Raw genomic sequence first — 72,089 nt, 5'->3', positions numbered from 1 at the left:
GTCACAATGTTTCTGTAAACCTCCAACAAGAGAAATGTTATTCTCTGTTCTGCAACTTTTTTATCTCTATATAAATGGAAAACTGCTATACCTTTAAAGGTCAGAGCCTTGAGAATGGTCTATCCTGTGTATTTCAGGCTATATATTGTTATTTTCAATCTAGCTTGTTCAACCACTAAGTTCCTTTAAAAACAGGACTTCCTGAGAAACAAACTTCAACGAGGCTCTGTTTGTTGTTGTGGAATCGGTTGGCTGACACCTCTCAGAGTAGATTTTGGCAGAGTCCAACTCAGGGCTGAAAAATTCCCACTGTCAGGAAGGGTCAGCCCAGGAAGCAGAATCACAGTCTAAAGAAAGGAAAGTTCCTAAGTCTTCCCTGCACTAAAACTCTGAAGCTGTTGCTGTAACCCATCTGAGGCAGACTGATCAGAGGAGGCACATCATTTAGACAGCAAAATCCTATCCCTTTCAAGGCATCACTGCTCCGTGTCAGCCGGAAACTCAGAAGGCACATAGGCCCGGGGAAGGCACTGATGCCTTTCATTGCTGCTGCCTCCTCGTGCTGCCTCTAGCCTACTGTGGGAGATGAAGCTGGCTGGCGCTGCTCTGAGATGCTCAGCAGCCCTGTCTGCTTAATTTCCGGTGGACCCTCAGTGCCCACGGAGAATGCGGGGTTTGCTTGTGATGTTGATAATGAACAGCCGCTGGGAACAAATTAATGAGTGTGTCAGAAACTGCAGTGAAACTATATTATGATTCATAAACACCATGATGAAAATGCCAGTTAAGCTCTGGTATACATACACACAGACTCTGAAGAAGCAAACTCCTTTTTCTTCTAATGAGAGAAAAATTTTAAATAACATCATTCTGCCTTGAGCAGCATTGCCAGGGCAGAATTCCTTAGTGGATAGATAGTTTTTCTAATTTCATATTTAACACATAGAGAAACATAGGCGAGTTTAATTTTACTTTTTATATTTGAGTGCACATGTACTATACTTTGAAGTACATATAGTATATATACCATGTATGGATGTAAAATGTACAAAAATGTAAATAGTGTCATCTTTCTAGGTGCTGTATCATGTTTGTTAAATGAGATCTTTCTTTTTTCTTTTCATAAAATTTTTATTTTATATTGGCGTATAGTTGATTAACGATGTGTTAGTTTCAGGTGTACAGCAAAATAGGATTCAATTATACATATACGTATACCTATTCTTTTTCAGATTCTTTTCCCATTTAAATTATTATAGAATACTGAGTAGAGTTCCCTGTGCTATACATTAGGTCCTTGTTGATTATCTATTTTATATATAGTAGTGTGTATATGTTAATCCCAACCTCCTAATTTAACCCTCCCCCCATCTTTCCCCTTTGGTAACCATAAGTTTGTTTTCTAAGTCTGTGAGTCTGTTTCCATTTTGTAAATAAGTTCATTTGTATCATTTTTTTAGATTCCACATGTAAGTGATATCATATGATATTTGTCTTTCCCTGTCTGGCTTACTTCACTTAGTATGACAATCTCTAGGTCCATCCGTGTTGCTGCAAATGGCATTATTTCATTCTTTTTTATGGCTGAGTAATATTCCATTGTATATATGTACCACATCTTCTTCACCCATTCATGGACATTTAGGTTGCTTCCATGTTCTGGCTATTGTAAATAATGCTGCAATGAATATTGGGATGCAAGTATCTTTTTGAATTATGGTTTTCTCTGGGTATATGCCCAGGAGTGGGATTGCAGGATCATATGACAACTCTTTTTAGTTTTTTAAGGAACCTCAAACTCTTCTCCATAGTGGCTGCACCAATTTACATTCCCACCAACAGTGAAGGAGGGACTATTGTGTTTACATGGCCTTTCAATAATATTCTTCTTTACCATTCTGAGTTTGGAATTTGGAATCAAAAATTAAAACTCAAAAAAAAAAAAAAAAACCCAAAAACAAAAAACAACACATTGGTCCACAGAGACTTATGACTTTAAAACTCATGGAAGGAGGAGAAAAAGAAACTTCCATTTACTTTAAAGTTGTAGCGGGATTGTGTTGGGAGCACCTATAGGCATCTGAGTTTTTGATCTGATCCCTGATATGCATAAGGAAGCTCACGTTTATGGTGGGGATGTTGCTGATAGGAGACCTAACACAGTGCTTCCACAGAGCCATGACTTCCCCTGAAAGCACTGGGGGCTTCTGCAGAGAGGGTGGGAAATGGGGAAGGGATTTCATTAGTAAGGTTCCAGGCTTTCTCTTCCCAATTCAACAGGAACCACCCCATTTTTTATCTGCTTTGCATATTAGGGCTCCAGGTAAATTTCATTTCATTAAAGTGTGCTGTAAATTAAAGCTAGAACACTAAAAGTTAATAGTAGATTGAGTAGGGGCTTGAGAACCAATAAGACTTGACTTCATACATTGACATCAATATTTATTAGCTATTAGATGTGGAACACATGTAACCTCTTGGAGCTTTGATTTCTATCCAAGAGAGTGATAATAATACCTACTTGATCGTTGCCATGAGGATTAGATGTAGTGAATTAGAATGCCTTGCATTTAATTGATTTTTACATAAGATTATGATTATAATAACAGATTCTAGCTGGTAACTAAGTGGTTTCTTTTCTTCCTCTGACAACTGCAGAACATGAAGCCGCCTTCCTCCAGCTGCTCTAATGTCAAGGCTAACAGAAGGTAATTTCGCCTTGAGTCAGAAACTATTTAGTTACTCACAATCTAAAATGTTAGACAGATTTTTAGAAAAGAGAACAAAACTGGTTCAAAAGTATTGCTTGTTTGTCATAAGTGACCAGTTTGAAGTTAGAACCATTGTGGGAAATGATTTACTAAGACTTGAAGCAATAATGTTTCAGTTCTTTTGGCCACCTCATTTTCAGTTATATATTCTTAGATGTTTCTTTAGTAGCTTAACATCATAACCTGTGACTTTCCATCTAAAACAGTATGCAAAAGATAAAGCACAATGACTAAATCAGGATTAGGTGTCAAACCAACTTTTCAGAAGTAAATTAAAAAAAAGCACATCTGGTGAGACTCCAGTTTAGTCCCTTTGTGTCTAACTTTAGAAGTTGGGTTTTTAGTAGGGGCCATGTTAGAGCCCTATTCCTTAGTCTGCATCCCTCTGGTCTTATTACAAGTTTGGCATGTCATATCACTTGTTTTACTCTATTTACTCATTCATCAAAGTGACTCCTTATTGATACAGAAATCTTTCATTCGAATGGAGATTCAGGTCAGTAATTAATGATTTGATCAGTGGTCAATAAAGTGGAAAAAGTGACAAGACATGCATTTGTTTTGAACAGAGTGTTAGTCTTTACAGCTAGAAGAAAAAGGTTATATATTGGAAATTATAGGAGAAAATCCAAACTGAATGATACTGCCAAGATAAAAGGGAAGATTTGCTCTTTTTCTCCCTCTCTTTTGGGAATTCTTTTACTCTAGTTGAACAATCTCACATTTATTTTATGTAGTTCAAAACCAAAGAAGATGAGGTATTACATGATCTTTTCAAACTTACCAACCCAAGGTGAAATTTTGATGAATGGATCCAGTTTCACATAGACAAAAGATCTTAAATGTGCCATTCACAAAACAACAGTGAATGTTAACAGGGTCATCACAATTTATGTTCTTACATAACCAAGTATTTCCAGAGATGAGATACCCATTGAGCTCTTTTAGAGCAGAAAAATTGATGTTTTAGATCAAAATGGCTTCTATCTATCATGAAAATTCATCCTTGAAGTACAGTGAATCAAGGCTTAGGTAAGGGCTTTTATGAAGCACTCCACAAAGAATTACTAGAAAAAAATTTAAGGACTCATTCATATTCACAGTTTCTGAGGTGCTTATGACTATATGGGACCATCTTAGCAGAGCTGGAGTGTTTCATATCAGCCAACACATTGTCTTAACTCAATATTCTCAAACTGCTTCTTTCTGTAATGCCTGAAATGAAATAACAATGAGGGGCAATAGTAAGTTACTTAGCAAAGAGCAGTGATTTGTAGGTAGCTGCCTGAAGGACAAGGTGAGTGCCAGCCTGTTTTATAGACTTCTGTTCAGTCCCCCTGGGAAGGTAGTTTCTTTGTTTTACAAAGTTGTTTTGCTATGGCATTCATTTTCTCCAGATATGATTTTAGCAATGACTAAAATCACTCTGAAATAAATGAAGACAGTATTTAATATCTTAGTTTGGCTTCCTCCAGAAGCACATTCTGAGAAAAGGATTCAAGAACAAGAGATTTATTGGAAAGGTAGTCCAGGAAAAACTAAGGCATGGGGTGAAAGAAACTGATCAAACATGGATTATAAAATAAGTTACCTCTGGAGGCAACTGGAACTCACACTCACTGGGAAGTTTGGGGAAATGGTGTGGAATATACCTCAGCATTACCCCACATGAGGGGCAAGGAGGGTTAGAGAAGAGGCAAATAGGAGGCAGGGGCAAGTTTAGGTACTGATGGTGACATTGTGATGAAGGTACAGTGAGTCCCCTACATATGAACGAGTTCCGTTCCAAGGGTGCATTTGTAAGTCCAATTGTTCGTAAGTCCAACAAAGGTAACCTAGGTACCCAACTAACACAATTGGCTACGTAACACTATACTGTAATAACTTTATAATACTTTTCATAAAAAACAAACAAAATATAAAGAAAACATTTCAATCTTACAGTACAGTACCTTGAAAAGTACAGTAGTAGAGTACAACAGCTGGCATACAGGGGCACATTCACATCTTTGAAAGTTCACAACTTGAAGGTTCGTATGTAGGGCACTTACTGTACTGATTTCAGGAAAGTTATTTGGAAATTGTGGTGAGTTCGAGAAGGGTGGGAGGAAATCCTGCACATAGGAAGAAAAAGCAGAGTGAGCCAAAAAGATACCATAGGGATGGGAAAACATTGGATACATTAATTCTCTAGTGACGAAGGGTACTTTTGTTAATACTGACTTTCTACCTTGATTAGTTTTTACGTATCCACAGAATGATTACTCGGCATGTAGGTTTTCCGGGCACTGATCTTTGTTTCTTCCTGTTGGTCTTTATTTGACCATATCCTTAATGACCATCACTGGTGGACAAGCAAAGAAGGAGGAGGAAGAGGAGACATGGAGGAGAAAGAAGAGGAAGCATATTAGGAAGGCAGAGGAGAACAAAAGGCAATGTAGATTATATAACCTAGATCAGAAGTTTTGGAAAATGGATGTATGGATCAATGCTAAACTGTGATAACTTTTTTTCCTAGTCCACAAAGGAAAGAGAAATAAAAGGACAGTGAAGTCAAGTGTTGATAAAGTTTAATCTACTCTGAGATTATATCTTTCCAAAATTTTGTTATTAAAATTTTCTCTTTTATGCAACAATAGTGATAATAGATGAGTATTTAAAAAAAATACTCTCTCAAAGCAAGATCATCAGAAACCTCATGGTCTCAATTTTAAAAAAGTGCATATATTTGCTGGTATGAGAAACCCAGAGTCCTGGAACCATTAGCCTTATCCACTGAGGTATTCCTTACATCATTCAATGTACAGTCAACCAGTAATAATAACTATAGGTCACTGCTTAGCAAGGCTGCATTTGAAAGAGTATATTCAAGTGGATCAGAGCACAGGCTGGGGCTAGAGACTGGGTCTATCAGCATGGTCACTTACTCTCCATGAGAACTTTTATAGGTTATTCAAACCTTTGTGCCTCAGTATACTCATCTGTAGAATGGGCAAAGTAGTAATAGCACCTACCTCAACAGGTTGATTCAAAATTAACAAAATAATAAATGTACAATGCATAAGATACTAAGCAAACAGTAAATGCTACCAGTTACAGTGAACTATAGGTCCTATTGTGAGTTAAATGAAACACGCTAATACAGCTGGAAAGTTCCAAATCAAATTTCTTTCTGAAGCAATGCTTTCAAATTAAATTACTTGCTCTATATGCATTACAAGGTGGAAAAGCATTTTCTAAATAAAGCAGTCAAAGAGCTAAACATAATTTTAGACATCAAGGACAGATACATTACTCACTGTAGATAATAACTTTTTCCATTTTCACCTTATTTTAATGAATATGCAGATGGACTCTACTACAAAGAATTTACATTTGTATGAAAGCATTTGTAAAGCTTTTAAGCTTTAGCACTAGTAGTTCTTGACCACTTGTTCTACTCACATTCTTTGCAAGTGTTTCTTATAATTGGTGTGGAAAACAATGGCATTTTCTTCCTAAGTAAGACACCCTTTGGAAATGTGTAATTGGCTATAGTAACTATATAATAAATACTGCAATATATCATAGCAACTGCATTATAAAATAATAAAGTGAAAGAGGTCATTTTCTGTTTTGGGGTTTTTTCCTAAAGTTTTAATAGCATTTTACCAGACAAGGTAGTACACGAGAAAGGATTTAGGAGATGGCACTGGTTCTATTATACCACGAGTATAAATTTTGGGTGACACTCTATGAGAAACATAAAATAAGAAGATAGCATCTTTACAGAGAGGAAAATGAGAACTGAACAGATGAGCTAACTCTGCCTTTTTTAGGCAGAGTTCTTTCCCAGTATGAAAGCAGCCTGGTGGACATAAGAAGAGACATTTTGTCTGAACTCAGCACCTGAAACAATAAATGCTGACTCTTTTCCCGTTACCATAAGGGAATCTTGGCCAGGACAGCAGGGAGAGTGATGGGAAGAGGAAGACAAATGTGTTTAAGATACATTAGCTTCTTATATCCTAATGGACAGACTAAAATTTGATTTTAATTCCAAGCAAAATCGCATTAGCTGAGCTCAGCAGAACTACTGAGAGACAGTTATTGGCCATTCCTTAATCGCTTCTCAAGTGGTCACTTGGCTGGGCTTTTAGCAGTCAGCTGGTTTCCAGGCTCACCAGAGGTGATGGTTACAGCACCTGGAGAAAACTACATCATGGTTAGCTTCTCTTTCTACTGTGATGTCCTTACGTTTAGTGAAGCTACATGCAGCTGCTTGTGGATGTCTACTGTAATTTGTTGGGAAAAATGCAACTCACAGTTATGCTTTGCAAAGTGTCATTTTCCAGTCTGACAAAATACACTTCTGTCTTTATGTAACCGAATTGGTCACCCAGACCCATGCTGGAGTCCTAACCCTGGCCGAGACCCCCTGTCTCGGCCAAGGAGGTTCTTTTTCCGATCAGATTTGCAAAGCCAGTAATGAAATATATACTAAGACTGGAAGAGCACAAGCTTTGTTGCATGGCCAAAGAATGGGGAAGCAGGATCCTAGTTTGCAAATCAACTTCTCAACCCAATTTGTGTAGAGACACCAAATATATAGGAGGGTCGAGATAAAAGGGAGGGAATTGGAAAGAGTGGGAGGAATATTCACGACTTATCTGACAATAGGCCTGTGATTTGAACCTGGAACTGATGCAACTCTCCTTGTCAGTCCTTGTAGGGGCTTTTCCGGTTGTTGTCATGGCAATCATCAACTGCCATGGCGTTTGTGGGTGTGTCATTTAGCATGCTAATATATTACAATGAGCATATAATGAGGCTCAAGGTCTACTGGAAGTCAACTTTTCCAACATCTTGGGCCTAGTTGTTTTTAACCCGGTCTTATTTTTTTCTCTTTGCAGTTTCTTCCTGAAACTTAGATAAGAGGGAAGAGCAAGGGTATGATTCTGGGGCAACAGCTTTGGCAACATTTATTCCTGTTTAGGAATTTGGAAACTGACTTGGCTACTTCCTGAGTAGCCCTCTCCTCATTACAGATAATTGATAGCATCGAAGTGTCTACCCTGGATGGCTAATTCTGGATCCAGATGGTTTTATGTATTTAACTCAATATGACTACAGTATCTAATTTTACTGGGAACACCATGTCTTTCATTTTTTAAACTTATTAAATTCCTACTATGTGCAAAAGATCCCTTTTATGGGGGCTGAGAAAAATGCCAATGAAGTACAGGGCACAATCCACACACACATATGAAAACATGCTCACATAGCAGGGATATTTGATTAAGTAAATCAGCCCTGAAGAGTGGATTTACAAATTTTAAAAAAATGGTGATTAAAATCGGGGCCTGCAAAAATGGTTGAACTTAATTTGGGGTAGATCCTAAGATGACAGTGCTGAATGCACATTTTAAAAAGATGATCTGCAAAATCACAATTTGTAGAACTCAGCAGTTTCAACCAAAAAGTGAATATTATGATGTAGACTGAAAGATAGAAAATTAGAGGTAAATAAAATTTCCTCTTGTAGGTTTTTCAAATTCATCAAATCTAAAGTTCCCAGGTTGGTTTTGCTGTGGTGACTAAAAAATGGTCATATAATCCCTCTCTCTGTCTCTCTTATATGTCATGCTGATACTAGTTCCAGAATTTAAAGCTGATGTAACTTTAGGCTGGAGGGGTATGCACATGTCAGATAGTTTCAGAAAGTCAGTGACCCCTGAGCACAGGCTATTTGGGGAACAGTGAACCCCTGCCATTTTTCTCACGCCTTGTAGTAGGACAGGAAGAAAAGCAGACCCCATGATCTCCCTTAACTTCTGTTATAGATGGTGCAGACCTGACCAGAGATTCCAGTCTGGTCCCGCCTCCTCTCTGACCTCACTTCCTCCTACTTCTATATAAGCTCCCTATGCCTCTGCCCAACTGAACAATCAAAGAGTTCTCTCTGTAGTTGTTTAGCTGTGGCCCAAGATGCTTCTCTATATCATACATCTACTCTTCAAAGTCCAGCTTATCTATTTTATCTTCTGGGAAGATTTCCCTCACCACTCCCAGGCAGCAGACTCCAATACACTCCCCTTTGTGTCATCGCCATGCCCAGGTAGACCATAGTAGGCACAATTCCACGTTGTGGATGCTCAAAAGATGTTTATTATTGGAGGAAGTGGGATAAAGGAAGACAGTTATTTGAAACACTGGCACCAAGGATCTTGAAGTAAATCCAAGATTTATCAGCTCCACTGATGTTTTGTCTTCTTGTTTTTCCAGTTGGTGGAGAGTATAGCCACTTCTGACATGCTTTCCATCTACAATGAATACGTTATGAACACTGGAACTAATAGCAGCATAGAATGGAAAGAAGAGACACCACCTCATCTGCCCATTTTCTCAGTCCTCACCTGCAATACTAAACCTGAGGCCATTAGCATTTGATGAAGAATCAGAAGAGCTGTATTTACAAACTCTATTTTGCTCTCAGCTTCCTTGTATGACTCCGGAATTCAAGCCAATGGGAGGATTATGTGGTAGCAATTGGAAAACCTTTAAACTCAGAGTGAATTTTTTCCCCTCTAATTTTCTTTTTTTTTAAATTATTAGCACCTTTAATTATTATTTATTTATTTATTTGGCTGTGTTGGGTCTTCGTTTCTGTGCGAGGGCTTCCTCTAGCTGAGGCAAGCGGGGGCCACTCTTCATCGCGGTGCGCGGGCCTCTCACTATCGCGGCCTCTCTTGTTGCGGAGCACAGGCTCCAGACGCGCAGGCTCAGCAGTTGTGGCTCACAGGCCCAGCCGCTCCGCGGCATGTGGGATTCTCCCAGACCAGGGCTCGAACCCGTGTCCCCGGCATTAGCAGGCAGATTCTCAACCACTGCGCCACCAGGGAAGCCCCCCTCTAATTTTCTGATTGGCAATCTACATCACAATACTCACTCTTTGGTTGAAACTGTTGAGTTCTACAAATTTTCAAATTGACTTAAGAAGTCTGCTTGGAGTGTTTCCCCAAAACATAACAATCCATAAAATGCTATTTGTCTTGTATATATATATTAAATAAATGTATAATTATTTGCTGAGGAAACTGAGCCAAATACTAAGAAAGTATAAAGCCAGGGAACTGAAACTTAATGGCTATATTGGTTATCTCATTGGACCATGGATTTTCTTCCAAAATGTAGGCATTATGAAAGCAACTTAGTAATTTCACCACAAGGTATTCAAGGAAGACACAGTAGTAAATGAACTGACAATAAAAAGAGTAAAGTTTCTAAAGTAATAGTGGTAAAACTGGGGATTGCATTTCCCATCAAAGGCTCAGCATTAACTCTAAAAACCATCAAAATTGGTGTTAATAGCAAGTATGTAACAACTACAAGCCATGGAAATAATTTATAATAGTCAAATTATACTTTAGGCTCAGTAGCCATAAATGTAGGGTAACTAATTATCTAAAAGTGACTCCATGGGGCTATAAACAGCAGGGACAGTGTTTCAATGGGTGTTCAACACTTGGTCAATGCAGAAGCCATTTTTATTGAAATCTTCCACTCAGAACACCAACAGGTAAACCCGAAGAAAGCACTCTTGTTAAAGGGCAAACAAGAATGAATTTCACAGACCATCCCATCCTTCCTCTTCTCTTACTTGCATGGTGGGTACCATTTAACGACTTCTCTAGATCATAATTGTGACAAAAACTTAGGCAGCATTATTAAGCAAAATTAAACATTTGACTTTTGCTCATTTTGTTTTTCTTAAAATTATTTTTACTTATTTTTGATAATTGATAAGATGTATATGGTTAAAACTTCAAAAGGCACAAAAGGGAATAGACATTTCTGGTTTGAAGATGATAGCATAAAGCTGCCATGTACCCTCCCTCTTTTCATAAATCACCCCCAAACAAGAAGGAAAAACAAGAGGGAAAAACAGAAAAGCAAAGTCCATATTAGACACACTTAGGGGTAATTGAAATGGCAAATAGAAGTGGATGGAAAGGGCTTCAAAGGCAGTGGAGAGTATCTGGTATAAGTCACCTTCCTTCTTTGTTCTGAAGCTGCAGCTTGCCCTCCCCGGAGGCGATAACAAGTACCAGTCAATTGTGTATCCTTTTGGAGATTACCCCTATTATTTTTCTGTAATCACACAAACAGTACATATTTTACGTGCAGTTCTGCACTTTGATATTTTTAAAGGTATCTTTCCATATCAGTTCAAATAGATCTATTTTTTAATGACTGTGTAGTATTTTATTTTAATAAATTGCTCATAATTTGTTTAATTGGTCCTTGTTAATAGACATGCAGGTTGTTTATAATATTTTGCAGCTACTAGCAATGCTCTAAGGAATGAAGCTGCATGTCCATCATTTGACACATGCTTATCTATAGAATAAACTCCTGGAAGGTGAATTGTTATTTCAAAGGGCGTATGCATTTTTAATTTTAATACATCTTTTAAAGTAGCTCTGCATAGAGCTTGTTCCAATTTATACCTTTACTGGCAACGAAAGATATTTACTTTCTTCACAATGATACCAATAAAGTGTGTTTTCAAACTTTATGATCTCTCCTAATCTGTTAATGTTAATATCAAAGTTTAATATGCACCTATTCTATTGTAAGTGAAGTTAACATTTTTACTATTTTTGAAACTTTTTAATGAACTCTATGTCACATGCTTTGCACTTTTTCTATTGGGGTTTTCAAAAATTGATTTGTAGAAACTTTTTGTTTGATAAGGGAATTAATTTTCTATTATATGAGTCACAAATATTTTTTACAAATTTATTGTTTGACTTTTGACTTTGTATATAGTGCTTTTGAACACAATTAAATGAAAAAATGAATGTTGTTTAATTTACCAACCTTTCTTTATATGCCCTCTACCTATTTTATCACACCAAAGAGTCTTGTCTGCTCAAAAAGTTTTTCATGTATTTTTTTGGGCCATTTTCTGTTTTATTTGCCGCAAAAAAATTTTTAAATCAATCTGAAATGTGTTTTACACCTTAAATTTTACAGTTAAATTATGGAGTTTAAGGTATATATACATTTTTTTTTCCAGAAGGCTGTTAAGCTGTTCCAATATATTTGTTGAATAAGCCTTCTTCTCTCCACTCCCGAAATTGAAATGTTGTCTTCATGACATATTTAATTGCCGTATGTATACAGCTATTTCTGGACTTCTACTATTCATCTCTTATTCATGTATAAGCTCCACACTATTTAAATTTCTGTGGCCTTATAACATGCTTCAGTATTTATAGCTCTAGTCCTCTCCCCTTATTGCTCTCCCTGAATATCCAAGTTTATTTTTGCTTGTTTACTTTTCCATATGAAATTTAGAGTGAGTTTGTGTAGTTCCAAATAAAATACTATTCATTTTTTTTTGGATCATGGCCTTCAATTTAAAACCAACACAAGAGCGCTTAATAGTATAAAAATGCTAAGAACACAGGATTTTTTTCTCATTTTTTTCTCCTTGTTTGCATCTCACTAGTGTTGCAAAATATTTTTTTTACAGATTGTGCATATTTTTGTTAAATTCATGTATGTATCATTTTTTTGGTTGCTACTCTAAATGGCATCTCTTATTCCATTATATCTTCTGACTATTTGAATGCATGAAGCTACTGATTTCTGTGCATTAGTTTTGTGCCCAGATACTTTTTGAATTCTAGAATTGTCTGTGGTAGCTTTTAATTAGATTCTTTCTAATTTTCCATATTTACATCTGCACATGATCATTTCATTTCTTGGTTCCTCACTAAAATCTTTTTTCTTTATTTTGTTTAATTATACTGGTTGGTATTTCTAGAGAAATATTAAATGATAATGGTGATAGTAACACCCTTATTTTATTTCTAACACTAATGAAAATGCTTTTTAGTGCTTCCCTAATAAACCTAGTGCTGACTTTGGATTGTGATCATTTATATTTCAGAACATTATATTATTCCTACTTTATGGGTTTTTTATTTTGAAATCAAGAGTGGATTTTGATTGTTATTAAAGACCTTTATAGCAAATATGATGATGAATGTCCAATTCTGGTCTGTTTATATGGTGAATCATATTAATAAATTTCCTAACATTGAGACCTTCTTTCATTTTTGTATTAAATCCCACCTGGTTATTCTGTCTTTTTTTTTTTTTTTTTTAACATATTGCTCCATTTTCCCTTACACTATTTTGTTGGGCTTTTTGTATCATTTTTCATTATGGGATTAACCTGGAAGTTTTGCATGTTTTTTTGTTTTTTTTAACTGTACTAATTTTGTCGGGTTTTGGTAGCAATGTTGTAGTATTTCCAAAGAAAAATGTAGTTTGAAGTTTATTTTTTTTTTCTTTCTGTGCTTCAGACAAATTTAAAACAATGAATATTAGAATGATCTGTTCTTTAAAGGTTTAGTTGAAACCATCTGTGCTTGATGCTTTTTGGGGAAGATAGTTCTTTGAAGTATTTTTTTTCCCCTATAGCAGTTGGATTGCTTAGATTCTCTATCTCTCATAGAATTGGTTCTGGTCAAGTTTTGCTCAGCAATGGCTACTGAGAATCAGTTAACTATAGAAAAAATCATATTTCTGTAAGCATGTTGAGAGCTATTTGGGCACTATCCATTTCTTTGGTGAGATTTTATAGCATTAGAGATATAAACATTTAAATTCAAAACAAAGAAAATAAACAAGAAAAGGCAGGGAAGGTTTTCAGATTGTAGAAATCCTTTAAGATGCCTCATAGCTCCCCCAAATAGAGTGTCATCTGTGAGAATGTTGCTTGGTAGAAACAAATCTCCCCACAATCTACTGCTCTACAACTCATCCTTGGGGATCACTAATTTCTGATCTCCTTCACAGAGCTTTGGTACATCCTTGTCAATGTAGAAAAGTGACCCTCTATAGCCACAGCTGCCTCTGCTTATCATCTCAGATATACCCATGTGTCGTTTGTGTGTGTGTGTGTGTGTGTGTGTGTGTTATTTAAAGCGTGCTGTATTGCACAGGCCTTGAACTGAGAGTTAATTAGGCAACAGGAAAGGAAAGGAAGAAAACAAAATAGAAAAAAAATCGATTTTAATCGCCTGCTATGTATATGACCTGATAACAGCTCTACATATGCTATGATATTTAATTTTTACGTGTCACTTTATTTTTTTTTCAGTTTCACCAAAGAACTAAGTGAGGTCCAGGAAAGTTAAATGACTTTCCTAAAGTCACATAACTAATGCATAACAGAGTTGCAACATGAACTGATGTTCTTTCCTCTACACTATCCTGAAACTCCAATGATAAAATGAAGAGCTGCAAAGAAATAAAAGTGTAGATGGTAGAGTATAATATTAGTGACCCCAAAGTAAGGGGTTAAGAAATCCCATAAGCAACAAAAACTGAGGTCACCAAAACTTCACATCTTAGCTAATCATTTTAATTACTCTTTTATCAATCCTTTTATCACATCAGGGGGGAAATAACATTCTTAGTAGTTTCTATTTTGAAGTTGTCAGAAACATTAAAAAAAAAGGAAGGAAAATTATGACTTTGTTCTTAGCAACTTCCTGTCAGAGAGGTAATTTTCGAAGTAGGCAGTAAGTTCCTGAGTGCAGATGCTGCTATTTTGGTCTGATCTAAATTTCCACCCACCATCCATAAGAAATTGGCAGACACCTCTCAGAAGGCTTTCCTGTGAAAAGGTAGGCTTTACAGCAATGTCAATGTCCAACAGGCACTTAATCCAGGATGGTTTCAAGAACTAAACTTCAACATGGAAACAACTCCCATTTGTACCACACTAACCAGAGCCCACTGCTGGCTGGACCAAAAGAAGGTTGATGTTTCAGCCTTCTCATTAGTCCGTGTATACCCCTGTAATTTTCTTAGAACTCAGATTTTATTCCATAAGCTAAATATGTGTTTCCAAGAGAGGTTTATGGAAAACACTGTAAACACTATTCCCTTAAGATAAACTTGCAAATGTTATTTCTAAAGTTAAGAATGTGTTTAGGAAATGTAGGACACTGCATCCATCTCTTGGTGATTTGCAATACACATTCACATAGTAAAGGATCTGAGAAGTTCTGCAACAAGAAATTTGCTTAACTTTGCTTAATCCAGCATTTCCAAAATAATATTTGACCGACACTATGTTTTTTAATTCATGTCACATTCCTGTGTATAAACTTTTTTTCTAAATCAGTGGTTGGCAAATTATAGCACATGAACCAAGTACAGTAAATCCCCTACATACAAATGAGTTCCATTCCAAGCTGTTCCAAGAGCGTGTTCGGAAGTCCCATTTGTTCGTTAAGTCCAACAAAGTTAGCTTAGGTACCCCACTAACACAATCGGCTATACAGTACTGTACTGTAATAGGTTTATAATACTTTTCACACAAATAATACATAAAAAACAAACACAAAAAATAAAGAAAACATTTTTAATCTTACAATACAGTACCTTGAAAAGTACAGTAGTACAGTACAACAACTGGCGTACAGGGGCTGCCATCGAGTGAACAGGCAAGAAGAGTTACTGACTGGAGGAGGGAGAGGAGGTGGGAGATGGTAGAGCTGAAGAACCGTCAGCAATAAGAGATGGAGGGCAAGCTGCAATTTCATTCATGCCTGACATTGATGGAAAGCAGGTTCACATCTTTGAAAATTCTCAACTTGAAGGTTAGTATGTAGGGGACTTACTGTACATCCACAAGTTTCCTTTTGTACACCCTAGAGCTAAGTATGTTTAAACAAAACAAACAAACAAAGGTTGTATAATAAGGGTCTTACATGACCCTCAAACCCTAAAAATATGTATTCTCTGGTGCTTTCCAGAAAAGTTTTCCTACCCATATCATTCTAAACCAAAAATATTAACACATTTTAAGTAAATAAAGATACACCACTTATTAAAAATTATATAAAGAAATGAGGTAATCATTTTTCATTTAAAATTACTCTTCTAAATAATTCAAAATTGAATTATTCAAATGAAAAGCATGGCAATGAAAAGATTAGAAGGTTCAGGCAGCTCCTACAGATTTAAACCCTCAAATTTACAGTCAATATCAAGAGGCAACATTTTATGGGATAAAATAAAGATTCATTTTAATTAAATAAAATAACTCAAAAAATAACTTTTGTGTCATACCAAATGAATACTTTCTATCCTCATAGAATCACATACCCTCTCTTGTAGTCTGTTATTTATATATATTAAATAAAGCAGATTGGGTTCACTATTCTTACCTTAAGGAGAGAGTTTCAGAATTATATGGTAATTTAAATACTTAAGGTTTGCAAGCTTCAAAACTGTCTCGTATTAAGTGGATCATGTCAAAACTCACTGAATCTTGGAAAGCATTTCAAAACACACATTACTCCATTAGATCCTCCCTCTTGAGATGCAAATTTTGTAGGTGTGAGGTGGGTCCTTTATATGTAATTTGATAGATCTTCCAGAAACTTCTCTTTTGCTTTCTTCCTTCCTCTTCCCTCCTTACTGTTGTGTAACAAACCACCCCAAAATGTAATGGCTTAAAACAATGTAAGATGACCACATGTTAGTATGCATTATGGTTATACGGGTTGACAGAGCTCAGTTGGGGGTTCTCACTTTACCAAGTTGTGGTCAGATGGCTCTTCAGGATACAGACATCTGAAGGCTTGGTTGGGCTGGACATCCAAGACGGCTCATCACATGGCTGGCAGACAATGCTTGCTGTTAACTGGAGCTCATCTGGGACCGTCCACTGGAATACCTACAAATGGTCTCTCCATGTGGTTTGGGTTTCTCACAGCATGAAAACTGAGTTCAGAGGAGGGGACATCCCAGAGATCCAGCTGAAATCTTTGAAAGACCTAGCCTCGGAAGCTCAGAGCCTCCCTTCTACAGCAATCTATTGGTCAAACAAGTCACGAAGACCAGCTCAGTTTCAAAGGGAGGGGAATTAGGTCTTATTTTTTGATGTGAGGTACAGCATGAGCAAGAAGGAATTGGTACCCATTATTTTTGGAGTCTATCTACCATACTCTACAGCTAGATGATACTTAGTCATTTAAGAAGTTCTTCTATTCCAAACCTATGGTGAATAAAAGGATGGTACTTTCTCTTTTTAATATCTCATTGGCAAGGCATTGATGCTACTCACTGTTTCTGAGGAAAAGTGAAAACTACAAACTTGGATGTATTCTGGTAGCCTTTTAAGAGGAGCTACATTTAGGGTGGGTTAAGGTTGTAATAGTTTTATTTTTCTGTGGCATTTTCTTGTCAAGTAACTCAATGTCTTATGTAACCTCATCAACAGTGGTATATCATACAGTCTGGATGATATGATGTAGAGTGTTTCCTTAGTTTGAAATTGATGTGATTCTGCAAATGCATGCAGTATACACAGCAAGACAGTGTACTTATTGGGGAGGTTTCAGGGGTTATTTGTTTACACAATTGAATAAAAGCAATAATTGGACAAAGTGATTCATTGGTTAGGGGAAATCCTGAAAGCAACTGATCTGTTTAATATGTCTTTTCATTTATTTAGTCAGGTTGTATATTTTCCCCTTAATGCTGTCTTTCATGTATGTCTTCCCATCTCTTAATTGATATATATGTAAGAGATGCTTGTACTCAAATAAGAATAGGTCTTGATGCTTGGGCTGATACATACCCAAGGCATATTATAGTGAGTTAGGTAGGGGAGAAGAAGGCCCATTTAGCACTACAAATTCATGGAGAGCCTTAAAGTTAGAACTGATATTTTCTCAAATTAGGTCATACTTATACTCAGAAAGATACTCTGACACCAATGAAAAGACAGTCATCATACATCTTTAAAACTGAATTCATGATCTGACCACCCCAAAAACTTGTAGTACATGACAATTTTTATAACTTAAATAAATCCTATGACTGTCATGTGAATAGCATCATTATATTGTGATGCATTTGTTTGTATATGTGTGTGTATGTTAAAGGTGCTGAGGTTTTTTTCATTACAATCACATCCCATTGACCACAATTTTTGGACTCTGTTTTGATCTTTCTTTACTTTGCTTCATGTATGGAGCATCTCAGGAGGTAGCAGGACCTTCTGTTGGCTTCAAGAAGCCATATGTCTCCCTCATCTGCATTTTCTGGGGGTGAGGAGGATAGTATAAATGCTGCTCTGTTTCCCCAATTGAGCTCTCCTTAACTTTACATAAGGAACGTAGGAAAAATGTTTATCTTCTTAGCAACAGATGCAAGAAATTCATTTGTGGCAAAAGGCTAGCTCTTCTGAAAAAAGCCTTTGATATGTGACTATAGTCTGGAACTCGGCTTCAGACCGGTTTCCACATTTACACAACAGACCGAGGAGGACTTTAATAATTTTTTGGGAAGAAGGGAGAACAGCCAGTTGAGCAGTGAGTGTGGGGAGAGTTCAAGGACAGAGGAGCCCCCCCCCACACCTATTACATTGTTTCCTGTATAATTACTGTTAAGATACTTGCTTCATTAAATTCCATGTTGCCCCAAAATGCTTTTGCACAAGTGTTCTTTTTGAGAATCTCAGAAAAAAAGAACAAAACAACTGGTTGTTTGGACTACGTGCAAGAATAATGCAATTGGGTGAGAGTGAGTTACTGAGCAGGGTCCCAACAGGACAGAAAATGGACGGCCTGAGCTCCAAGCTGTGTCAGCAAGGCCAGCGGCTTAATAACAGGAGACAAGAGGCAGGACTGAACTGAGTCTAAGGAGTTTTCAACTACTGGGGAAAGATACCGAGGCCTTATTTTTGTCCCATCAATGGCAGGAAGCCCAGTCCCACTCTTCCCTATGGGGAGACACAGTCAGCAGTGAGATTAGAACTAGTTTTTGGTACCAGTTGGTAGCCCATAGCCTGACTCTTCAACATGGTAGCAGTGTGTCATTGGGCAAATTCCTTAACTCTCATTGCCTGTTTCCCCCAAAGTACATTGGAGTGAATGATACTCACCTAAAAGTGTTTCTCTGAGACGTAGATGATATTGCATAGAACATTCCTGTCAGAGACTCACATCTAGTAAGTGCTTGATAAACTGTTGCTATCGTTGTCTTTAGTGGCTGTGGTTCCACAACTATGAAGGATATTTAGACATCGGCTAAGGAAGCTATACGGGAACCATTTGCTTTGAAGGAACGTCGTGCTTCTGGCAGTTCCACATTTGCATGGAACTTGGCAGTAACAATTCAGAGCAGAAATAGCTGAAGAAATAGACACAGACTTGGTGATTTTTCAGAACTGAACTCTGAGGCTTGGAGATGCAATGTCCTCTGGAATTAGAACACAGGCTCTGGATCAAAATTAAACATTAAGACATCAATTAGTAAGGACGAGCATGGGGCAGGGCCCATTGGAGCTTCATAGTAGGGTAGGGAAGGAAAAAGATGGAATCCATGATATTTAGAGCTAAAAAATAACTGCAGCCTGGAGAGTTCCTTAGCTCAGGTCTTTGAGAGTCAGACCCTCAGGTCAGTATTCATGTCCTCCCAGAAGAAATTGGTGAGAATGAGGGGGAAACAAGACAGAGGAAGGGACAGGCAAAGCAAAACAATAGCACAGTATTAGAAATCCCAGTCTCAGCCGATCCCATGGAAATTCTGACGCTGCTTCCCTTGAGATAAAGAGGCTGGATTTGGTACTCAACCCCTATCAGTCTTGGCACTTTCCAGCTTTCATCATATAGCAGCAACCAGGAACAGAGTGGAGAGCATTGGCTGGAGGCCAGTCACTCTGGCCAGAGCAGGATATGGCCTTACTTGTGGCATAATATTCAGTTGGTAACCACAGCGATGGTAGAACTAGTCATTAAATATTGAAATCCTTCTGTGCAGTAACAGTGTGATAAAGAGCCATTTCTCTGATGCCCCTGAGTGCCCCATGACCACTCCTAGGAACCTTCAGATTTCCCCACAGGCTCTGGCTACTAGTATGATTGTTCAGTGTTCTACCATAGAAGGAGAAGATTGAGATTATCACCCATGGATAGGAGTCTCCCAGATCATCAGTATATAGTTTTGTAAGTTATTAGTTAATCCTTTAATGAAATTGTATATAGTTTCTTGAACTCTCCCTTCCAGGGAATAAATTCCAAAGCACTGTGGGAAGCAGCAAAGACAGCACATTGCGTGACTTTCTTGGTTAATTTCTTTTCCTTATCTAAGAAGGCTCAGACATTTTTAATAATGTCCTTGGCCTGAGTTAGTAAAGTGACTTTTAATGGCAAGTAGGCTTACTTCTCTTCTAAACCCAGGGAAACTTTAGAGAAATAGTCTACGAATCACTGTAAACTTCCACATCCTGACAAAGGAGAGAGAGGTAGTGTGTCTCTATTTAGTACAAGGTTTGTTGCTGGGTTTACTACTGTGAGTTCCATTGAGGCTCCTATAATGACTATTTTGACAAGCTAAATCTGTCTTCCATCCATTTGTAAATAGAGCTGTTTCATGGTACGCTGGGAAGAGGATAAACCTGTAAGGGGTGATGGAATAAACAAAGATGGGCTTAACTCTTACCATGAGACGTTTGCCTCCTAGTCAAATTCCAATGGAGCTTGATTCAAGACAGGGTCCTGTTCAGTCATACTCAAGAATAGATAAGACATTTGTTCTCCAGTTGGCTTCTGGATTACTTCTAACTGAGTTATTGATACATGATAACACGACTTCTGGTCTTAGGGGTATGTGTGTGTGTGTGTGTGTATGTATGTATGAAAAGGTTGTCATACACTGGGTTTCTGCAGAAGCACACCCTAAATCAAAGTCATGAGTGCCAGCAGCTTATTTGGGAAGTGATCCCAGGAAGCACTGGAAGGGAAGTAAGGAAGTGAGTAAGGGAAGGAAAAAGGGTGTCAGTGAGCAGGTTATCACTGTGGGCTCCTGGAGCTCAAGGTTGGTGGGAAAGTTAGGTAGTGTAGACCCAGTGTAGAGCATGCAGCTCAGGGTAATCTTCACCAAGGCACTAGTAACATTACTCTATATCCAGGCCATTTCATGCCTGTATTTACCTGTCTTCTCAGGACACATGTGAGTTTGGAAATCTGCGATTAGTTGATGAGTCAGATCAAATGCAGGATGGGTGTAATTACTTGGCGCCTCGACTTTCTTGACACTGGGCATTAAGAGGGATATCTTTGTAACTCAAACCATAGAAACATGAGAGGTTTTGCTAACTGCCACATTCCATCTTTACAAAGTCTTCAATGTTATCTTTTTGTTAACAAACTCATAGCAGCCATTTTGACATTTCTGGTTTAATATTCTTATTAATGACTCTTCTAGGGAGGACTCAACTTTGCAAAGCTTTAGACATCTTCACAGCTGTGCCCAAAGCAAAGGAGAGATATGGGAAAACAAGACCTTTGCATAATCTCTCCAAATTCCATTTCTTTAACTTCCATTATCAACGAATGAATCCAAGGAGGCAATCTAAGGAATACCAAACAGTAGGAGTAAGGACATTAAATCAACTGCAATACTGTTACTTTAAGGAAATCTCAGGGACTTGGTGTGATAAAATGAACCTTAGATTGGGGTTTTGAAAACTTTTTTTGAGTCAAAAAACTTATTTTTGAGTCTAAAAATAAGTCTAAAACCTATTTTGGGGGTTTAGAAAACTTATTTATTTCATCTAGAGAAATAACCATGGTTTAGTCTTCACCTATTCTGGTCTCAGTTTTAACATGTAAATGAGGAGAAGCCTGAATTATATGATCTCTCCTTTTGCCAAATACTCAGCAAATTTATTTGTTTCTCTTTCTACTTACATTTTTTTCAGAAGGAAAGATAACATTTTCCTTTTCATTTTTATACCCTTTTCCCCCTATTACCTAAACAATTTCACAAACTTAGAAAACATTTGGAAAATATAGAAAAGAAATAAAGATCATGCTTATCATTCTATTTTAGTGTCTCTTTAATGCTTTCTCATGAGAGCTATTTTTATGCAGTCAAAATTATAATGTGTATATATATATATATATATATATATATATATATATATATATATATATGTACAGCAGCAGTGGGGAAATAAAAACACCAAAAAACACCAGAAAGGAAGGCAGTATAGCTCTTTTCAAATACTTAAAATATTGCCATATAGAAGAAATGACAGACTTGTTCTGTGCAAATTCAGATTATCAGTGAGAGGAAGGAACAACATCCATTTTGGCTTATTACAGGGAAAAGGGTTCCTTTTCTGTGTCCCTGGAGGATTAGTGGTACTCAATGGGCATGCAGCAGGGAAGAACCAGAGAGGTGTTAGCACAAGGTGATGTCACTCCATTTGGGGGAAAATTCAGTTCTAACGTTTTACTATTTAAGGTCATTTTCTGATACTCTACTTGGTGCTTTCCATCTTTGTAAATTCTTCACTGTAATCATTCCATTAGCAAACTCACAGCAGTCCTTTGGCCATTTCCACATTTCTGGGTTGACGCTCTTACTAATGAATGATTCTTCCAAGGAGGATGCAGATTGTAAAAACCTTTAGATCCCCACATCTGTGCCCAAGGCAAAGGAGAGGTGTAGGAAAACAGAATCTTTTCATTAACTCTCCAAATTCCATTTCTTTAATTTCTACTCCCAGCTACCTTAAATTGTACTAACTTTGCCTTGTACATTTCTCCTAATTGGTTTATTTCACCCCCTTTTCATATTCTGTTTTTGTAAAATTATATTTCAGACTCCTAAGGTTCTGTTGGATTAATCACTGATGATTTGGCTCATATTAGCTGTGAGTAACACAAGTGGCAAAAGTAGCAAGGCAAGGAATGTCACATCCATTAAACCTTGCTCATAAAAGCAAATTTGAATTCTTGAGAAATGGGTGAAAACAAGAACTCTAATTCTTACAAGATTTTCTCCATTCCTTTTTTTCCCCCTACTTCTTTTTTTTTTTTCATTTTAGTACAGTTCTTAAAAATACATTTTAGTGTGTGCGTGGGAGTTAAATTGATCATCAGCTGGAAGTTAACTATGTTCTTCTTGAGGAGCCTTCCAGAAGGGGACATTTGGATATTCAACATCCTTGTAAGATGAGAGAAGCATATGCAGGAGGAATTAAATCCTCTAGACATATCATTGCAGAAGGCATTTAGCTAAAACATTTTTCTACCAAATTGCCTCCTGAAGGTTTTATTGAGATTTACAACTGAGAGATTTTAGAAGGCAAGTAGAGAAAGGTGGAAATTCAGGCATGATCTGGAATAGATATGCTTAGGCAGGAGACCCATTTTTTATTGGATGTCTGGTGCTTTAATTTCTCTCTATTGCAACAATTATTAACGATAGATGTATCTTACTTCTGGTGCCTTTAAATCTTCAAGTTGCATCTATTTGTTTTTTTTTTCATATGCTCTTAAAACAAGAACTCTAACAATAGGAAATGAAGACATGAACCCCACTCAAAGAGCCCAGGTCTCTGAAAGATAATGGACTTTTACTAAAGTCTTACAAATGTTAATAATAGTAATGAGACTTCGTTCCAGGTCTTCTGCTGTTCATTTCTTTTGTTTGTTTCCTGTACATCAGGGTATGGATGATTATACATATACTTCATCTGTTTATTTTTAAATAAATTATTCTCAAATGTGAGGCAGTAGAAATTGAAATGAGGTTGACACAACAATAGTATATGACCTACTCTTGCCTCTGGAGAGAGACAGAATGGTACTGTAGAAAGAGCATATGACTAAAGAAAGAAACTGGGCTCAAATCTTAGCTTCCTGCTACTTTGATTGAGATGGGTAAGCTGACTATTTCCACATTTCTTCTGAAACATATTTCCTTAAATTCTGTTTTGAAATAAATTTGTTTAGTAAAAACCATTTCTATTTTGGGTCTTCCTTTTGATGTCAAAAACCTACTCACTTAGTCCATCTGAGCCTCAATGTCTACATATTTCTAAATTCTTTCCACTATGATCCTTACTTAGATGGTACCAACTAGCAGTTCCCAATAGCTTGGAATGGCTAATAGTTGTCCTGTAGCTGCCAAGCATGGTGTCTACTTTTCTGTAAAGTGGGTTTTTCTAATATTCCATGAAAGAAGGAAATGTGGAAGATACCTATAAAGTATACAGTTACTGAATCCCTGTTAAGTACCGAATTTCAGTTACAATCTCTGTAAGTTGTCTCTAGGTTGGTTATTAGATTCACATCGTCATTTTGTGTGGCTATCCTGTCATTTCAATGATGTCTAAATTCCCTAAATTCATTACTTCTAAAGAGAAACTGTGTTGTCTACTTTCCAAGTTTTGGACATTTCCCCGTTATCTTTCTGTTACTGATTTCTAGTTTGATTCCGTTTTGGTCACTCTGCATCTTTTCAATTATTTGAAACTTGTTGAGGTTTGTTTTTATGGCCCAAGATATGGTCTATATTTGTATGTGTTCTGTGAATGTCTGAGACAATATGTATTCTGCTGTTGTTGGGTGATTTGTTCTATAAACGTCAATTAGACCCTGTTGGTTGATGCAGCGGGAAAGTCCACTGTGCTTACCCACATTTGTGCTTACTGTGTTTTCCCAAGATTTCTTTTTTTTATCATTTCCTTTCTGTATATAGAATTTTTTTATTTTAGGAAATGTCTCCTGGCAACAGATCTCTTAGTTTCCCTTCATCTGAGAAGGCCTTGATGTTCCCTTCATTACTAAAGGATATTTTCACTTGGTACAGAATTGTGGGTTATCAGTTCTTTTCTTTCAACACCTGAAAGTTGTTGCAACTGTTCCATATGACCTCCATCATATCTGATGAGAAATCCACTGTCATTCAAGGTTTTTTTCCCCTATAGGTAAGGCATAGAGTTTTGAGGGTTGTTTTTGGTTTTTTGGTTTCTTTTGTCTTCAGTTTTCAGATGTTTAGTTGTGATATGTCTCAGTGTGGATTTACTGAGTTTATCCTGTTTAAGATTCACTCTGCTTCTTGACTCAGTAGGTTTATGTCTCTTGTCAAATTTGCGAAGTTTTCAGCCATTATTTATTTTTCAATTTTGCCCTCTTTCTCTTCTCCTTCCAGGAGTCTAATGACACAAATACTAGGTATTTATTTTAGTGCCACAGGTCCCAGGGGCTTTGTTCATCTTTATTTTATTGACATTCTTAGTTCGGTTTTAGATTTTCCTGATCTTTAGTATGACAAATGATTTTTTGATTGAAACCTGCATATGTTTGTATTACGTTTAAATAAGACTCTGGATCTTATTTAAACCTCCTGTTTCAGTTGGCTTTCTCTTACACAGTTCCAGCAGTGCAAGGGGTTAGGAGAACCACCTCATAACTGTTAGATGGAGATTGAATTCCCGGTTCTCCACTTGGCCTCTGCTGGCTGCTGAGGTGAGGATACTCCTGGTTATTACTGAACAGGTGTGGGAATTCTAGCTCCCCTCGAGGAGTTCACTGACACTGCACTGGGGGTGACACTCATTTGCATGGATAAAAGATAGAATATATAATAGTTCCTTCTGGAGTATTCTGGCACTGCTTCCTTATTTTTTTATTTTTATTTTTTTTAACATCTTTATTGGAGTATAATTGCTTTACAATGGTGTGTTAGTTTCTGCTTTATAGCAAAGTGAATCAGTTATACATATACATATGTTCCCATATCTCTTCCCTCTTGCATCTCCCTCCCTCCCACCCTCCCTATCCCACCCCTCTAGGTGGTCACAAACCACCTAGCTGATCTCCCTGTGCTATGCGGCTGCTTCCCACTAGCTATCTATTTTACGTTTGGTAGTGTATATATGTCCATGCCAGTCTCTCACTTTGTCCCAGCTTACCCTTCCGCCTCCCCATATCCTCAAGTCCATGCTCTAGTAGGTCTGTGTTTTTATTCCCATCTTACCCCTAGGTTCTTCATGACCTTTTTTTTTTTTTTCTTAGATTCCATATATGTATGTTAGCATATGGTATTTGTTTTTCTCTTTCTGACTTACTTCACTCTGTAGATCTAGAGTCTGTCATACTGAGTGGCACTGCTTCCTTGACTAGACATTATTCTCTAGCCTAACTGTCCAGGATACATGCAAATGATACTAATGATTATTAACAAGTAATTCTCATCAATATCCTGATATTTAAATAAAATGGTTTGTTGACTTTATCTTAACACCAAAGAAAGAGGTGCTTTAAAGCTAAAGCCTCAATAGCCTCTGAAATTCTGGTGACACAGAAAACAGATATTGTAATAATGTTGTGTATATCTTACTTTGTCTAAATAGAAGTTTCTCAGTTTTTATTAAGTACCTAAAGGGTTCTATGTACACCAAATTAAATAAAATTACCAGTTTAGAGAATTTAAACTGGTGAAGAAACTTCTGCACTTCAGCAACTGGCACTGGTTTAGTAAAGCCTAGCTGTTTGTTAGACATTTTTTCAAATCATGTCCTCACAAGGAGCAGAGTAGAATCCTTATGAATTAATTATTCATGGTCAGAAGCCACGTTTTGGCTTTCCGAGTGAGCAAATCCTTTTATGATGCTACCTTCCGCAGGTAGAATTTTTCATTGTCATTCTGCCTTATGTTGGGATTTTTACATTTCAGTCTCCCCTCCACACAGTAGCTTCTTGAAGTAACATCCACATCTGACTAACTTCTATCTCTCATTCCTAGCAGAGAAAAAAAATGTTATGTGTCAGGGTTCTCTTCTTAAGTAACCTGGTGCATTGTACACCCTCTCACAGCCAGTGGTGTGATCCAAATACCAGCCAGCTATCTTTGTAATTGTCTGTCACTGATCACAAAGGAGGGCTTGAAAGGGAGCAGGATAAGGTTGTGTGGTATAGAGATTAAGAGGCAGGGTCTGCCTCAGACCAGTCATGTAATCTTGGAGAAGTTGCCTTATGTCTCTGAGCCTCGGGTTTTTCACCTATAAAATGTGGATATTAATAGCACCCATCTTACAGATTTTTCTAAGATAATGAATTATTTCATGTAAAATTCTTAGCACTGTGCCTGTCATATAGTAAACAATCAGTAGTTTCTTTCTGTCTTTCTGGGGTTTTTTTTTCACTGTTTGGTGCAAATCCATGCTGCATATTTGTGGTAGGCAGCCTATAAGATGGAATCTAATGGTTCTTGCCTCCTGGTATCCATGCCTTTACATGGTCCCCTCCCGTTATGTGGACTGGACCTGGTGACTGACTTCTAACAAACAGAATATGGCAAAAATAATGAGATGTCACATCCATGATTTAAGTTACAGAAACCTCATCTTCCATCTTGCTTGCCCTCTCTTGCCCTCTCAAAGGCTTCTTCATAGGGAGGTCAGCTGCTGTGTTGTAAGCTACCCCATGGAAATGCCAAAGGGGGAGGATTCTGCCCAAAAGCTAATCTGCAGACCAACAGCCTGTGGGAAACTGAATCCTGCCAATAGCCACAAGAGTGAGCTTGGAAGTGAATCTTACCTTAGTTTGGTCTTGAGATGACTACAATTCTAGCCAACCTCTTGACTGCAACCTTTGAGAGACCCAAAGCCTGAGGACCCACTAAGCCACTCTCATACTTCTGACTCACAAAATAAATGTGTGTTGTTTGAAAACTCTATATTTTGGGATAATTTGTTACATGGAAATAAATAACTAATAGAGTATTGGAAAAAGGACTAAGATCGTAAGACTTATTGGTGATGACTCACGAGAATCTTTATATTCAGAAAGCTGCCCATTTATGGCCACATTTGTACATTTAGCCATGAGAGAAATATGGATGGTAAACACGTGTGCCTCCCGTGCTATGCCCCTTACCTGATACCCTACCTGATGTTTACCTGGTTGAACATAATTTATAATAAGCACAATATCTGAGGCTGAAGAGCAAAATGGTAGTGATGCGGGGCAGAGAAAAGGAGGGAAAAGAATTAGGACTGACGTTTTACGTCTCTTAAAAAATCTGACCTTTTGGAAATATCACTGTGTACATTTAAAATATTAATAAAGGCTCTTGCTGTTAGTAGGCAAAGGGGGTTGTTGTCATGTGTGACCTTTTGTTGAAGTAAAAGAAAATTGACAGTTTTATTAGCAGTAGAATATCACACGAGAAAATGCAAAGGAGGAAGAAAAGCTGCCACAGTAGTATTTAGTTACACAAGGTGAATATCATTAAGCAGCTGTGATTTTATACAAGGGAAGCCTAAATGTGACTTTTGAGACTCCTCCATTGAAGCCAGTGTAAATTATGTCTAGAGTGGAAAGGCGCTGTTCCTATTCTATTCTTTCTGGAAGGATATATAAGTGTTTTTATATTTCCTTTCTTAAAAAAAATTTCAACCAAGTCATTCTCCCCAAGATGAACTTATATACAGAACAGAAATAGACCCACGGACATACAAAACAACTTATGGTTGCCAAAAGGGAAAGAAGGGGGACATTAAATTAAGAGTTTGGGATTAATATATACACAGTACTATATATAAAATAGATAACCAACAGGACTTATTTCATAGCACAGGGAACTATACTCAATATTTTGTAATAACTTATAAGAGAAAAGAATCGGAGAAAAATAGGTAGATATGTATGAATAACTGAATTACTTTGCTGTACACCTGAAACTAACACAACAGTGTAAATCAACTATACTTCAATTTTTAAAAAAGGAAAAGATAAAAAAAAAAATTTTTTTAATTTTTAAAAAGCAACATCTGTCCAAGTCAGAAAATGTGGACTTAAAATCCAAAGCAATTTCTGTCTCAAATAAACTTAAATTTTCTTGGCAAAAAAGAAAAAAGAAATAAAGAAAAATCATGTAGAAAAGCTCCTAATCCCCTATGTCCAGCTATCCACTTATGCATTCAATCAAAAAATATTCATTAAGAACTCACAACGTGCTTGGCATTTTTCTAGGCTCAGAGGAATCAATGATAAAAAAAGAGATAAGGTCCTTGCCCTTGGGGAGCTTATGTTCCAATGGGGAACATAGAAAATCAGCAAGCACAGAAATATGTGTAACTGATGTGTTGAAAGAACAAGCTCTAGAAGGAACAATCATAAAATAACACTATTTTTTTCTCTCTGCAACTTAGTACAATTCTCTGTGAAATTAGTTCTTTCTTCTGGATGAAATGTTGGTCCAACTCCAGCACTTCTTCAACTCATATCACCATTCCAACAATAAAAAATTTCTCCAATCACTTTTAGGCACAAAACAGTTTCATTTAAGTAGTAAAAGTATCCAGTCCCAGGGACTACTCAAAACTCTTACTTACATTTATAGCTAAACCTTCTCACTTTACCAACTAGTAGGGGTGGCCACAGTCTGTTTATCTCCATAAGATTTTCCCACTGAGTGTTTTGCACCACATAGGGGACACAGTTTCCAAAAGCCTCCATCAGACTGGGTACAAACCCTGGATGAGGGAGGGGAAATTCACAGCAAACCAACAACTCTCCCAAATTCTCTTTCTGAGATGTTTTAACCTTTTCATACACTTGAGGTGAGTGTTGGGCTCAAGCCACAAAACTTCTTATTCCCAGTGTCTTCTGCATGTTGTAGCCTAACCTCTCATTTCTAAAGGTGCAAGTACCTACCACCTACTGTTTTCTTCCCAGCTTTTTATGGTCTTAACCAAATTAGAGACAGAAAGAGCCCCAATTAAATGTCTATCTATCTTTTAATGTATTTTCAAGGTCATAATAAACTAATAATAGCAATAATTAAAAATAATAAAGCAAGGTATGACATAGTATATTATTGGTGTGATAGGAAAGGCTTTTAAGCAGGCAACCCTGTTCCACTGAAGGGATTTTACACAAAGGAGATAAGGAGGAACCGTGGCTCAAGGTGACCTTGGGCTTATTTACCAAATAAAATTTAAGCAATTTGATGGAAGGGTTCATGACTTACGTTCCTGCAGCACTATCTATTGTTCCTCACCCAGCACTGCATGATAGAAAATGTTAAATAATTTTTGGTTTATTGACTAAATGATTGGAAAGATAAAAGCCAAGAGGTCCCTTGTTGATATTCTCAACCATGTGGATTCACGCCCATTAAATATGCCATCAATGTTGGTCAGGTTGGTGGGTCCAGTTTTGGGGTCTACCAGCCACTGAGAATTCTTCCTTTGGCTCACATTTCCCCCCCCCCCCTTTCAGACCCTGTATTTCTTTGTCCAGAAAATCATTTTTAAAACTATGACTTGGGTTGTTGAGAAGATGGCGGTAGAGTAAGACACGGAGATCACCTTCCTTCCCACAGATACAGTAGAAATACATCTACACGTGGAACTGCTCCTACAGAACACCCACTGAACGCTGGCAGAAAACGTCCGACCTCCAAAAAGGCAAGAAACACCCCCCGTACTTGGGTAGGGCAAAAGAAAAAAGAAATAACAGAGACAAAAGAATAGGGACGGGACCTGCACCAGTGGGAGGGAGCCGTGAAGGAGGAGAAATTTCCACGCACTAGGAAGCCCCTTTGTGGGCGGAGACTGCGGGTGGCGGAGGGGGGAAGCTTCGGAGCCACGGAGGAGAGCGCAGCCACAGGGGTGCGGAGGGCAAAGCGGAGAGATTCCCGCACGGAGGATCGGTGCCCAGCAGCACTCACCAGCCCGAGAGGCTTGTCTGCTCACCCGCCGGGGCGGGCGGGGCTGGGAGCTGAGGCTCGGGCTTCGGTCGGATCGCAGGGAGAGGACTGGGGTTGGCGGCATGAACACAGCCTGAAGGGGTTAGCGCACCACAGCTGGCTGGGAGGGAGACCAGGAAAAAGTCTGCAGCGGCCGAAGAGGCAAGAGACTTTTTCTTGCCTCTTTGTTTCACGGCGCGCAAGGAGAGGGGATTCAGAGCGCTGCCTAAACGAATTCCAGAGACGGGCGCGAGCTGCGGCATTCAGCGCGGACCCCAGAGACGGGCGTGAGACGCTGGGGCTGCTGCTGCCGCCTCCAAAAAGCCTGTGTGTGAGCACAGGTCACTCTCCACACCGCCCCTCCCGGGAGCCTGTGCAGCCCGCCACTGCCAGGGTCCCGTGATCTGGGGACAAGTTCCCCGGGAGAACGCACTGCGTGCCTCAGGCTGGTGCAACATCACACCGGCCTCTGCCGCCACAGGCTCGCCCCGCCTCCTCCGTACCCCTCCCTCCACGCGGCCTGGGTGAGCCAGAGCCCCCGAAGCAGCTGCTCCTTTAACCCCGTCCTGTCTGGGCGGGGAATAGACGCCCTCAGGCGACCTAAACGCAGAGGAGGGTCCAAATCCAAAGCTGAACCCCAGGAGCTGTGCAAACAGAGAAGAGAAGGGGAAATCTCTCCCAGCAGCCTCAGAAGCAGCGGATTAAAACTCCACAAACAACTTGATGTGCCTGCATCTGTTGAATACCTGAATAGACAATGAATCATCCCAAATTCAGGAGGTGGACTTTGGGAACAGAATATATTAATTTTTCCCCTTTTCCTTTTTTTTGTGAGTGTATATGTATATGCTTCTGGGTGAGATTTTGTCTGTATAGCTTTGCTTTATAATAGCTTTATTTTACTTCACTATATTATAGCCTCTTTCTTTCTTTCTTTCTATTTTTTCTCCCTTTTACTCTGAGCCGTGTGGACGAAAGGCTCTTGGTGCTCCAGCCAGGCATCAGGGCCGTGCCTCTGAGGTGGGAGAGCCAACTTCAGGACACTGGTCCACAAGAGACCTCCCAGCTCCACGTAATACCAAATGGCAAAAATCTCTCAGAGATCTCCATCTCAACATCAAGACCCAGCTTCACTCAACGACCAGCAAGCTACAGTGCTGGACACCCTATGCCAAACAACTAGCAAGACAGGAACACAGCCCCATCCATTAGCAGAGAGGCTGCCTAAAATCATAATAAGGCCACAGACACCCCAAAATACACCACCAGACGTGGACGTGCCCACCAGAAAGACAAGATCCAGCCTCATCCACCAGAACTCAGGCACTAGTTCCCTCCACCAGGAAGCCTACACAACCCACTGAACCAACCTTAGCCACTGGGGACAGATACCAAAAACAACGGGAACTACGAACCTGCAGCCTGTGAAAAGGAGACCCAAACACAGTAAGATAAGCAAAATGAGACGACAGAAAAACACACAGCAGATGAAGGAGCAGGGTCAAAACAGACCGGACTTAACAAATGAAGAGGAAATAGGTAGTCTACCTGAAAAAGAATTCAGAATAATGATAGTAAGGATGATCCAAAATCTTGGAAATAGAATAGACAAAATGCAAGAAACATTTAACAAGGACGTAGAAAAACTAAAGAGGAACCAAGCAATGATGAAAAACACAATAAATGAAATTAAAAATACTCTAGATGGGATCAATAGCAGAATAACTGAGGCAGAAGAAAGGATAAGTGACCTGGAAGATAAAATGGTGGAAATAACTACTGCAGAGCAGGATAAAGAAAAAAGAATGAAAAGAACTGAGGACAGTCTCAGAGACCTCTGGGACAACATTAAACACACCAACATTCGAATTATAGGGGTCCCAGAAGAAGAAGAGAAAAAGAAAGGGACTGAGAAAATATTTGAAGAGATTATAGTTGAAAACTTCCCTAATATGTGAAAGGAAATAGTTAATCAAGTCCTGGAAGCACAGAGAGTCCCATACAGGATAAACCCAAGGGGAAACACGCCAAGACACATATTAATCAAACTGTCAAAAATTAAATATAAGGAAAACATATTAAAAGCAGCAAGGGAAAAACAACAAATAATACACAAGGGAATCCCCATAAGGTTAACATCTGATCTTTCAGCAGAAACTCTGCAAGCCAGAAGAGAGTGGCAGGATATACTTAAAGTGATGAAGGAGAAAAACCTACAACCAAGATTACTCTACCCAGCAAGGATCTCATTCAGATTCGATGGAGAAATTAAAACCTTTACAGACAAGCAAAAGCTGAGAGAGTTCAGCACCACCAAACCAGCTTTACAACAAATGCTAAAGGAACTTCTCTAGGCAAGAAACACAAGAGAAGGAAAACACCTACAATAACAAACCCAAAACATTTAAGAAAATGGGAATAGGAACATACATATCGATAATTACCTTGAATGTAAATGGATTAAATGCTCCCATCAAAAGACACAGGCTGGCTGAATGGATACAAAAACAAGACCCATATATATGCTGTCTACAAGAGACCCACTTCAGACCTAGAGACACATACAGACGGAAAGTGAGGGGATGGAAAAAGATATTCCATGCAAATGGAAATCAAAAGAAAGCTGGGGTAGCAATTCTCATATCAGACAAAATAGACTTTAAAATAAAGACTATTACAAGAGACAAAGAAGGACACTATATAATGATCAAGGGATCGATCCAAGAGGAAGCTATAACAATTGTAAATATTTATGCACCCAACATAGGAGCACCTCAATACATAAGGCAAATACTAACAGCCATAAAAGGGGAAATCGACAGCAACACAATCATAGTAGGGGACTTTAACACCCCACTTTCACCAATGGACAGATCATCCAAAATGAAAATAAATAAGGAAACACAAGCTTTAAATGCTACATTAAACAAGATGGACTTAATTGATATTTATAGGACATTCTACCCAAAAACAACAGAATACACATTTTTCTCAAGTGCTCATGGAACATTCTCCAGGATAGATCATATCTTGGGTCATAAATCAAGCCTTGGTAAATTTAAGAAAATTGAAATTGTATCAAGTATCTTTTCCGACCACAACGCTATGAGACTAGATATCAATTACAGGAAAAGATCTGTAAAAAATACAAACACATGGAGGCTACACAATACACTACTTAATAACGAAGTGATCACTGAAGAAATCAAAGGGGAAATCAAAAAATACCTAGAAACAAATGACAATGGAGATACGACGACCCAAAACCTATGGGACGCAGCAAAAGCAGTGCTAAGAGGGAAGTTTATAGCAATACAAGCCTACCTCAAGAAACAGGAAACATCTCGAATAAACAACCTAACCTTGCACCTAAAGCAATTAGAGGAAGAAGAACAAAAAAAACCCAAAGCCAGCAGAAGGAAAGAAATTATAAAGATCAGGTCAGAAATAAATGAAAAAGAAATGAAGGAAACAATAGCAAAAATCAATGAAACTAAAAGCTGGTTCTTTGCGAAGATAAACAAAATTGATAAACCATTAGCCAGACTCATCAAGAGAAAAAGGGAGAAGACTCAAATCAATAGAATCAGAAATGAAAAAGGAGAAGTAACCACTGACACTGCAGAAATACAAAAGATCATGAGAGATTACTACAAGCAACTCTATGCCAATAAAATGGACAACCTGGAAGAAATGGACAGATTCTTAGAAATGCACAAACTGCCGAGACTGAACCAGGAAGAAATAGAAAATATGAACAGAACAATCACAAGCACTGAAATTGAAACTGTGATTAAAAACCTTCCAACAAACAAAAGCCCAGGACCAGATGGCTTCACAGGTGAATTCTATCAAACATTTAGAGAAGAGCTAACACCTATCCTTCTCAAACTCTTCCAAAATATTGCAGAGGGAGGAACACTCCCAAACTCATTCTACGAGGCCACCATCACCCTGATACCAAAACCAGACAAAGATGTCACAAAGAAAGAAAACTACAGGCCAATACCACTGATGAACATAGATGCAAAAATCCTCAACAAAATACTAGCAAACAGAATCCAACAGCACATTAAAAGGATCATACACCATGATCAAGTGGGGTTTATCCCAGGAATGCAAGGATTCTTCAATATACACAAATCAATCAATGTGATACACCATATTAAAAATTGAAGGAGAAAAACCATATGATCATCTCAATAGATGCAGAGAAAGCTTTCGACAAAATTCAGCACCCATTTATGATAAAAGCCCTGCAGAAAGTAGGCATAGAGGGAACTTTCCTCAACATAATAAAGGCCATATATGACAAACCCACAGCCAACATTGTCCTCAATGCTGAAAAACTGAAACCATTTCCACTAAGATCAGGAACAAGACAAGGTTGCCCACTCTCACCACTATTATTCAACATAGTTTTGGAAGTGTTAGCCACAGCAATCAGAGAAGACAAAGAAATAAAAGGAATCCAAATTGGAAAAGAAGAAGTAAAGCTGTCACTATTTGCAGATGACATGATACTATACATAGAGAATCCTAAAGATGCTACCAGAAAACTCCTAGAGCTAATCAATGAATTTGGTAAAGTAGCAGGATACAAAATTAATGCACAGAAATCTCTTGCATTTCTATACACTAATGACAAAATATCTGAAAGTGAAATTAAGAAAACACTCCCGTTTACCATTGCAACAAAAAGAATAAAATATCTAGGAATAAACCTACCTAAGGAGACAAAAGACCTCTATGCAGAAAATTATAAGACACTGATGAAAGAAATTAAAGATGATACAAATAGATGGAGAGATATACCATGTTCCTGGATTGGAAGAATCAACATTGTGAAAATGACTCTACTACCCAAAGCAATCTACAGATTCAATGCAATCCCTATCAAACTACCACTGGCATTTTTCACAGAACTAGAACAAAAAATTTCACAATTTGTATGGAAACACAAAAGACCCCGAATAGCCAAAGCAATCTTGAGAACAAAAAATGGAGCTGGGGGAATCAGGCTCCCTGACTTCAGACTATATTACAAAGCTTCAGTAATCAAGACAGTTTGGTACTGGCACAAAAACAGAAATATAGATCAATGGAACAGGATAGAAAGCCCAGAGATAAACCCACACACATATGGTCACCTTATCTTTGATAAAGGAGGCAAGCATATACAGTGGAGAAAAGACAGCCTCTTCAATAAGTGGTGCTGGGAAAATTGGACAGCTACATGTAAAAGTATGAAATTAGAACACTCCCTGACACCATGCACAAAAATAAACTCAAAATGGATTGAAGACCTAAGTGTAAGGGCAGACACTATCAAACTCTTAGAGGAAAACATAGGCAGAACACTCTATGACATACATCACAGCAAGATTCTTTTTGACCCAGCTCCCAGAGAAATGGAAATAAGAACACAAATAATCAAATGGGACCTAATGAAACTTAAAAGCTTTTGCACAGCAAAGGAAACCATAAACAAGACCAAAAGACAACCCTCAGAATGGGAGAAAATATTTGCAAATGAAGCAACTGACAAAGGATTAATCTCCAAGATTTACAAGCAGCTCATGCAGCTCAATAACAAAAAAACAAACAACCCAATCCAAAAATGGGCAGAAGACCTAAATAGACATTTCTCCAAAGAAGATATACAGATTGCCAACAGACACATGAAAGAATGCTCAACATCATTAATCATTAGAGAAATGCAAATCAAAACTACAATGAGGTATCACCTCATGCTGGTCAGAATGGCCATCATCAAAAAATCCAGAAACAATAAATGCTGGAGAGGGTGTGGAGGAAAGGGAACCCTCTTGCCCTGTTGGTGGGAATGTAAATTGATACAGCCACTATGGAGAACAGTATGGAGGTTCCTTAAAAAACTACAAATAGAACTACCATACGACCCAGCAATCCCACTACTGGGCATATACCCTGAGAAAACCATAGTTCAAAAAGAGTCATGTACCAAAATGTTCATTGCAGCTCTATTTACAATAGCCAGGACATGGAAGCAACCTAAATGTCCATCGACAGATGAATGGATAAAGAAGATGTGGCACATATATACAATGGAATATTACTCAGCCATAAAAAGAAATGAAATGGAGGTATTTGTAATGAGGTGGATGGAGTTAGAGTCTGTCATACAGAGTGAAGTAAGTCAGAAGGAGAAAAACAAATACAGTATGCTAACACATATATACGGAATCTAAGGAAAAAAAAAAAAAAAAAAAGGCCATGAAGAACCTAGTGGCAAGATGGGAATAAAGACACAGATCTACTAGAGAATGGACTTGAGGATATGGGGAGGGGGTGGGGTGAGATGTGACAGGGTAAGAGAGTGTCATGGACATATATACACTACCAAATGTAAAATAGATAGCTAGTGGGAAGCAGCCACATAGCACAGGGAGATCAGCTCGGTGCTTTGTGGCCACCTAGAGGGGTGGGATGGGGAGGGTGGGAGGGAGGGAGATGCAAGAGGGAAGAGATATGGGAACATATTGTATGCGTATACTGATTCACTTTGTTATAAAGCAGAAGCTAACACACCATTGTAAGGCAATTATACTTCAATAAAGATGTTTAAAAAAAAAAAAGACAAAAAAAACTATGACTTGTGTTTTAGAGATTGTTGACTTCAAAGAGAATCTCAGGCTAAAGTTTGAACCTGTCTTGGCTTGGTATATAATTCTTCTTTTACAGATATATTTACAGATATAGAAAGTAAACTCAGGCATTTACAGAACACTTTATGAATATTTGAAGGGATCTGCATCAAGGGGAGTTAAGAGCCTAAGTGATTTTATAGCAGAAAAAAATAGCTGTCATAGAGCTCAGAGTCAAATGGGAGTTGTAAGTGTAAACTACATGAAATCTATTTACTTGAAAATAAATATATGTCCCTATGAAGGACCCTGAGGCAGCCAAGGACTGTTGTTACAATGCTTTCTAGGTTGTCTCTCTAACACTAGTCTAAACATCAGACTTACTCCATGTCTAAGGAGTTTGTGTCATCTGATAATCTATTAAGTGGAACTCAGGGACAATGTAAGTTGTTCATGTAATTGAAGGATTAAGAGTATATGATTAAAATAGTTGGGATGGTCTTTCATTTCAAGAACTTCAAAGCCAAACTTCATGGAAAAAAATGGTTATCCCTCTAGACAATGAATCAACTCATAGCATATAACAGTTACCTGATGTTTATTGTTGGTTTGCACATTGTATTCTCATTCAGCCTACAGATATTCATGACATAGTATGTGTCAAGAGTTGTGCTAGACACAGAGCATGCAGACAGGACCACGGCATACTTTTTGCCCTCAAAGGCCAAATGAGTGTCACACTTTATTGACAATCTAATATTTTGGATACACAGAGTTAAGAAATATATCCTTAAAGTTAATTTCACCTATTCCTTTTTACCTTTAAAATGTTACTACAAGCATACCTTGGAGATATTGTGGGCTCATTTCCAAACCACTTCAATATAAGCAAATATCATAATAAAGTGAGTCACATGAATTTTTTGGCTTCCTAGTGCATATAAAAGTTACATGTACACTATATTGTAGTCTATTAAGTATGCAACACTACTATGTCTAAGAAACAATGTATATACCTTAATTAAAAATAATTATTGCTAAAAAATGCTAACCATCATCTGAGCCTTCAGCAAGTTGTAGTAGTAACATCAAAGAACGCTGGTCACAGATTCTCATACCAACTACAATAATAATGAAAGATTTGAAATATTTTGAGAATTACCAAAATGTGACACAGAGACATGAAGTGAGAAAATGCTGCTGGGAAAAGGATGCCGGGATACTTGCTCCACATAGGGTTGCCACAAACCTTCAATTTGTAAAAAATGTAATATATGTGAAGTTCAATAAAGCAAAGCACAATAAAACAAGGTATGCCCATACTAGAAAACTTAAAATCCTGCAGATGGCTCACATTATTCTGCTATTGGACAACACCCGTCTAGGAGGATCTGCCCACACATGCCCACAAGCCTGCATTTCAGCCCCCCACTGGTGAAAGTCCACAAGGGCGTTTCAGTACTGATGCAGCCCAAGTCCATGGCCAGGATGTCTCATAAGTAGCATTTAACCTCCTTGTCTGGACATGTAAGACCCTCAAGTCCTTATCCAAGCTTGCATCTTAAGTGCAGTGCTGTTTATAAAAACATTTTATAAATTTTTTTTCTTAGACAAGTGTGTGCCAAACTTTATGGATGGTGTCCCATAGGGGAGCATATAGGTCTTTTTCTAATCCTTAGAGTTGTAAAACTTCCCCATCCAGGTCAAATATCACAAACATTTGCCACATACATCAACTATCAACTATCAGAGTAAAGTTTTAGACAGCAATCACCAACAATCGCCCGTTAAGTTTTTCTTGTCTTTTTTTTCAAGAAAACCAAAGAAGGTGGAAGAGATCAGGTGTGCCTGGAGTAGGGACAGGACTGAATAAGTAAGTGGAAAATCTCTTCCAAGAGAAACAACAGTGAGTAACTTTTTATTAATCGATAACAATTATGGATGACGACCCTGTTCCTTTCCCTCAGGAATTTCCTGGGTGAATTTTTCACTTACTCTTGTGGGTTTTAAATACTTCGAAGTAGGAAAAAGTCTTTGTGGTAGATTGCTTGCAAAAATGGCCACAATTGTTCCTGTCCCTGTGTCCGTGCCCCTTTGCCATGTGGCTTTGAAGTTTTTCCTCAGAGAGGTGGAACCTATTTCTCCATCCTTTGAATTTGGTCTGACCTGAGACTTGCTTGGACAAATGCAGCAGAAGTGACACTGTGCCAGTTCTGAGTCTGGATCTCAAGACACATTTCATGCTTCTGCCTTTCTTGTGGAACCCTGCAACCACCATGAGAACAAATCCAGGCTACCCTGGGCTTTATATCCTTCCCACACGACAGAATATAGGTTTCTGAGGTTGGGTGACTACCAATTAGCTCCTCTGTAACGTTTAAGTGACAAGCCTATTTGAATATTGAAATCATACCTCTGATCCAGAAAATGTCTTAATTTTAGATGATACTGCAAATTTAGAAGACAGTTAAGAAGGTAGGAGGCTATAAGTAGTCTGGTTCTACACGTTTTTAATAACGTCAGATAATTTTCAAGATTCTAAAACAATTGTATCACCAGACAAGTTCTTGGAAAAGACCTGTTATATTTTTTGAAATCACATCTTCAGTGATTCTGATCATTTCAGAATGTTTTCCACTGTTTTATTATGCCCTCTGAAGATGTGAGTTCAGTCATTAAACTCCATCCCCTAGCAAACAAATTGCCAATATTATTTCCTTTTGAGTGGGATAATACCATAATCAGGGTGCTCTTTGGAGGCACACTTCTCTCCAGGGAAATTGTGCTGGCTTTAATGTAGCTAAGCTTAAATGTGAAGGTGATGTGCTCTGTGACACTTGGCTATGTTAGTGACTCGAAATAAGCATCCTACTTCAAATACGGACAAAAGAAAGAAGGTTCTTACAGATATATTTCCTTTAAAAAAAAAACTGATTCACTGAAAGGAGCTACAGTTATGCAAACTGGCTCCTGGCTGGACTATTTTTTTTCTCCTAAAACAAAAACAAATGTGAAGTAGGAGTGTTGGACAAGAGTCCCCATGGAATGGTGCTTGGGGGGAAGGCCACAGGGGAGGAGCATGGGTCTTTGGAAGTTCGCAGAGAATGGGCAGAAAGGAGGGGGTGAGTGAGATGGTGGAGAGCTGAGCCCACTGCTACAGAATCCCAATCCTTCCCTGACACCACGAAGCCCCACAAGAACCTCCTGAAACATAAGCAGGTTTGATTGTATTTCTTGAGGAGGCTAGAGAGGGCGTTGTTTTATGCCAGTGAATCTAAATGACTGATGTGGTCATGGGTGTGGACAGATAAAAGAAAACAATGGGATGGTAACATTGGGGAGTTTGTGAAATTGTTGGGAGAGACTAGAACTACCCACAATGTAAAATTAAATGTTCCAATTAAGAATTGTAATTTTCAGACAGGCAGCTCCTGCCTGTGTCAAGTTATTTACAAGGCATTATGTTGTAGAGGGTTTCCCAGCTATGGGTCATAAGGAGCAACATACAGCTGCATCATCCAATCACTCTTCTTGAACTGAATTATGTGTGCCAAATCCGGACCACCAAAGTGCAACTCATTGTACAGGAAGTGAACATTGATCACAGAGGGCATGATGGTCCTTACTGGGGCAGAAATGTGGAAACGACCCTGACACTGACATCAGAACCTCTGGGGAAGCCCTTTTAAGACTACATGTTTCAGAGAGATCCAGGCTCATGAGGCAGCCAAGCGAATGATGTGAAATCACCAAAGCGAGTGTCTCATGAAATTTCAGACTGCAAGTTGGTGAGTATGATGTTTAAGTTTTTTCTTTTCTTTTTCATTTCCCTGCAGACAACTCTAGAAGGGAAAGGAGCTCCAGCTCCATAGTGGGTTCCGATTTGTTGAGATCAGGTTCCCTGCACACTAGACACTAGACTGTGTTGACCCCAGGGCTGGCTGTCAGCACAGTTGGAACCCTGGTTAGGGCTACTCATTTCCTGAAATTGAAGATTTTTGTAGAGTGTAGTGCCAGGAAGTAGGGCATTTTCAAAAGTGATGTTAGAACAGTATCTGTCAAACTGGAATTTATGAATTCTCTAGGAGAAAATTTGTTTTTAGGATTTTCATTGGATGAATGGAATAAAAGAGCAATATTTTAGAGCCTGTTTCGGGTCCCTTAGACGATCCATTATAAGCCTTGCCCTGCAAGTTTAGGACCTGCTTTTTTGTTCATGGAGTCACACCAAGACTCTACAATGTAATTACCTGGGACAAATAAAGGTTTTGTGGGTGTTTAATGATGGAAAAGTGGTGGGAAAATTGAGCCATCATGGATCACATAGTACCAAAGGCAAATCAAATTCAGAGGCAGTACTAGGGTCCAAGAATTTTTTCTTTTAAACGATATCTATGCATTACTCATATTTGGAAATATTGAGTTAGAATCTGCCACTGGAATGTTGTGAGAGTGGCAGACTTCTGGGGAGAAGGTGCTAGAAAAGCTGTGTGGTCTCATTGTAAAAGCTCCGTGCTGGCTGCACTGTCCAACACAGCAGTCCCTAGCCACGTGGGCCGTTTAAACACATATGTAAATAAATTAAACCTTTATTTAAATAAAACTTCAGCTCCTCAGCCCCACATTTCAAATGTTTCAATTGCCACATTTCATTAGCTTGGCAAACCCAAGCATTATATATTAATTCATTCAATTCATAGTTATTGAATGTTTATGTATGCAAGGTACATCCTAACAATTATGTTAAGAATCAGGCAAGGCAGAAGGAGAACATGGACCCAAATAAAATACGAATATTCCTGAGTCTCCAATTTTTGTCAGTAACTTCAAAATCCATTCCTATTTAGCCTTTTACCAGGTATATTAAAAAGTGACCAAACTGATGACTCTGAATTTTATTACCTCTCGGTATCTCTCTTCTGACATGATGAGAAATGAAATGGCCAAATTGCGGATAAGTGAAAAGAGAAGAAAAGGGCAGGATCCACCAGCTAGTTAATTGCTACTTGAAAAAGTGTGAGCTGAAGATATGCCCCTTATCTTGCTATCTATCTTACATTCTAGCGGCAGCTAAAAAAGTAGAAAATTGTCAGTGTTTCAAGTTGGGGAAGGATACCTTTTGAATGTCTACTGACACCAAGCAGTTATGAATAAACATAGTGCCTCACCCGCATGACTATTTTTCTAAGAAAAAATAAGCATGAAAATGCTTCTATTCATTGTGATGACAAGAGAGAAAATGTTTCTTTAGTTAGAGTATGTAATTTAGAGTTATGAACCGACTACTGCTCTGGAAACCATGTCCATCTTCTTTTTGAGGAAACATATCCTTATGCTGTAAAGCTTTCTTTACAGAGACCATGGATTTCTATGGTATTTAGTAATCATGGAAAAGAATTCCTCCTGTTTTCTGTCTTACGACTGAATCTGTTGACTCTGTTGAATCTTACATAGAGCGTTTTATCCAGAATGACGTTCGAATTGGTAGTGTTACCCTGGGTGAGGGATAGAACTACTGACTACTATTCTCTCCTCCAAAGAGAACAGAATACCTCCTCTTCTTTGTGTGTAATTGCCTGATGGGGCAAAAGTCTTGAGTTTCTTGTTTGATAGAACATATTATCAGACCGTGCTGTTTTGAGGCATGGTCACCATATAATTCATATAATATAAATTCATACAATTCACATAATTCCTCTGTACATATTTCACCACCTGGTTATTCCTTTTGTGTAAGTTTTGATGAGGAGGGATTTGAATGAAAAGACCAATATAAGACCAGTGCTGCTTACAGCCAGGAATGTATACTCAAGAGACATAGAAAATGAAAGAGACCATATGTAGTGTGGATTATATCCAGATTATTAGCAAATGGAAATGTGCACAACAGGGACAACGCTCTGTCAGAGGTTAAATTTCTCTTTTTATTGAGTGTGTTCTAGACGGAGATGATGGCTCATTTTGGGACACAAAATCTATTTCTTTACATCACATGTGGCAGGAGGGGGAAATGTACCTGTGTGTGTGTGTGTGTGTGTGTGTGTGTGTGTGTGTGTGTGTGTCTGTGTAATCTGTCTTTGTGGGTCAAAGGAGGAAAGTTTTCAGGGATGCAACTTCAGAGGTCTAAAAGGAGGACTGTGGCATCCTAAGAAGGGAATAGAGGAATTGATACGTATTGAGAAGGCTGGGGTCAGTGAGCAAAATGAAGGATGCTGGAGGATGGGCAGCCTGTCAGAGCCTGATAGCAGCCCCTAGCTGAGAGGCCCCATCCCAGAACTCAGCTCTGAACATGGCTCAACAGGAAGTAAGACAGGTTGTCAGCCTGCTACTGCCTCCCCCAATCTACCTCTACTCTGGCCACATCATCTGAGTGTCCTCCAGGTACCACATTCTATGCCGCAGAGATGCCCCAAGGCTGTGGAAAGCTCTACAAGATTTGTTAACGTTTAATGAGGTGAAGGTGCTTGCTGCATTGATGCTGATGTCAATAGCTAGCTAGTGGTTGGAGATCCCAGGTCCTGACACTCTGGTGATAGATTGAGGTGTACTGATAGACAGAAGGGAGTGGTAACCTCAGTTGCCTTATGCAGGCTCTGAAGGCAACAATGTGCATTTGTAAAGATTCACAGACACATGTTTTTAAAAATGCAAAATTTAGAGTTTAAAAAAAATAAATAGATGACTGATATTTCCCAACTTTAAGACTTACCATAAAGCTATAGTAAAGAAGATGGTGGGCTATTGGTGAAAAATAGACAAACATACCAATGAGACAGAAAAGAGAGACCATAAATAGACCCACACAAATATAGTGAACTGATCTTTGAAAAAGGAGCAAGAGCAATTCAAAGGGGAAATGATAGGCTTTTCAACAAATGGTGCTGGAACAACTGGACATCCACAAGCCAAAATAAAAAAAAAGAAAGAAAGAAAGAAAAGAAAAGAAAAAGAATCTAGACACAAGCCTTACACTTTACACAAAAATTAACTCAAAAGGGATCGTAGACCTAAATGTAAAATGAAAAATTATAAAATTCATAGAAACTAGCATAGGAGAAAATCTAGGTGGCCTTAGGTTTGGCGATGCCTTTTGGACACAATAACGAAAACACGGTCTATTAGAGAAAAAACTGACAAGTTGGACTTTATTAAAATTAAAAACTTTTGCTCTGTGAAACACTGTTCAGAGAATGAATGACAAGTCACAGATGGAGAGAAAATATTTGCAAAATACATATCTGATAAAGGACTTGTATCTAAAATATACAAAGAACTCTTAAAACTCATCAATAAGAAAGAAAACAACCCAATTTAAAATAGGCAAAATATCTGGACACCTCATCAAAGATAAACAAATGGAAAATAAACATATGCATTAAAAAATTGTAAATTAAAACAACAATGAGATACCACTACACACATGTCATAGAGGCTAAAATACAAAACATGGACAACATCCAAGTGCTGACAAGGATATGGAGCAAAAGGAACTCTCATTCATTTTTCGTGGGAGTGCACAATAGTACAGCCACGTTGGAATATCATCTAGCAGTTTCTTATAAAATTAAACATACTCTTACCATTTGATCCAGCCATTGCACACCTTGGTAATTACTCAAATGAATTGAAGACTTATGTCCACATAAAAACCTGCACATGGATGTTTATAGCAGCTTTATGCATAATTGTCAAGACAGATACAACCAAAAACACACTGTGGTATATACATACAATGGAATATTATTCATTTAAAGAAAGAAATAAGCTATCAAACTGTGAATAGAGATGGAGGAACCTTAAATACAAGTTGCTAAGTGAAAGAAGCCAATCTGAAAAGGCCACAAACTGTAGGATCCCAACCATACAACATTCTGTAAAAAAGGCAAAATTTGGGAGAAAGTAAAAAAAAAAAAAAAATCAGTGATTGCCAAGGGTGTGGGGGAGGGAGGGATGAATAGGCTGAGCACAGAGAAATTTTAGGGCAGTGAAACTATCCTATATGATACTGTAAGTGTTGAAACATGTCATTATACATTTATTAAAACCCATAGAATGCACAACACAAAAAATGAACCCCAATGTAAACTATGAAATCTAGTTAATAATGCATTAATATTGGCTGATCAATTGTGACAAATATACCATATTAATGCAAGATTTTAATAATAGGTGAAATTAGGTGGAGGGGAGGTGAGGGTATGAGGGAACTCTCTGTATTTTCCACTCATGCTTGTTATTCTGGAAAGCTAAAACTTTTCTTAAAAAATAAAGTTTATTAACAACAACAACAAAAAAGCAAATATGAGTTTTAAAAAGCCAAAGTACTTGAATAGACATTTCTCCAAAGAAGGTACACAAACGGCCAATAAGAATATGTAAAAATGTTCAGCATCACTGATCTTTAGGGAAATGCAAATCAGAACCAACTCACACCAATTAAGATGGCTACTGTTAAAAAAAAAAAAAAAACTACAACAAAATAACAAGCGTTGGTGAGGATGCGGAGAAATTTAAACCCCTGGGCACTGTTGGTGAAAATGTAAAATTGTGTAGCTGCTATGGACAACAGTAGGACAGTTCTTCAAAAAATTAGAAGTAGAATTACTATATTATCCAGCAATTGGACTTGTCTGGCTTACATCATCTGCTACCACAATTCACAATTAGAAATCTAGAAAATATTGTTTGTCTACAGACTACCAGACTTCCAACTGATCTCCAACCTCAGCCCCTGATCTATTGTCCAACAGAACACGAAGATAACGTAACGCCAGTGACTTCAGAGCAATGGCTCTTGGTTCAAGTCTGGGGGAGGGGGGCTCTGCTTAATCTTATAGGGTGGCAGCAACTGTGGTGGTTACCAGTTCAGAATCCATGTACAGATCACCAGATTCCAAACCTAGCCCTATTATATTACTGAATTATGTAGAATAGATGTTTTCTTTTCTCAACCTTTGTTTCTTCATCTATAAAACAGAGAGTAGTAATGAACTCATGGGATTGTTATAGAACCCAGTGAAATAATCCATGCAAATAACTTGGCATGACTTTCACCATCATCTTTTCCAAATTCTCCAAGATGAAGTCACCATGGCAGGTGAGAAGTCATCTGTATCCCAGAGCTCTGGGTACACCTTCCTGCCTCTATGTATTTGTTAATGTTGTACCCTCCACATAGAACATTTCTTCTATTTTTTAATTTAAGTACAACTTACAGTAGTTTTAGAAAACTCTTTCCGAATTGCCCTATGTGCTGATACAGATATTATATGCTGCCTTGTATTTTTAGTGCATTCTCCTTCCATTATTAGATGGCAGTGGAATGCCTACCATTTGTCAGTCTAAGCTTAGACCGAAAGGGATATGTGTTGGCTTATGTAAAGTCTAAAACGGCTTAACTTCAGAAACAGTGATCACTATGACAGTCTTTTCTTCTCTCAGTCCCGTTTCTTTTCTCTGTTGAATTTATTCTCTGGCAGAATCACCTCAAATGATGGCAAGGATGGCCTCTAGCAGCTTGAGGCTTATTCTCCACCAACATAGGGAAAAGAAAGACCCTCTTTCCTGGAACCTCCATTAAAAGCCTTGGTTAGGGCTTTCATTGGCCTGCTTTGGCTCATGGCCCTATTCTCTAGCCATTTGGTGAGGCTGATGCTGAGTTAGCCTGGCCTAGGTAGAGACAGTGCCAACCAAAGAAAAGGGAGGGGCTCTGCCATGTGGAAGGTAAGGGCCCTGCTGTCCAGACAAGAGATAGCAGGCTGGCAAAAATAAGTGATTTCCATTACAGACTCCAAGAAGACGTGTAGAGAGCCTGGGGTTTCAGGATAATGCTGCTTTTGGACCCTGTCATTTATATACACAGTAGGGGCCTTTATTTTATTGCCAGAGTACACATTCAGGGACAAATCAAGACCATTGAATCCAGTATTGCCCAATAACCTCAAATGTCATTTTGCTGTTCTTTTTATGAATAATGTATATTCATGTGGTAATGAAACCAAGGGTAATCATCAGTTAGATCCATTGCACCTGTAACCTGCCTTCACTGATCAAGATCACTTTAATTGTTGCTACCAAACCTTGCATGTTCTTCAAGCTGCATGCAGCCTAAATGATAAGATGTTTGCCTGAGTTGTTTCTCAGGAACTTGGAGCAGTGTCCAGTTCAAGCTTGAGTTGGTTAAGACTTGTCCTGTGTTCTTGGGAAAGTTAAAACAAAACAAAACAAAAACAAACAAAAAACACTTTGCACCAGATTCCTCAATGAAGGCTCAGGTATGGTTATAAGGGTTAAGAAAGACATGATATGTCAAGTGTGTATTTGGTGATCACTCAACTGATGTTAGTTATTATGAGTAGTATAATCTGAAATAAAGTAAAAAAATAAAATAGAAAAAAACTAAGCAAATTCACTTGACTAATGACATTGCTTTTTCACCAATTCTGGAACTTTGTCATAAGTAATCTCAGAAATCCACTCAAGCTTTAGAAATACATACCCTCAGTTATTTCTTAGGGATTCTTTGAAAATTCAGATTTCTTTATTTTCAGTGTTTTTTTTCCTTAAGTTATTTATGATTGCTTCATATTTTTTTGACACTGGTAATAGACTGGTTTTTATGCTGTCTTGAAATACTAAACTACTTTGTTCAGTAGTTGTCTTTTTAAAGTTAATGTATTTTCAGTTTGTTTGTAAGAATACTTCTATCAGTATTTGAAAATAGAGCTTGAGAAAGGTTATTGGTAAAAATATTTTCTCTAAAATGTTGTTTTAATTTACAAAGTGAAGAAATAAATTGACACAGTTTGCTCAAGATTCTATTAAGAAATAGCACCTTTCCCTAATATATATTAGTTTTCATCTTATTTTCATCTATTATAAAGTTTGTGGGTTCAAAAAGAGCATGCAGTTTTGAAGTAACTGGTAAGAAAGCATTCTAAATTTGGTTTTAGCAATGATATGAACATAGACCATAATTACATCAAAAATAGTGTTTCTACAGTGGCATAAATAAAAGGGAAAGCTTTGTAAGGAAAAGAAAGGAACTGGGAAATTCATCTTGTTAAGACCATAAGAAATATTAAAAGCAATAAAAGCTGCATTCATATCTAAATCCTAATATACTTTTAATTGCAATAGATAGAAAACTATGCTCAAATTGGCTTAAACAACAAAAAAAAAGGAATTATTAATTTATTAGCTCACATATTCTGAGAATTCTTAGGGGTGAGTCAGGCTTCATGCTTCATTTAATCAGACCTCAATTTCTCTCTTTCAGTCTTTCTGTCTTCTCAGTTGACTTTTTCTTGGGCTCTACAAACCAGGAGAAGGAGAGCCTCCTCCCTAACAGCTGAATATTGGGCCTCTCATATCTGTGATTTTGACCAAGTTCTCATGCCGGAACCAGTCCCTGTGGCCAGGGGGATATGATGCCCTGTCTGGGTAGACCTGAGTCTTATGGCCCTTCCTGAAGTCAGAGGTGTAGTCACCATCATAAACCACGTGTGGTGATGGTGGAGGAGGTGAGAGTTCCCCAGGAAAAACCAAATGCAGTTATTGGAAAGGGAAGGATGACTGGGTCCTCCAATGTCCAGTTTAAACTCTATTTTCTCTGTGACATCTTTCCAGATCACTGATGACACACTGACTATTTCTTCCTCTCAACACGTAAAAGATACTGGAAGTGATGTACTTCACCAGGGGACCATTCCTTTAATTCCTTGTACTGTTTTTTTTCTTTTTTTTTTAAATCTTATATCATTCCAGTGGATGCTGTTGGTGCCCTGTCCAGAATCCCATTAATGGCCAGGGCACCTGCTGCCCCAGCTGCTGTGAGTGTTGACTGCTAATATCTCACAGCTACCCTCCTTCCTGCAGAATTGCTCTCAGCAATTTGGCCAAGAGTTTATGTCCTCTACTCCCAACCCAGGGGCAGCCCACAGCCAGATACTTTCTCACAGAGTACAAAAGGCTGATTCCATCTAGGCCCACATCCTTCCTTAGCTCCTTCTCCTGGCCCATCCTGCCTCTGTCACTCCCTTTCTCCCGAGAACCCTCCCCCAATAAGTCATGTGTATCAACTTTCTTTCTCAGACTCTACTTCTATGGAACTTGGCCTAAGATAATTTTTCAACTTATCACATTCATTTACCTCTAAGTTTTAACATCCTCAAAGGCAAAGACCATGTTTTGGTCCATCCCTAATTTTTTAATATTATTTAACTTTTCATATACGTATGTAGTGCTTTTCCAACTGCCTTGAGAAGACAAGACCACGTCTTCTATTTGCAGTGTTTCTCAAACACTAATGTTTATACAGGTCCCCTGGAGATGTTACCAAGAGGACTCAGTCAGCCTGGGTTGGGACCTGGGATATGCATTTCTAATAAGTTCCCAGAAGATGCTGATGCTGCTGATCTGGGACTCATGCTTCGAGTAGCAAGTTCCACTATGCACAAGTTATTTTAAATCACCCACGGTATTTAGTATCATACTTTCTAGCCAGTAAGCACTCAGTAAATGTTTATTATTGGATTATAAACTAATTGAAGAACAAAAGAATGGAAGGCATTTTAATTGAAAAGAAAGCTTATTTAAAAAGTATGATCCCTGGGACTTCCCTGGTGGTCCCATGGTTAAGACTTTGCCTTCCAGTGTAGGGGGTGCAGGTTCGATCCCTGGTTGGGGAGTTAAGAGCCCACATGCCTCGCAGCCAAAAAAAAAAAAAAAAAAACCCCAAACCTAAAACAGAAGCAATATTGTAGCAAATTCAGTAAAGCCTTTAAAAATGGTCCACATCAAAACAAATCTTAAAAAAAAAAAAAAAGATCCCTAAATGTATACAGATTCTCTGTCTTACTTGGAGGACTCTCAGTAGAAGTTACTAAAGGAGGAATTTTTAAAGTTTCCAGATAACCCACAATAGAAATACTTCCTAAACCTAATTTCTTCTGTTCTAGGACCCAGAGCTAAGGGGCCAATTAGTAATGGGCCAGTATTTCTCAGATATGCCAATGGAGGTCGAAAATGGCAATTTTGGGAAGAAATAGAATGTGATTTCTTATTTGCCATGGGAAATCCAATGTCCATGCAGGGCATCAGCTTCTGAGTTTAATCTTAAATTCAGTTATGCTTGGGCATTTGATTTTATTTCTAAGGATAGGATAATGGCTACAGTCAGGCTTCTGCTGGGATGCACATTATGGGTCCTGGGGCTTTGTGTGGCTTCATACCATCGCTCACAGCTCAGCCATCCCTCTGACATTATATCCTACTAATTGTAGCTGAGATACCCATCAGTCTGTCATTTCTGGAATCCTGCAGCATCAGGCTGTACTCTTACCAGAGAATGTGATTCTTTATTTTCAGCCCCAGACTCTTCTTTTAGAACAAAAAATTGTATTCATATGTTTATGTCTCTCGTGAGAGGGAGAAAACTCTGTAAGTTTAACAGATCCTGGTGTCCCTACACTGGAAATACATGAAGCAGGACAGTCTACTTAGAATAAAGATGTGGTTTTCAATCCTGGGTGCATCAGAATTGTCTGGAGACTTCTGTGAAAATACAGTTTCAGTAGTTCTGGGGCAGGATCCAGGCATCTCCAGTATCAAGCTCTCCAGGAGATTCTGATGCAAGAGGTGGAATCATTGGTGTTAAGTGGTAATTATCAAACAGTCATGTGCATCAGAATCATCTGGAGGGATTTTATAAACACAGATTCCTGAGCTTCACCCCAGACATCCTGAATCAGCAGATCTGGGAAGGGGCCTGAGAATTTGCATTCTAATAAGCTTAGTGATGTTGATCCTGCTGGCCCCTGGATCACACTTAGCACTGGTATCGATGCATATTAGAATCATCTGGGGGAGATTTTAAGCTACTCATGTTCAGCACAATTACCAGCATATCTGGGGGTAGGACCAAAGCATCAGTATTTTTTAAAAGCAGGTGATTTCAGTTTTCAGCTAAGGTGGGGAACTACTGGTAGAGAGTAATGGTGCATCAATTTTACCCTCAATTTGTAAATAAAGCCAGATGTGGGTGCATGCAATGGTGAAGAGCATCCACTTTGTGATAGGCAAACACAGACGCAAATCCCAGCACAGCCATCAAATAACTGGGGGACAGGGTACACATTACTTAATCCTTCTAAGCCTCAATATCCTCACCTATGAAATGGGTATAATACCAACAGTAACTTCCTCAAAACAATGAGATCATGAGTTAAAGATTTTGGCTCGAAACTCGACACATAGCAAGTGCTCAATAAATGCACATGGACATTATTATTGTACAATTGGTTATTATTACTATTGCTATAGTATAAAGACTTTTACTGAGAATTTCTCCTTGCCACATAGAATGCTTCTTGGAACTACTTGTTTACGTATGATTCTCTTTATTTTAGAGAGTCTATGTTGTTTGTGTATGTTAGGGGGTGAAGTAGACATTTAGCATTATTTTCCATATAGACAGCACATTTATCTTTAAGAGGCATTCATCTCTCTGTGAATATGTTTCTCAGATGATTTCCCAAGCACAGGTTTTCAGGACAAAAAGGTATGTATGGGAGGGTGTAAACTGAAAATGTTGAAGTTATATCACACCCGAAAAGCTAAGGAGAGAGACTGCTTTTAAAAATGTCCCCAACCGTATGCCTTTCCTGTGTCCACACTCTTAGTGTTGTGAGTGTGGACAGTTCTTCTGTCTGTGATACAGTTCTTCCCGTCGGGAGGAGAGGTCTCTAGGCCACCCCTGGACTCTGGGCTGCCTTGTAACTTGCTTTGGCCAATGGAATATGGTGGAAATGATTGGGAACAAGTTCTGAACCTGGACCTCAAGAGCCCTTGCACACTTCTGTTCTCTCTTTTGCTCTTCCGTCTTCATCATGGAAACATGATGGAAACATCATGGAAACAGTCTTGCCTGAAAGGGTATGAGACATAGACAGCAAGGTCAAATCTGCCCAAATGTCCTGACTGAGGCTGCAGATACATGAAAGAACCCAGCCAAGATCAACAAAGTCTCCTGGACAACCCATAACACACAACGGGTGCATGAGAATTCAGTTTGGGTTAGCAGAACCACCCATTAAACCCGTCGAATTATGAGAAATAATAATTTAAGCCACTAAATTTGGGGGGTGGTTTATTACATGGTGAGAAGATTGAATAGAAAGAAGAAAGAAAAAAGAGTAAAAATGATGGGGATGGAAAATAATGGAAGACACACTTCACTACTTCCAAAAAAAGTGTTTAGTGTTGGTCTTCTGGACATATTACATATAACATTAATGAACAAACATTTACTTACTTCCACAAAAATAAACTATATTTTATGGCAGCATTGGAATTAGAATGTCCTGTTAATTTAATGGAAGAATGGTCTTTATTTTGTTTGCTTGTTTGTAATCAGCAATCTGCAGACAAACTCAGGAAACCTCCAGGAGGAGAGACCTCCTGGCGGATTCTGTTCCAGACAAAATCCAGATGATGTTTCTAGTGTGTCGGTCACAGATGAGGCTAAAGCAATAATAGATTGTGCCAGTTTCCCATTTGGGGCTTATAAGACTTAGCAGACGGTACAAGTTACAGATCTATATACAAAGTCATCCCAAGTAGTGGGGATTGAGGACAGAGGGCAGTGGGCAAACTATTAATTTTGCTTTTTAATGAAACTGCCACCAGGAACATGGACACCTAATGTTTATCTTCATAGAGCCATTGGCAAGCCCACAAAGAAAGGTACTTTTAGGTCAGGAGCTAGGGCCACGGTGTCCTTATCAGCACTGAAATCCCAGATCCACTCCTCAATAGAGAAAATAAGAACCGCCAACATCCTCCTGTAACACAGTTGTTCTTTTGTAAATATGCTTTAACTGTTCAACGCCATAAGACTTCAGTGACTACAAATGTATTATCTAATCATTTCACACAAAGCTAAGTTGGTGTTGAATTTCTTTAAAGTGCTCAAATAAATTTGGCAAGCAAGCTTACAGATAGCAATTTGACACATCAAATATTCCATATCGGGGTGTGGTCTGTGTGTGCGATTTGACTTAGATAATTTGTGATCGGCAACGTGGAAGACAGGGACAACAAAGGAATAACATTGCTCTCTTAGATTAGTTAGGTCACAATGCCTATGACAAGAATGCCTCAACCCCAGGAGTCATTGATTAATAGACAGGTAATTTCTAGGTTGTAATGGATAATTTACTGAGCACCTTCTGTTATGTAATGGGATTCTCTGGTGGTCAAAGCAACCAAGATCCATTCCTTCAGAAAAATTGACCTTCAGAAAGGTCAACATTAGAAAGGAAATCAGACAATATTTAAACAGTTAAACTATAATGGACAAACATTATTAGAGGTGAAGGGCAGAGAGCTAGACTGCAAAAGGACAGCATTAAAGAAATGGTCACTGGGATGTTGGAAATACTTTTGAAGGAAGAGTATGAATTTGCTGACTTGAAAAGTTGAGAAAGACCACTTATGACAAGAGACACAGCTTGTGCAATATTATGATGCCACGATGGACCTTTGTATATTTGGGAAAGAGTAGTTGCTTGGTACAGCTAGAGTTTAGGCTCACTGGGAAAGGTAGGAGGAGCTGGACCTGGAGGATCTGGTCTGGGTCAGATGGTGGATGCCCAAGGTGCCAGGATAAGGATTTTATCCTGGAAGAAATGGAAGAGGGGAAGGCTGAAGGCAGAGAGGCCATTGAATTGAATATGGAGGTAGTCTACATCATAGAAGGAGAGAGCCTGCAATAAATTGTTGGCCCCTGCTTGGCAGGAAGCAAACCCTGAGCTAGGATTTGTGTGCAAGTGATTTACAAAGGCATTGCTCACAAAAGAATGCATGAGGAAATATGGGAAGCAGAACAGAGAAGGCAAAAAACCAAACAAGGATGTGTGCTCAGGAATGAGCTCAGTCTCAGCTTAATCCCCAAATAAGATCTGTAGCATAAATCACACCTCACTCTGTATCACATCCCTGTTTGCCATTGGCTAGAAACTATAGTGAAGGAGACATGGACTCTGAAACATCTCTGGATCTTTCTATAGGGGAAGCACACAAATCCTTGGCTTAGGGTCTGCTTCGTGCTGACCAGGAACACAATAACAGTCCACGCCCAAGGACCATCCTCTGAAGGTCAAAAGTGTGAGTTTTTAGAGGCGAGAGCACAGAAGCTGGGCAATGGTGGCACAATGTTGGTGAAAACATCCTTTGGAATCTGGGCAGAGTACCAACAGTATCTATTACACAGTGACAGTGGAGAAAGGGGGACAAAAACAATCATTTTCAAACTGTGTTTCCAGGAACATTTAATTCTGTGAAATTTCTATAAGTGTTAGCAATGGGAGTGGTGGTTGTAAACTTGAACATGCTGGATTACACAAAATTAAAGACCTTGTTTACTGTAGGAATTCGCAGATTCTTTGATATCCCAAGAGAAAAATAAAATATGAAGCATTTTCAAGCTCGCTTTGGGAAATGCTTGATTGAGGAGGCATTAAGAGTTTACACTGACTGAATTAAGGGGGTGATTATGAGTGGTGAGGGTGAAGTAGGCGTTTGGGGTGACTCCTGTGTTTCTGATTTGCGCAATGGGATGGTACATCAGGTTGGGATGTGGTCAATAAGATGATTAGTTCAATTTTGGATTTGTTGGGGTTAAAATCTTTATAAGAAGAATAGAAACCTGTGCTGGGGATTTAGCTTTAGGAGGTATAAATTCAGTCAGATTTGTAGATGAGATTATTCAGGATGAGGGTGTAGAGTATAGGGAGAGAAAGGGGCTGAGGATGGACACATGGAAAATACCAGTGTTTAATTGGAAGAAATAAAAGCAGCCCACAGAGTAAATGGATAAAGAAGAAGTAGAAATATTAGAGAACCAAGGAAGAAGAGGCCCAATAACCCAAGAGCTCAAAAATGTCTTTTTGGCTTGGAAACTATGTCTTTTGGTATAATTGGAATATTGAGTATGTTTGTCATATTGCAGAGGGTAGAAAGTCTAAGGGGAGGTGAGGAAAGGAAGCAACTGCTCTGAAAACAAATGACTGTGAAAAGAAAGCAGAATAAAGCAACGAATGGGGGTTTCTCTATAAGGAGAACGTTGAGTATGTGCGTACACTTAGAGGAAGGAGATTTTGGAGAATAAATAGTTGAAAATTTAGAAGGTAAAATGAGTGATTAATGGAGTGATTAAGGCTTTTGAAAAGTGCAAATTAAAGAATTAACTTTGGGAAGGTGGATAGAAAGATGTTGAAGATAGATTGAGATGATTGCCATGGGAGAGGAACAAGTGAAATGGTTGTAACTAATCTCTTCGTTTTATTTGTGGGGCATGGAGAATTATCCTCTGAGAGATTCAGAAGTGTGGTAGGTCTTCTTTCATTCATCAAATGTTTATTGATTTTCCAAAAAACTGCCAGGTAATATGCTAGGTGCTGGGGTTGGGGGCATTGCACAATATCTTGCACATATAATGATATTTCTTGCTCTGGAGGAGCAGACCTTTTAGAAGAAGAGGCAGACTTTATTGGGGAACTTGTGAAAGTTTGGAGTAGACAAAGGATGTGTAGTAGGTTCATTGCATGTCAGTGAGCTGAGTGGCATGAAGGATCACTGCAGGACTTTCCAGTGGTGTTCCATAGCATGTTGGCAGGAAGGAAGAGAAGGTTGGAGGGATATAGCTTTAGAAATTTACAAGGCAGGTTGATGGAATTAAAGATAAGATAAGGAAGATAGCTGAAGTAATATATAATGGTGTCACAGGAGGACAGGCAGAAAGTAGGGAAATGTCTAGAGCTAGCAGAATAACGAGGTCAAATGACTGATACAGAGAGGTTCAGGGAGTATAAACCTTAATTTTGTGGTTAGGGAATAGTATTTTAGAGGTGGCTTAACTTCAGGTTCTTGGTATTGTCATGGGAGTGTATGGTTGAAGCTCAGTGGAGGTGAAGATCATTGGAGTTAAGGAGGTTACAGAAATGAAAAGTTCAGACATCAGTGTCACATGTGATGCTGGCAAGAGTTAGAGCAGGGGTAAGGTCCTCAAGAATGAATGAATGAGTCAATCAACCAATAAAATCCGTCTCATTGGACTCCAAGAATACTAATTTTAAAGCTATATCAGACATGCATATCTAAGACCCTGTAGTCAGTATGAAATACTTTTCTGATTTACCAAACATTAGGCAAGAAATAAGCAGCAATTTTCCACAAAGCAAAACCAGCCTATGGATATTCAAGGACATACGTTCCTTCTTCCTGTATTGTCTGAGTTTATGAACAATGTCAAAAGGTTTGAATTCCTTCCTCCATTGACTGAAAGTGACGGACGTGGGTTTGCTGAGAGGCGTGAGAAAACCACCTCAAGCCCTAGGGCTTTGATAGCATCCATGTCTCTCCAGTCACTGACAGATGATCAGTACTGCTCTATGCAAAAGGGAGGCTCACTGAATTCTTCTTGAAAATACATGACTTGAGCCATTTGTCAAAATAAGGCAAGAAGATTTCTCCCATCTGAGATAGATGTCTAGTTTATTCATCACTATAATTTAAGGGAAGTCATTCCCTCAGGAAATACCAGATGCTTTGTATATTACAGTTGACCCTTGAACAACACAGGTTTGAACTGCACAGGTCCATTTATACATGGATATTTTTCAATAGTCAATACTACAATACTGCAACAGTCCATGGGTGGTTGGATCTGTAAATGAGGAAGAACAGTGGATACGGAGGGCCAACTATAAATTACACAAGGATTGACCCCCATGGTTATTCAAGAGCCAACTGTATTTGACTATTCCCAACAGTTCAGAGAGACAGATTAACATGACAAGGGGCAGGGAACACCAAATACACACCATATGGAATGAGATGAAGAGTGATCTATCTATTGTCGCTTCATGATACTAATTCTTGTTTATATCTCTCAAAAATTTCTTCCAGGTCATCCATGTCATCCTTTCCCACTCAGTCCGAAGGACCCTCATCAAGTGACAATAACAGCTAACAAATTCTTGGATAAGTTCACCCAATTTCTACAACCTGACTGAGGATGTGTGGAATTTGAGCCAGGTGATTTTGTTACATTATTTTGACCTTTCCAACAGCCCTAAAAAATGGTTATTACTATCTCAGTTTTATTAATTAATAAATTGAGGCAAAAGCAACACAAAAATTAGCAACAAACAAACAAATCACAATTCCATCCACTGTTTTATCTCATATAAACAATTGGCTCCAAAAAACAAATTTAACGGAGGTTGGATGGGTCTCAGTACACCACCATGACACGGGTTGGAAACAGTTAATGCTTGTCAACATGATAGAAAGAAATGATGACTTGGAATCTGTGGGAGTCAAAGACTATAAGAATTTAACATGTGTAAGGAAATTCCAGCAGGAGGCTGCCATGAATGGCTCTCTAGTCACCAGCCATGGAATGAGAAGGGGGCAAGGAAAATTTGCCTTTTCATGACTGCCTTCAGTGTTACAGCAAATTGTAAATAAATTTGAAAAGCTAGTAGATTTATTATTAAGTTTTTCTGCAATATTTTTTCATAGGGAAAAAAACATAGACTCTAATGTCTCCACAACATACATGGCTCTGCTCCCAGGGCCATTAGCTTAGCAAAATTTTCCCTGCTTCTCTCAGAAGCTGAGATTGATTTCTCTCCTCAGGGTGCAGTGCAGAAAAAATATTTTTAGGCTGAAAAATTCTTTCAATTCAAAAGCCAAGGGCTGAATAAATAGATGGGACCTCTTTGATATGCAGCTTGATATGAGAAGGAATAAGAGTTTGGGAAGACATCTCTCTGGTCAGAGAGGAGTGGCTGTGAAGATTGAGTTTCTTTAGGGAAAAAAATTCCAGTGAAAAATAGTTCCATTTCCTAAAGATCAAATATAAAGAGAATCACCAATAGTAAACTGCTGGGCTTACCCTGTATTTTTTCGTTCTTGCCACGTACAGATAAAGAGAGATGGAATATTTTGAAAGGTTGGCCTAGGACCTGAGGTCTAGAGCCCTCAACATTTGACGCAATTCTACAAACTCTACATTCTCTTTTTTTCCACCCAGAAAGAACATATTATTCTTGAAATCTGACATGGTTTCCATTTTATGAAAAATAATACTGAAAACCCACTGTATCAGTCAGGGTTTAATCAGAGAAACAGAACCACTAGGATTATATATATCCATAAAACTGGGGATTTGTTACAGGGATTTGACCTGTAGCAACTCATGTGGCAGATCATTAAACTGCCTCTGTTAAGACTTTGTTTTTGTATCTGATGCTAAACTTCCCAGGGCAGGCAGTTGGGAAAAGAAGATAGAGGTAAAGTGGCGGAGATGAAGGGCAAGCAGAGCTCACAAGGAAAGACTGGGACCATGGCAGTCTTCTTGCCTCTCATCTTGGTGGTGTGGGAGTCCTGAAAAAGCTGGAGCTTTGTCATGAGCTAAGCACACATCTGGCCCAAGAGTTGGAGACATTGAAGGAAAATCCAGGAGAAGGTGGACCAGTTGCAAGCCCAACTGCTGCCTCACAGCAAGAAAGTGAACTGGTACATTAATGACAAGGTGTGAGTCACAAAAGCATCTTTTCCAACCTTCCAAGAACAATAGCATACAGCTGATGCATCACCTCTGACCTCCAAATCTTGTATGAAACTATCTCTGATGACCCATCTAACTAGGAACATAGAGGAAGGGAGTTCTGGGAGGTGTAGTTCAGCCCAACTAAGTGGTTACATTACAAAGCCATCACACCATCTTCATGAAAGCACACTGACCCTTGCCGCAATGTAGACTATAAAACTAGGAGCTGAGCTATAGAATGAGAGGGAGTGATTCCGTAACCCAAGGCAAGTGGCATGGCCAAATCCAAGGAGAGACCCACAGTTTCATCAGGCAACCGACTCTACACAACTGTTCTCAAGATCCATCATGCCTCTTCCCACAAATATTTCCTCAATTTTCTCTCCAAAACCAAGGGATAAAAATACACAGCTTTAGCCATTGTCAGACATGCACAGAGTAGGCCAATATAAAGAATAGGGAAGGAGACAAAACATATCCAAGTTCTCTGAGACATGACAGAAGTTCATTTTTCTTTAGCGACATTTGTAGACATTACCCATTTTTCTTCTAGAGGTTTATAATTAGACCAAGTTCTAGTTTCCTCTTCTGGTAAAATATTTATGTCAGTTGATTTGAAGGCTTTTATAACACTGCCCATTAATAACCCAAACTCTGTCAGGCAGTATAATCCATTGGGTAGTGAATACACATTTGATATACATATAATATAGGATGCAACCTGAGGTGTTTGTGTCATGAAAATACCAAAGACACATTAGGAAACAAGACTCCGATAGTCTGGTTGACCAGGATGAGTATATGCATGCAACACAACCCCAGTTGTGATGAAACATTTCAGGCATTTAAAAATATCTCCTAAAATGACTTTGTAAGTACTGTGTGTGTGTGTGTCTGTGTTAGTGCCAATTAATGTATGAAGGAATGAAAGGATTTCCTCGGGGTGGGGGGTAATAACCTCAAACCTGGTTTGAAAGTGACAAAGAACTGGAAAAGGAACCAGGTGGGACATTATAGTAGAAGTAAAGGCAAGAGAAGGAGAATCTTACTGGGGAAGAAACAAGAATCTAGGCTGAAGAGAAGGAGTAACAAGTGAGTAAACGGTACCTCCTACAAGGAGGCTAAGAAATCTGGGTTGTATATAGCAGACAATAAGGAGACATTTGTGAGGTTAAGGATGACTTGCTGAAAATGTCAAATGAATATAGCAACTGATGATAGAAAGGAAGTTCCAGAAAACTAGAAGCTGAAGAGCTAGTGCTAAAATCCAGTTAATGAGGAAAATAAGGGCTCTATTTAAGGATGTGACATTGAAACTGTAACGTAAGCATCCATGAGTCACTAAGCAGAAAAAACTTGCCATCAAACAATCAGCAAATAACACTGATCTCCTCCAGTGCTCTCAACTCAGGACCAGGCGCTGGGGGACGCACTTCCGAAAACATAGCCTCTCTCTATTTGATGGAGGTCCGGGCTAACAGACCTCCAGTTAAGAGAAAGACCCTCTTTTCTCCAAAGTAATGGACTGTGTTAGAGAAACAAGGAGATCTTCCAAGGGAAAGAGTGGTTGTTCTCCATGTTAAAGATTGGATTTGATTGGAGCATGACAGATTTTAGTTTCCAAAGATGCTCACACCTATGCCCACATCTATGCCCACACTTATGTCTCCCATGTCACATGCTCTCCTTACAATGAGACACTGACACTCTTCCATGGTGAGGTGGGGTCCATGTTCCCCCTCCGGGTCTGTGACTATGACAGAATTGCTGCTGTGTGACTTCAGAAGCAAGATCACAAAAGGCAATATAGTTTCTAACTTGCTCTTTCTTTTGGGACACAAGCCTTGGAATCCCCAAGTTGTTATATAAGATATCCACCTGTCTGAAGCCACCATACTGAAGGGACCATTTGGGGAGATCACAAATTTGCAAAGAGATGCCCAAGGAGTTCCAACTGTTCCAGCCCTCAGTTGTTTGAGCCTTCTCAGGCCAGGTGCCAGGCGTGTAAGTAAGTGAGCCTGGATGATTCCAGCCCCAGTCTTGGGCTGCTCTAGCTGATGCTCCGTGGGGCCAGCCTTTGAGTCTTCCAGCTCAGGACCCAGACCTGAGCAAAGATCAGCTGTTCTCACAGTGCTTTGCCCAAATTCCTGGCCCAGAGGATCCATGAAAATGCTAAAATCTTGTTTTACACCACTAAGTGTTTGGGACAATTTGTTACACAAACTTGAAGGACTTTGAGGCTATAGGGAGAACATAGGTTGATAGAGAAGATGAAAATATATGTCCAACACAAGTTGGAGTGATGCAGAATAGTTTTACACAAGTAGTAGTAGCTTTTGTAGTAGTAGCATTGCTCATGATAGTAGAAGTTGTAGAATTAGTCAGTAGCTAATGCATCTAATCTAAGGGTCACAGACATGTTCTTTCACCTACTCCATAAAATATGAGAATGAAGATAATACTTTCATTAACTTCATTTTACAGAGGGGAAAACTGAAGTGCAAAGAGATGAAAGAACTTGTCCAAGGTACCTGTAAGTGGTGGAGACCAGTTCCAGGTAATCTAGCTTCAGAATCTGCACACTTACCACTTGAGTACCTGGGTAAAGGTTTGGAGGTAACAGGTATCTTAACACTACCAATAAATAAAATAACAATTTTAAAACTAATAATAACTAGCATTTATTTAGCACTTCCTCAAGCTCTCTGCCAGGTATCATACTAAGAGCTTTAAACGAATTGTCTGAATAAGTGATGCAGGTTGGATGGCTGGCTAGGAGTAGAAATGAGCCCAGTGGCCTGAAATAGACTCTTTATTGGGAACAAAAGAGACAGGCTAGAGAAATTACTTCTCCTTAGTCATGAACTTTGGAATCTACTTAAAATGATGCAGAAGAGAAATGTAAGGTCATCAAAAGCTCCATAATCAGAGATGCAGTTAGGACTCTAACAGGATTAGCAGTGTAGACTGTGAAATAAATCCAAGTGCTCCGAATCACAGAGAATCTGTGTGGCACGTGAGCATTCATCACTCATGAATGTCCTTTTATTTTAAGCGGACATTCTCAATAACTTTGAATCTCACTGGAAGAGAATCCAATAAAGACCCACCCTGCAGGCTTACTTTCAAAAACGTATTATTAATATCCAGTGATGCAACATTCATTGTGAGTCTCTCATAATAATTTTCAGGGCTAGAATAAAATTAAGTTCTTTCTCTCATTTAGTACAGAAACTCTCAAAAATGAAAACAAATGCAAATGTGTGGCTTGCTCACATTCTCTTTCTGCTATCAGTTGTTTATTGGACAAATCAAAGCCTTCTCATGAATAAGCGTGTACTGCAAGATGAAATCTGGGTAGAAGGAGTAAGGGATGTTCTCCCTACAATATATGCAGTTTTTCATAAAATGTTACCATAATGGTGATTTCATCATCACCTGTGTTTCATTTATGCAGTGCCATTTGGATTTGGATTAAATTGTGATCTCCTAGAAGGCAAGTGCTGTCCCACTGCATATATTCTCTTTAGTCCTCAACCAAGGACTTTATATGGGAAAAGGCTTGATATTGGGGGGGAATAGTGATGGTGGTAGACACAGTAACACTTTTACCCACAGCCATACCCTCCTTCATCCTTGTAACATAACGCAGACTCTTTCCAAATCAACTATGTGCCCAAACCTAGGAAACAGATCTTGATGGCCTGGAGCCAATTCTAATTACCCTCTACCTCTTTACTCCTCTCTGTTCTAACTACCAATATAAAAGGACATCCAGGAAAGATTTACTTCCAGATAAAAAGACAACCCCTTTCTCCCAACACAGTTCTTCCTTCCTTCCTTCTTGGCATGCTATGGCAAAGAAATGCTATAGCGGCCACCTTGCAACCATCTGGAGAGAGGATAATAAATGATGGTGATGGGTTGGAGGACCACTGTAAGTTAGAAAGAACCTGGGTCCTGGATGGCATCACCAAGCCACTGACTCTGCCCTGGACCATCCACCTCCAGACATCTTGTTTTCCACTTCTTGACACCTTGTTTTAAGTCACTCTTGGTCAAGTTTAACATTGCTTGTGATCAACCACATCCTGAAGGATACAATGCTGCCCTAAGTATACAAATAAAGATTTTCAGTGAAACCAATATTCATGAAACATGAATAAGAATTGTATCTCAAAGTATACATCCCCTATAGGTTTTCATGAAATATCAGGGACTCAGAACATACACTGGTCCTTCTTATAGCATCACCTTCACTCCTGGGGCAATTTCCTTGTACTGGGAAACTTTAACTAGTATGTAGATTTCCCCTAGGTTACAGTGAATAGAGCACATCACTCCTAGCCTATTTTGTGGGGTGTTGTTATGTTGCTAGAAGATGGAAAATGAGTCAGGGGAAAGAGATGTTGCCAAGGAATCTCAAAATCATCATGAACATATAAGGGAAGGGAGGACTATACCACAGTGGTTAAATAGTTGAGATGGTAGGAAAGGAAACAAATTTAATTCCAGCTGTGTCATGTACTGTCTTCTTTATGCAAATTTCTTTACTTCCATAAGCTTCAATTTTCTCCTCTGTAAAGTGAAAATTATAGTAATGATTACATAATTTGGTTATTCTGAGGATTAAATGAAGTAATGCTCTTACTACAGTGACTGGCCTATAACACATATTCAATATGGCAGCCGTGGCTTTACAAAATCAAAATGTATTTCCCCACACAGAGGTGTCTCTGCTAGAATTAGTCTTTTATCCTTTCATTTCCAGGCAAAGGTGGACTCCTCTCATTCTCTTTTTTTAAGCCCCTGAAATTTGACTTTGGCAACTTTTCACTTTCCTCTCGGTGTTTATGATGAATGGTTGGCTTGACCTGATGTCATCTTTGAAAAAAAATATTAGGGAGTGTAGAGAGTTTCCTAATATTCCTTGCCGCCGTAGTCCTTGCCTCCTTTGTGATACAGACCTGATAGCACCAACTCTTAAACCCCTCACTGGGGCTTCCCTAGAAACCAAGGAAATGATAAAAGAAGGCAGTTCCAAAGTAACATTGATTTGTTTTAGGCTCACTGCCTGGTGGTTCATAACTCCCCTGCCTAATTTTTTTCGTATCAGTATTTGTAAACAGGAAGCTAAAGGATCTAATCGCCCCTGCAGATATTGTGTGTGTGTTTCAGAACTGTGTTTTGTTCAAAACTTTTAGCTTTGTACACTGAATGCTTTTGTGAAGCATTGGCTTTCTGATCTGTTCTGCTGAAAGGGTGGTCCATGGACCAAGTAGCATCAGAATCACCTAAAACTTGCCGGAAGGCAGGTTCCTGGTGTGCCCCTCACCTACTGAAGCAGAATCTCTAAGGGCTCAGTACCTGGGCTCTATCAGGGGCTCCACATGATTCTGATTCACACTTAAATTTGAGAACCCCTGCTCTCTCTCATTCCAATATTTCACTTTCTACTCTTCATACTATATTTCTCTCCTTCACATCACCTATAGGCAATTGACCAGGAAGATCCCTGGTTTAATCTATGAACCTATAATGATTTTTATTTGTACATTTTCTCTGTACCATTCACAAACTTGCCATGTACCTACAGTATATAAATAATTCCTTAGTACACAGCCAGGCACAAAAATAGACCCCAATCCAGCTAGGAGTCATAGACCAAGTCATAATTCCAGGAAGAAAGAAAGGCCTGTTTGAACTTTCTTGGGAAGAGAAAGTGCCATAAGTTAGAAGAGAAAATCTATTATGTTAAATTAATCAGAGCTACAAATATGGAAAGAAGAGCAATGTATGAGATTTGAGGGTGGACAGAATTTTCTGTAACATGACTAAGCAGATAATTTTATCTAAAAGAGGGTAAATTGTAGGGTACATTATGCTCTGAACCTTTAACACATGTTTATTTCAAGAATCTGAGTCTTGCCTCTCCCACCCCCTCACACAGATGGAAGACACGTTTTTCTCCCCTCCACCACGTGAACATTCTCTGAAAACACCATGTCACCGTTAGAAGCTCCCAGTTTTCAAAATAATATTCCATAGGCCATTAGGAGCTACCATTGTGCTTTAAAGACACCTCTGATTAATAAATGGCTGTTTCAAAAAAGTCTCAAATAGCTAAACAGATACAGGGAAGATCCAGTGTTTGCCACACAAGCAATCAAACAAATTGATGAACAGGAAGAAAATGACTATGGAATGAAAACTGTTCTATTATTAACCAGCAATCTGCATATTTTCCCCCCGATTAATGCTTACAATGGGATGTGAGTCAGTTGAAACCTAATTACTGGTATCTCACTTTGTTGATTAGCCCGGCAACAGTCACTGTTCCTGCTTCATTTGCATGAACCCTGCAAAAACCACCCAGCAGGATGTCAGTCACTGCTTTGCTACCAGAAGTCTGGGCTGTAGCTGGAACTTTCTGGGGAAATGTACACCACTTCCCTGTCACTCTTCCGAGTAAATATTCTGTCATTCACAGCTCTAACTCACTGAAGAGGAAGACATGTCTCTTGTAAATATTTTTCCGGGAATTATTCCTATACATGGTTCAGTGAAGTACTTTGGGGGTAGTTTCCAGAACGTGAATAGGAGTAAGTCCCTGGTGGTGCAGTCGTTAAGAATTCACCTGCCAGTGCAGGGGACACAGGTTCAATCCCTGGTCCGGGAAGAGCCCACATGCTGCGGAGCAACTAAGCCCATGCGCCACAACTACTGAGCCTGCGTTCTAGAGCCCGTGAGCCACAACTACTGAGCCCGTGTGCCACAACTACTGAGCCCACGCACCACAACTACTGAAGCCCGCACACCTAGAGCCTGTGCTCCACAACAAGAGAAGCCACCGCAATGAGAAACCTGCGCACCACAATGAAGAGTAGCCCCTGCTCACCACAACTAGAGAAAGCCCACACAGCAACAACAGACAAAAAAAAAAAAAAAAAAAAAAAGAGAAAGTGTGGAGGACCTGAGTTCTATAGCTGGTGTCTATCATCTTATTAAACAAACAAACAGACACATAAATAAGCAAACAAAAACACTTCCCAATGAGCAATGGCACTCCTAATTTCTCCACAACCCTGGGAATAGCTAGCGCAGGTAATGTTACCTTCATGGTCTAGGATAGGGGTTGGCTAGTCCGTGACGCAGTGGTGGGAACACCGGTCTTGCCTGCTTGTCTGAACTCCCATTGCACTTAACTTGGGTAAATCCAAACAGCCTCCCCTGAAATACTGCATCAGGAGTCCTAGCTCCCATATTAATCAGGCTGTTCAATGTTTTTGTTAGTCCACTCAGCTCTCCCGAGCTTTCCCCAGATTAGCTACTCTAGCCTGCTCCATTTTCCTCCCCACAGGGGAGCTTCTCACCCACTTCAATGAAAAAAATGAAAATTGGTGGGGAAGCAAAGGTTTCTCACCTTCCTGTATGTGCTCTGATGATGTCCTCAGTTGCACTCAGTTGCAGGTGTGGGCAGAGTTAGGTTCTCATCCAGGGGATGAGAAGTGTGTCAGCGCATCCGATAAGCAGGGCTACTCCATCTGAGCTGTGTCTACCTCTCAGGTTGTGAACTTGCCAGCCGCCTCATCCTGTGCACCATGGCCCACCTATGGCCACCTGCTGGTGTTGCTTTTCTGTGCTGGGCTTGCCGTGACCTCAGGGTCCCCTGGACTTGTGTCTTCTCTGCTTGGAGTCCTTGTCTTCACCTCCTTACATCCTACTCTTCCTTCATGACTCAGCTCAGATGTCACCCCTCTGAGAGGTCTTCCCTGACCCTATGCGTCATCTTAGGTGCCCCCCTCATGTGCAACACGGAACCTTGGGCTCACCAATTCCAATAGGCTTGTGAGCCACTTATACTCCATGACAACAGCCCAGTATTTTGTTGTTGTGAATTCTCTTCACCTAAACCCTGATTCAGGGCAGGATCTTTTCTTCTAAATCCCTACGATTCCTACCAATAGGCACAGTGCTGACCACCAGATCGGATTCAGTACAGAATTCATTAAGAAGCAGGTAGATGTGGAGTCACACGTCCCAACTTTGCTGTTCTCTAGCTGTGTGGACTTGAGAAATTCACTTCATCTTTCTGAATTTTAGTGTTTTCATTTCTGCGAGAAATTTCTAAACGGTTTTCCATGCCCATTTCATTGGTTTTCCATCTCCCTCTCAAATGACCTAACAAAAAGACATTTAGCCTGAAACCAGGCATAGAAAACTTTCGTTCAAAACCAGGGCAGTCTCCTTGATAAGATCATTGGTGAGGTTTTCTCAATAAGGTTGTGGAATCAAATTCTTTTGAAGAATTCTTTATCCATCTTGGGTTCAATTCACAAGAAAATGCATAATGGGTTGGAGGAGAGAGTAACTCTTTTATCTTCCCAAAGATCATCTTGAAAAAGATCTTGAAGTGTATTCTAGTTTAGCTCATTTCATTTTACAGGTAGAAGAACAGAAGTCTCTGGATCTGGAATTTTTGTGAACATTTTTGTAGCATCTTACACGAAATGTACCATTGCCAGCTATAAAGGAAAAAGCCATGCCCCTTCGTGGTGAGGAAAATACTGCCTTTGTGGTTTGCGACTTTTGAAGTTTATTTTGAAAAGATGACCAGAATAAAAGAATAGGGACCACCAGAAAGGCTGCAGAATGTTTACTCAGTTAAAAAAAAAAAAAAAAAAGTACAGTGTCTCTCTGGAAAACAACATAGGTATTTCATCAAAGAAAATGTATTAGTTTAGTAAAATATGGGCCTCTATAAAGAACTATAGATTTTCTTACCAACTGACCTTAAAAAAGAAGTGCCTCCAGGGAGCAGAATGTAGAACGTAATGATGTCAAGTCATGGGGGCATGCAGTCTTATCATTTTCTGATGAGGGATTTTTTAATGTAATCATAGTGATGAGTTGCAGTCTTGCCCAGGCAATCCAAGCAATAACCCCAGCTCAGCTCCAGCCCCTTCAGATGTGTGTGTGAGGTGAGGCTGTTAGCATTGACATCCCATATAACCTCAGATATTGCTTCTTTGCTTTAGGATGGATTGATAGCAGACGCTATACACTGGAGGAAATGTTTAATGAACTCGATTCTTCTTTTCTATAACTCTCTAATCCTGAAACACTGACGCATTTCACCCAGAGATGTTTACAGGTCATTTTTCCCCCCATTGGAACACAAAGCAGTGGGGAGTGGGACTCATCTTAAATTGCTGGTAAGAAAGGGAAACGGCGGCCCACTTTTCAGTAACTTTTGTACTTGTCAATCCAGGAACATTCTGGTTAGTGTGCTGGGAGTTGATCCTAAAATAACCAGTATGTCTTTGAATTGTCAGTTGTTACAATAAAATCCTGTTACACGGTGACAAAGTAACATCTGACTTATGGACAAGTTGCTTTAGAAAGATAGTTTAATGTAGTTTCCAGTATATAAAATAAAATCAATGTAGGGCATTGAGGTATCAATTTATAGATGACTCCTTGTGAAAAATATAAGAATAAATACAATTAACATATCCCAATAGGGGTTTGTAAAGTACTTTAATGTAATTTATTCCTTGAACTTAGGTGAATGTCAGCTCTAGGCTTTCCATTAATTTATTTAGCAAGCAGAAAGAATGATCGCACAGAAAGAATAGCTTTCATGCTTTTCTTTTCTTCCCCTCCTGAGCTATTCTCAGACCTGAATCAGAAGCTGTCGCTGGGATAAAGGTCTGGGGAGTGTGTGAGGGTGTCCTCTAAGCCAATCTGTTAGCAAGCTGGAGGGACCATCAGGCAGATTTCCCTGTGGTTCTTTCTCCCTGGTAGAATCAGTTTACACAGAAGCAGTTTGTTTGTTCCAATTCTGTTTTGAAATTTCCAGTTGATGGAGGGTCACAATCTGGACACGGTTCCTTCCTGGACAAAGGACAGACAGAGGGAACTGGAATAGCACAAACGGCAGCATCACCGAAATGCTGAGGTGCGGGCCCTCCAGCTGCCTTCTCTGTTGGGTGTCAATCCAAGAGTTGATTTCTCTGGGCTTTCTGGCTCTTTCGTTTCACTCTGTTGATGGACGCTGAATTGCTCTCTACTCAGCTCTATTGTTTGTTTGATGACTGAGGTTATTTGCTGTATGTGACACATTCTTGGTAATTAGCCCACCACCTCCTCCTAAACAGCCCTGTAGGAGTGTCCTCTGTTTCTCTGTACAAAGAAGCACTTTCAGAGCTACTGCGAGTTTCGTGGGCCTTGCCCTGCTTTTAGGGTGTCATCGCTCTGTCTCTGTGGTGACCTTCTCCAGGCTGAGGGCATACCATTAACCGTTCCAGGTGAGACATCTGTACACAACCCAAGGCCAACCGAGTGCTTGCCAGATGTCACAGGGAGGATTCCATTTCCTGCCTGATATGATCCAACATATGGCTGATTTCTGGTTGGGCTGCTCAGAATAAGGAAAACATTTTTCCCTGGGGGAAGAACAATATCAAATTTAGTAAAAACTGACTGTATTCCACTTTCAAATCCTGGTATTTACAGCCTGGTGCCACTTCTGGTTTCCAGGATTCTGTTGCCTTGGTCGGGTCTTGAGAAAGACACAGCTGGGATGGCAGAATTAGCAACAGGGCTCGACCTGCTTGTTCTCAGGACTTTAACCTTTCCTCCTCTGGGGGCTGCTGCCAGGACGAACCAGGTGTTATCGACTGAGAGAGGGAAGACTGGGCCTTGGTGTTGATGGATCTGACGCCATGTGAACAATGTGAAGTTCCGTGCAAAACATCTAGTGAACTTGTACCTCTTATTCTTTAATCAGGAACTTGAAGACTTTGGGGAGTAGGAACAGGACACTGGTACACATAGCAGGGGAAACGGTGACTATGGAAGGTGTTACCTGAGGAGACCTGGAATGAGGATCTCAAGCTCAAGGTCACAAGTCAGCTGGAGGGCTGTAGGTCACAGCCAGCAGGAGAATCTTCATGTCAGGACCTTCATAGGAAAGACTGAGAAATAAAACACGAGTTTCTTTTCTTCGACTGCCTCCCTAAATATTTTCCCATCTGAATGATAATTGAGTCTGGGGGTTTTGCTTGCCTATTTGCTTCCTCATCAAAAGCTTTAAGCTTTACTATTTTTGGAATCTGTACTTGTGAAACCCCTGGGGTAGAAGATCTATGGGATATTTTTCTCTGACTCAAGTATGTAGGAACCTGTGAGAAATTTTGATCCTAGCTTGCCTCTACCTGGGCCGTAGGAAAACCAAAGCAAAATATAACTGCTGTGTCCTCTTGGTGAAACAGTTGGTCTCACCTCTCGTTTTTCGATTTCCTCAGCAGTGTTGGGGCCCAGGGCAGGCAGCCCTAAATGTGCCTCAATGGCATATTGATTTGTGTGTGTGTGTGTGTGTGTGTGTTAAATGAGGTTTATTGTTAGTTTTATTGCCTATAGTCTATAAGATGCAACTTTACCGAGCCTTTGAAACAGGATATATTTCTTCAAAAAAAAAACTGATCAAAATTTTCCATACATATAGTTCTATATGAGAGATTACAGTGTCACACTATTGTTACATAATTATAGAAACACTATAGAACCCAAGAGCACAGGGTAAGCAAAAGAAATACAATCCTGAGCCATCTGAACAAAATGATTGGATGAATCCTTTTAGTATAAGTTTAGAAAACATGGAGGAGGGGAAAAAACACATGCACCCTTCAGTCATGAGCAAAGTACATTACATATCTGTTCCTTGATAGACACAGGAGGGGGTAAATGGTGAATTTCAGACACATGCACACTCCCTCATGCTCCCATTTTCTTCTCCTGCTTCCCTGCCATCCCTGAGACATTCACTCCCACCCCTTCCCAAAAGAAAAGATCAAGCACTAAGTCCTAGGGAACCCCACATCTGCCTTGCTGAAGAACATTGTGACTGCTAAAATAAGAGTGTATTTTATTTTGAATTAAAGTCACTTAAAAAATGGCCAACACAAGGAAGACACTCTGACCCTCCTTTCTAGCTCCCTGAAAGAGGGAAATAAATCTCTCCTGTGAAAGATACACTCCCTGCATCCGGAGGTAGAAGGACCTCCTTATCACTAAAGATATGGAATTCAAGGCGGAGAAGCCTATATAAACAAACGTTGTTACTTCTTTAATTTACTACTCAAGCCCAAACTCTGTTTAGATTTTTCACTAATTAAGCACCCCAAACCTAAGTTTCTTTGTCATGTCAATTTCTTATAAATTTATTGTTCTTTGTCTAAAAAGTATAAAAGCTGGCTGCTTTGACCACTTCTTAGTTCCCACTTCTATGAGACCCCCAGGCACACGATTAAAATTTGTTTCTTTTTCTCCTGTTAATCTGTCTTATGTAAGTTTTTTTGTTAGTTCAGCCACAAGAACTCAAAAGTAGGGAGGGGGGAAATCCCCCCCCCACCCCCCCCCCCACCCCCGCCGACAGCAGAATCATGGTTGCTTGGTTGTTTTAGTTAAATACACAGTCCCAAAGCTAAGTTATTTTAAATAAATAAATAGATAAATATTGGAAATTTCCACTAGATAATATATTAAGTATGAAATCCAGTCAGTACAAGATGGTAAGATTGTGGGCTCTGATTCTGGAAATAAGGAAGGATTTTGACTCATGGGGCACTGCTCTGATACTCCACATTGTACCAGGGGCAGGTGAGATTCTCATGGGTAATTCCCAGTGTCTGCGAGATTGGCTCTAAAAATCACCATGAATATGAAAAGCTTTGAGAGTCAGAAACACTGATCATGTGCCAAGGCTCTCCATGGGCAGGAAAAAGTAATCAATTTGTGAGAATGAAGTCAAAGATACAGAATAAAGCAAGAATCCTTGATCTCGAGATGAACAGATGCCCTCCATCCTGGGGCTTCTCCAATTAAATCAAGAGTGTTTTTGGCTTTGTCTTTTTAGGTAAAGGCAAAACTGGCACTGATACTCTTCTGAATTTCCTTTCAAGGTTGAGAACACACATAGCACAGCTCAGTCTTTGCTACTGGTATCCTGATGGGTCAAAAGGATGCTGCAAAATAAGATTCTGGTATATGTCTCTTTGCTTTCTGATATAATTCCTTAAACTAAGTCTTTAAATTGGTGGCATACCTAATAGTAATGCATTACAAAGTCAATGAGTAAGACTGTGTCCGACAGGAAAATCAAGGCACAGAATGCATTTGCCTAACCATTCCTAACATCAGAAATGTTTCAAAGAGCATCCACCCACTGGTCTATATGGTTGGTTTTGCTGAGTCACTAAAGCTGGAGGGAGGACATCTGGCTCTCTTCTTTCCCCCAGTTCTTCCACTCATTGAACCTTGGAGCAATGTTACAGGAAAGGGATACTTGGACGTTCTACCCCTTGTAATGGTAGTTCCAGAACTTTCATAGAGCTGAAGAAACTTCTTCTGGAAGAGGCATTGAACATGACAAAGTCCAAATGCCCTGTTACAGATGAGAACAGTAGGATGCAAAGAAAGTACTGGAAACTATTT

Source organism: Eschrichtius robustus, chromosome 16 (assembly GCF_028021215.1).
Source record: "Eschrichtius robustus isolate mEscRob2 chromosome 16, mEscRob2.pri, whole genome shotgun sequence".
Taxonomy (NCBI): domain Eukaryota; kingdom Metazoa; phylum Chordata; class Mammalia; order Artiodactyla; family Eschrichtiidae; genus Eschrichtius; species Eschrichtius robustus.
Note: the sequence above shows the minus strand (reverse complement) of the source record.